Source organism: Urocampus carinirostris, chromosome 20 (assembly GCF_059441175.1).
Source record: "Urocampus carinirostris isolate Australia breed hairy pipefish chromosome 20, RoL_Ucar_1.0, whole genome shotgun sequence".
Lineage (NCBI taxonomy): Eukaryota > Metazoa > Chordata > Actinopteri > Syngnathiformes > Syngnathidae > Urocampus > Urocampus carinirostris.
In genome coordinates, this window is record NC_142368.1 from 13432372 (window position 1) to 13503126 (window position 70755).

General features: G+C 38.9%; 5 protein-coding genes and 1 long non-coding RNA gene across 7 annotated transcripts; 2 read left to right on the forward strand and 4 right to left on the reverse strand.

Moving 5' to 3' along the window:
* Window positions 1–353: 353 nt before the first annotated feature.
* Window positions 354–15531, reverse strand: LOC148346300 (calmodulin-1). The gene is made up of 6 exons (XM_088325689.1): window positions 15416–15531; window positions 9037–9067; window positions 7476–7619; window positions 4437–4543; window positions 4230–4365; window positions 354–2133 (listed from the first exon to the last, which is right to left on the reverse strand). The coding sequence occupies exons 1-6, from the start codon at window positions 15416–15418 to the stop codon at window positions 2105–2107; spliced, it is 450 nt and encodes a 149-aa protein (XP_088181815.1). The 5' UTR covers window positions 15419–15531; the 3' UTR covers window positions 354–2104.
* Window positions 6044–7089, forward strand: LOC148346301 (uncharacterized). The gene is made up of 3 exons (XR_015848355.1): window positions 6044–6494; window positions 6553–6959; window positions 7020–7089. It is a non-coding gene; the product is annotated as an uncharacterized LOC148346301 (long non-coding RNA).
* A 3510-nt stretch (window positions 15532–19041) lies between the features above and the next one.
* On the reverse strand, window positions 19042–26476 carry LOC148346302 (26S proteasome regulatory subunit 4). 2 transcript variants are annotated; one of them, XM_088324611.1, is made up of 11 exons: window positions 26401–26476; window positions 25165–25218; window positions 24995–25091; window positions 24109–24233; window positions 23862–24047; window positions 23672–23800; window positions 23504–23600; window positions 21965–22154; window positions 21753–21904; window positions 21525–21679; window positions 19042–19302 (listed from the first exon to the last, which is right to left on the reverse strand). In XM_088324611.1, exons 1-11 carry the CDS (start codon window positions 26401–26403, stop codon window positions 19168–19170), a joined length of 1323 nt encoding a protein of 440 aa, XP_088180737.1. In that variant the 5' UTR covers window positions 26404–26476; the 3' UTR covers window positions 19042–19167. The 2 variants fall into 2 exon arrangements, with proteins under 2 accessions (XP_088180737.1, XP_088180736.1); XM_088324610.1 differs by lacking the exon at window positions 26401–26476 and adding an exon at window positions 26109–26138.
* Window positions 26477–28001: 1525 nt separating this feature from the next.
* Window positions 28002–38676, reverse strand: LOC148346303 (breast cancer metastasis-suppressor 1-like protein-A). Its single transcript, XM_088324795.1, has 10 exons — window positions 38385–38676; window positions 38035–38125; window positions 35272–35399; window positions 35128–35207; window positions 34942–35038; window positions 33086–33175; window positions 32943–33007; window positions 30965–31004; window positions 30770–30890; window positions 28002–29394 (listed from the first exon to the last, which is right to left on the reverse strand). The coding sequence occupies exons 1-10, from the start codon at window positions 38518–38520 to the stop codon at window positions 29277–29279; spliced, it is 966 nt and encodes a 321-aa protein (XP_088180921.1). The 5' UTR covers window positions 38521–38676; the 3' UTR covers window positions 28002–29276.
* A 6216-nt stretch (window positions 38677–44892) lies between these two features.
* On the forward strand, window positions 44893–51659 carry LOC148346304 (NF-kappa-B inhibitor alpha-like). Its single transcript, XM_088325249.1, has 6 exons — window positions 44893–45148; window positions 48787–48892; window positions 48972–49179; window positions 50840–50928; window positions 51005–51265; window positions 51343–51659. Exons 1-6 carry the CDS (start codon window positions 44949–44951, stop codon window positions 51370–51372), a joined length of 894 nt encoding a protein of 297 aa, XP_088181375.1. The 5' UTR covers window positions 44893–44948; the 3' UTR covers window positions 51373–51659.
* A 3631-nt stretch (window positions 51660–55290) lies between these two features.
* LOC148346305 (proteasome subunit alpha type-6) lies at window positions 55291–60352 on the reverse strand. The gene is made up of 7 exons (XM_088324640.1): window positions 60173–60352; window positions 59162–59256; window positions 58882–58963; window positions 58004–58159; window positions 56826–57004; window positions 56661–56755; window positions 55291–55429 (listed from the first exon to the last, which is right to left on the reverse strand). Exons 1-7 carry the CDS (start codon window positions 60246–60248, stop codon window positions 55372–55374), a joined length of 741 nt encoding a protein of 246 aa, XP_088180766.1. The 5' UTR covers window positions 60249–60352; the 3' UTR covers window positions 55291–55371.
* Window positions 60353–70755: the final 10403 nt, after the last annotated feature.

Consider the following 70755-nt stretch of genomic DNA (forward strand, 5'->3'; position numbering starts at 1 on the left):
GAGACTCTGATCAGTGTCAAGTTGCGTCCTCCGCAGTACGGCTTCGTTTTACGCTTGAAATATTTACGTTCTTAATTTAACCGGCTCGGGTATCGTTTCTCCGAGATCAAGCCACGCCCCTTCCAGTCCGAGCCACGCCCACTTTTCTAGAAACTGAAACTGGACGACGCGGGTTATAAATAGCATCCGTGTGGGAAGAGCATTAGCATGGTCAGGAGCACTCGCTAAAAACTCCCACTTGCCCAAAAAAATAAAAAAATAAAACATACCCTGTTGCCTAGCAACTGCCCTAGTTTTCACCAGAGTGCTATCTATGCAAATGTAGCCCCGCCCCCAACGACAGTGCACGTGCGGATGCTTACAATCGTTTATTATCGGACAAAAATACAGATTTCGTTTATGCAACAAAGCTTAGAAAATAAAAATCATTCAACCAAAAAAGAGAGACAAAAGACGTCCATAAAGTTTATGAATTTTATTTGAAAAAAAAAAAAAACAAAAAAAAAAAACTATAGCATGTACAACTTGGAATGAATGTAAACTGAACTCATGCGAGTCAAGAAACAGAAAAGAAAAAAAAAGTGAAGGCCAGTGATTCTCTTTTGCAAGAAAACAGGACAAAAAAAAAAAAAAAAGTAAAAGAACATGAAAGAAGTAAGCTCACCGTAAGACTTTTGAAGTTCCCCCCTCCTCCTTCTAAAAAGGGATGGGACTATTAAGATGGTCATTCATATTCAACCCGAAAACAACAAAAAAAAGAAACATGCTAAAATGTTTTTTTTTTTTTAGTTAGTTTTTACATCCCCCCCGATTTTGTGAAGAATAACAACCGGGAATATTCTCTTGTTAACATAAACGGGTTAATCTCCGTGTAACACCCCCCAAATTTTTTTTTAAAAAACAACAAGGGGACAGCGTTAAGTGGAATCTGCACGCTTGGGGTTGTAGTTTTGTATGTACTCTGGTTTTCAAACTTGCATGCACAAACGAAAAAAAGAGAATGAGAAGCCGTTGAGTTATTGTTTAGTGGGATCAGCACACTGGGGGGCAGGGGAGAGAGGGGTTTTGGTGTTCTGACCTCGGGTAGTTTTGTATGTACTTCGGTTCTCGAACTTTAGCGAGCATTAGGAACAGAAATAAATGAAGAAATGAGCAGTTTCAATTTTGATTCACTCCAAAGAAAAACTGTTAAGGGGACCTTTTGCTGGAGTTGGGGTGGTAGTTTTGTACGTACTTCAACTTTTGAAGCCCTAGTTTTTGCGTTAATGGGAAAATCTGGATGAATCATTTGATGGAATTGCCATGGGGTCGGGGCATTCTCCCTGGGGTAGTTTTGTATGTCCTGTGATTCTTACTCTATGCACAAAAACAGAAATTAGGAGCCAAAACTTTTCCTTGGGTCGGAAATTTGGTACGAGGTAATTAGTAGAATCTGCACTTGATGTGTTAGGTTGTAGTTTTGTATGTACTCCATTTCCCAATGTTTTATACAAACAGGGAAAATAAGAAGCAGCCCCAATTTTTTCCTCGACTCGGAAAATAATTGTTAAGTGGAACCGGCACGTGGTGGATGGTAGTTTTGTATGTGTTCTTGAGCTTGCAGGAATAAAGAACATTAATCCACAAAAAATATCAAGAAAAGAGCAGCCACAACTTTTGTTTTAGTAGGGAAATCCGTATTGTTTAGTGGACTTGGCAAGCTTTTGGGAAGGGATGGTGAAGGGTAGTTTTGTATGTGCTCTGGTTCTCAAAACTTTTGCATGCACAAAGAACAAAAAGGAAAAAAAAGAAATGCCCCGAAGTTTGCTTTAGCAGATAAAATTGGTATTCGTCGTTGCTACCGATACTAAATTGATTTCCGGAGGGAGGGGGCAGGGACAGGATCACTAACTGTCTTTTTTTTCATGCAGATATTTTTCCGTTTTTTTCCCCGTGTGGACAGAAGGATATCGTATTTCAACATTCAATAATTTTCTATACAGAAACAGTATGAATAAATGATTTTTTTTTTTCGTTTATCTCCAAGAGAGAGGTAAGTAAAACGTTTGGATTTTTTTTCCCATTTTTTTTCTTTTCTTCTAAGAGGGGGAGGGGCGGGACGGCTTCACTTTGCGGTCATCATCTGTACAAACTCTGCAGAGACAAAAAGAGAAAGAAAAAATAATTTTATAAGCTGTGTTTGAGCATGTAATAAATGTGTAATAAACACTGGCAGGGAAATGGAGTGCGCGGAGGAGAAAAATGGGCCAATTCACTTAATGGTGTGTGTGTGGGGAGGGGCGAGAGATAAACCAGATGAGGGCAGTCCCTGTTGTGTGGGGAGGGACGGAATTTCATGTTTTTGACAACAAGAGCTTGTGCGCCAATTTGAGGTTTGTAACTATGTATTTCCAAAACAAAAGACAAAGAAAACAAACAATATTTGTATGTATTTCAACCTTTCAGTCGAGTTCAAATGCATCTTTGACGTCTATAGCCGTCAATGGACTTTTGACGTGACAACAAAGATAACACTTTGGTGCAAACAGAAAAAAACGGGAAAAAACTTAACTCTGACATCTATCTAGCAGTTATTGGCATTTGACAGGACACCAAATAATGTTTCATTGAAAATGAAAGTCAACAAGGGGCTTCAATAAAAAAAACCCAAAGAACAAACAAACATTTCTCAAAATGCCCGTCAACTACGATATTCGCAAATAGACGGTGCCACGACATGCCAGCATTTCTATTTCAACGCCAATTGGTGAATTGAGAAATAGGGTCATACTAAAAATGTCCAAGATTTTGGTGATTTGTGATATTTGCTTTATAACATATGGTGTAACGACATTGTTTTTAATTCAACAGTAATCTTTGAGCGTTTTTGCGTCAGGAAGTAGTTACATGAATAAGTTGCATCCGGCCTACTAGGGACAATTGTTACACTGATGTGACCCTCGGTGAAAATTAATTTGCCACCCCTTCTGTACACTGATAGCAACAGCCGCCAGATGGAGGTGCTGTATTTGAGATGCATAAGGATGCTGCTCCTGGTAACCAGAACCACCTATTTCATACGGGGGAGCAAACCCTAATCGGAAAGAAACAGAGGCGTGTTCAGGAGAGTGAGTGATTGCTATCGCGAGCTATCGCTAGCTTCTGAACGGCCAGTGATTATTGAGCGCTCGCGTGCCCAAGTAATCACGGGAGAAAGACCGCTTACTTTGATTTCCAACATGGCGTCGACAGTGCAGAAGATGGAGGATCTCACCCTGTCGAGTGCTGTTGGCGATGTAATATAACGTCTTACATTGCCTGGTAATGTTTGTGAACAATGCAAGACAGGTATGACCCTTCCACTGCGTTTAGGATAACCTTAACTGTGTCAATATGCGAACTGTCGCTCATATCAGCCAACTCGCTCAAAGCAAGCTGTAGAACGAAATCCATTGTACTGTCGTCGGCCATTTTGGATCAGTAAGGCAATCACAGTGAGCGATTACAAAACGTTCAGCAGTGCGCGGCAAGCGATTATCAAGAGACTACATGTCTGATCACTCTCCTGAACACGCCTCAGGCTCTGCCAGTTTTTGCTTGTCCAAGACACACCAAAGGAAGTGGTGCCTGACCACCTAATAGGTTAAGGAATACATGAAATTTAAATATGAGAGAGAGAGAAAGAGAAAGAGAAAGAGAAAGAGAGAGAGAGAGAAAAGAGGAGCGAGAGAAAGGAGAAAAGAGAAAAAAAGAGAGAAGAGAAAAGAGAGAAGAGAAAAGAGAGAAGAGAAAAGAGGAGAGAAAAAAGAAAAAAAAAGAGAAAAGAGGAGAGAAGAGATAAGGAAAGAGAAGAGAGAAAAGAGGAGGTGGAGAGAGGAGAGGAGAGAGAAGAGAGAGAAAGAGAGAGTGGAAGAGAGGAGAAGAGAGACGAAAGCAGGGGAGAGGAGAGGAGAAGAGAGGAGAGAGAGAAGAGAGGAGAGAGAAAGAGGGGGGGGGGCAGACAGAGTGGCACAGAGAGAGACGAATACAGAGAGAGGGTGAGCAATGGAGCTAAAGAGAGACATATAGAAACACGATATAAACATAAAGATGTATCGATTTATAGATAGAAAAAGCCGTATAAAAGATAATATGTCAAGTCTTTAAATCAAAGGAATGGGCAAAAGAAACCCATTTTGTCAATTCCCTGCCAGCGGAGTACTTTTGACGTCTCTAATCGTCAACAGCATTCAATGTCCCTCGTTTCTCACCTTCGTAGTTGACCTGTCCGTCTCCGTCAATGTCGGCTTCTCTGATCATCTCGTCCACCTCCTCGTCCGTCAGCTTCTCCCCCAAGTTCGTCATGACGTGACGCAGCTCGGCGGCGCTGATGTAACCGTTGCCGTCCTGAACGGGGAGTCCGTTCGTTAGTCCGAAAACCAGAACCCGTCCGGATTTTCAGTTCGTCTCCTACGTACCTTATCGAATACCCGGAAGGCCTCGCGGATCTCCTCCTCGCTGTCCGTGTCTTTCATTTTCCTCGCCATCATGGTCAAGAACTCCGGGAAGTCGATGGTGCCGTTACCTGCGGACAAACGTCGGGGTTTTCCTGTTTAATCCCGGCGCCGATTTTCGGGAAAAGTGGACTCTGTTAAGCCAATGAAAAAAAAAAAAAAAATCCTCGCTTTCTCCGGTCGAGAACATTTAAGTTCCTCGTGAGTTGATGACAATTCAGGGGGTACCATTATTGAAACATTATGTCTCTCTCATTGAAATTGATAACACTCGCTTTTAACAGTCTTGCTACTTTACTGATTTGCATGATGCATTGTGTTCTGCAGCTTGATCGGTTGAACAGTCGAATTTAGGTCTTTAACGTTGCCAGTTAAGATGTACATGTTTGTAAAAACAAATACGTATGTGCCAAAAAGGGGGCGGGGCTTTTGATTTCAGGGATTTTACCCAAAGGTGTGGACGAGGGAAAGAGCGGCCATCTTGGCGACTCAGCTGGCATCATTTGGAGAGAGATCATCCTTCCTGACAACACGTGTTGGGAATCGAATGTGACGGAGTGTGTTTATTGCCAATAATGGCTCGCGAGAGTGTCAGAAACTGAAAATCGGACACGTTTTTAATTTATATCTTACTAAACTAAAACCAGTCGACTTAAAACAGTTGGTTTCTCAGTTTTTTTCCGATAAAAAAAGTAAAGGAGAAAGAGGCATTTCATTTATTAAAAATACAAATAGGAAAAAAAGGCATGAAGGAAACGGGGTCCTAATATTATTTTTAATCTTGCTAATTTTACTTAAGTCTTTTAGATAGATGGATAGATAGATACTTTATTCATCCCCGTAAGGAAATTCACAATTCCAGCAGTATCCTTGTGTTGAAAATAAAATAATAATAAAAGAAAAGAAATGGAATACAGAAATACCCAATATAACGTGTTGATATAGAGCAGGGGTGGCGAACACGCGGCTCTGGAGCCGCATGCGGCTCTTGGCCAATAAGAATGCGGCTCTATGCCTCGTCATATTTTCTATATACTGCGGCTCTTTGCCTCGTTTCATTTCCCCCCCTCTTAAAACACACTAGATTCCATCAGAGTTAAAAACAATATTTTGAAATTAATTTGGCAGATTTGTTGTTTTTATGCTGCTCCCGACACATAACCGACTACCAGTCATCTGCGTAGGTTACGTCTAATGCCGGTCAGTGCGTGGCGTGGCTCTTTGACTCTCAGTTAAAAATTTCAGCTCTTTGTGTCAAACTTGTTCGCCACGACTGATAGAATATTTAAATAGTGCAACATAAAATACACACTGTAATAAAAATGTTATGACATGTTTATCCCGGAGTGACACTTTTGTAATCAATGACAAAAGAAAATTAAATGCGTACAAATAAATCAATGAATTTGGAAAAAGAATAAAGCTCACAAGTTCCTTTTTGTTCAAGTGAGTCGTGATTAAAAACTCAATTCAAAAAGACCTGATGGAATTACACCGAGAGGTCTGGGACACTTGGGATTAGCCCTGGGGTGGGACAGACGGGCGGCGGCTGGAGGGAGGGGGATTGCACAGATTAGACAACTAACTACAGCGTTGTATAAAGGAAGACAAAAAGCGTGTTCCTCTACAAGGGGGGGAAAAAAGGGATGCAGTAACGTGATGGGGGAGATTGCCGTGCAACGATCACGCCCCAAAAGCGGCGTTACTAGCTTTTGGGAGGGGCTGTTTGAGAGCAGAGTGAGTGGGAGATGGTGCGATTGCACTTAAGAGGCGCACTGACACAAAGCGGGGATGGCCGAGGCTCATCGTCAACGAGGCGCTCTTTCTTTCTTCCTTTCATCCGACCCTTGATGGCGTTCTACCTTTTATGACGCAACCATCAAACCAGGCGAGTTTTTTTTTCTAAACCGTTTAGAACTGCCCAAATTGTATCGTTTGAACGGCCCCGTTCTGCGCCGCCGCCGTCAACCGGCTTCCATCTCGCAGCCGCTGATGTGCAAAAAAAGCGAAGAGAGGCCTTATGTAAGCACTTTTATTTTCCATTACTAGCTTCATTGCCGTCTGACCTAGATTGCATCAGCCTAGGGAGGCGGAGGCAGAACGAAAGGGGGAAGGTTTAGAGGATGCTGAAAGGAAGCTGTGGTCGCCCACCAGTGGCAACAATTGATTCCTCGCATAGACTGAATCTGATCAACGGACATCGTGTGGCCCATCTCACGACAATCGGTCAGGAATTCGAGCGAAACGGTATCGAGTACACCAGGGAAGCCAACGTTTTCCAAGCAGAGAACTACTCCCCCCAACCCCGACTAATTAGCGCCAATGGCTATCAATTTGACATGCATTTCTAATTACAATTTATCATGGTATAGTTCAGAGGCATCAACACAGCCCAGAAAATCATGGGCCGCGCTCTGCCCAGGCTGGAGGACATTGGTGACAACATTCAGGACTCCTCTCAACCTGGCCACTCACTTTTCGACTCAGGTAGTTGCTATAGATCCCTCATAACAACATATAAGATGCTCAAGACAGTTTCTTTCCCAGGGCCATTACCACCCTCATCAAGCACCGAAGACTGTGAAATTCTAAATCATGCAAAAACAGTGGCCCCAAATAAACTCGAAATCTAAATTCTGTCAAACAAGCCATTGTCGAGTTCTGTAAACGAAGCTACGACAAATGACACTGTGTCAAAGATAAGATTAGATTTAACGATCAGTGCATTACCTTAGAAATAATAAAATGGAGTTTAGCTTGACAGGATATATGCACAATTTTAAAATGTTTACAGTACATTAGCTAAGACTGCTTCCAGCAAACAAGCTCATCAAATCAATTCACATTAGTATTTTAGTTTTTGTTAATTACAAAAAAAAAAAAAAAAAAATAAAAAAAATAAAAAAAAAATTATCTTCTTTGTCCCAGGAAATTGAATGAGATCATTTGTAGGTGGTTAGAAGGAAACTGGGAAAAAGTGATATCTCCCAATGATGTACTGACCGTCAGCGTCCACCTCGTTGATCATGTCCTGCAGCTCGGCCTCGGTGGGGTTTTGCCCCAGCGACCTCATGACGGTGCCCAACTCTTTAGTGGTGATGGTGCCGTCGCCATCCTTGTCGAATAAGGAGAAAGCTTCCTTGAATTCTGGAGGTGGGAGGAGGACAACGTTAGCGCTCGTCATGTTGGGACACAAAAATTTGGAATTGTTCACAATTTATCAAACAAAAAGCAACATATTCGGGGCAATTAGTAGAAACATTAATGATGATACTCTGTTTAGGTTTTTTGTTGTCCGGGTGGTTATGTTTGGAATTCCGGATCTATTTTTTTCCTAATCATATTTCTCACACCAATTATAAATTCAATAGAAAATAGCACTCACATAACCCATAGATATACCACTTTTTTTTTTAAAACTGCAGAAAAATCTGTACCATAATTTCGGGACTATAAGCCGCACCCGATACATTTTAAAGGGGGTGGGGGTGTACATATATAACTAGCATCTGAATATAAACGGCATTGTCCCCGATGCAGGTCAGTTTATGCTAATTCATGTCGAAAGCGAGTTAACCCATATAAAACTCCTATGGCGTTTATAGTGCGGTTGAGACTTGAGTCTTCCTCGACACCACCTGTCTTATCCCTACAGTTTCTGCTCACGCGCCCCCTGGCGGTGGTTAGAAAAAAGGCATACATTCGCCGCAGGGTTGAAATTGTGCGACAATAGTTTTGGCTTATAGTCCGCAAAGTAAAGTAATTTGATTAAAAAGCATAATGTGTATTATTTTAGCAATGTATAAAACTAAAAAGGAGTACTAAAAAGCATGAGGTAGAATACAAAATACAGAAACTCAATGTGATCAAGACTAACTTTAAATCTCAATTTTTGCCTTTCCTTTTGGGTACTAGAGCAAAATGGCCAACAAAGGTGTCAGCTACCTCTAGGTGACGCTCATGTTATATGAAATAATTGTTAATTACTCGACACCAGTATTGTAAAAAACAAAAAAGCCTGTTTATGACATTTAAACAGTAAGCAAAAATAAATAAGTATTTGTTTTATGAAATGAATAAGGTTTTTGTTGACCACCACGAGGTGCTGTCCCTTTCAGGTTGCATGCATTGTTATCGCTATGCTTGGAATTCTGATTCTAGTTATTTCAGTGGAATCAAAAATTGTCAAACATTCCTTTCCCGAAAATTTGCAGGAAAATGTCAACTTTGTTAAAGCAAAGATGTTAATCAAACTTTATCAAAAAAATATTAAAAGATTTAAGTGCATGAATGGTAAAAACATGATTTAAACAAAGCTCCTAAATTTGTTAGCATGCACCTTAGAGCCTTAGCAAAAGCTAATTAGCACCAAAGTATTATTTATGTCTGCTACATAAATATGAAGACTGAAACTTCTCTGCTAAACGCTGTTCATTTTGCAACGCCTATGAACCAGAGTGCAAAGTCCCCCTATTATTCTTTTATTATTGCACGCTGAGGTAAGAGCGGCATTATGTAACGGCAGCAGAAGAGGGGGAAAAAAGCTTCATTGACTAAATTGTACCTGCAATCTGCTCCTCTGTTAGTTGGTCGGCCTGCGGAATAGAGAAAAAAAATAGAGGGAGGGATTTAGCGGGGGTGGCAAACAAACAAGTTACTCAGCACGCACATTTTCCTAACGCGCCGATGTAGCGGTCATCACATTCCACGGCAACACCGGAGACCGTATTTCCGGACTCCGAGCCGATTTGGGGATCTGGTGCTTTTTTTTTTCACCGTTTCCCTTTCTAGCCACTAGGCTGCAGGCTAGGGTTACCACAGGCCTTTCCAGTAACTTATCTCGCTAGTTGTCGCCTACACCGGCTCCAGCAAACTCCAGCTACTTGCTCTTCAGCTGAATCCCATTTTTTGGGCATCTTCCGTATACATTTCCCCAGAGTTTCCTTCTTTAACCGATTATGTTGGCCGTTAGGCTGTAGGCTATTGCTAGCCAATATAATCTTTGTTAACCGGTTTGTGTAAAAAAAAGCTTGCTCTTACAGTTTAATAGGAATATAAATGAAAATGGTCTGCATTTATATAGCGCTTTTCAAGTTGAGTTAGTTCAATAAATCAATCTTTGTTTTCGCTAACGAGGTTTCACACCAGCTTTCATGTCATGTCGCAGGTTAAAATTCTGAAAATATGGATATAGGCTTCTCAATTTACACTCTCAAGACACTTGAGACAAAAATAAGAGCAACCCAATACTTGGCTTGATATGACCCATAACAACCCAATTGCTTGGCTTGTTCTAAACAAAATACCCAGAAAATTTTATGTAAAAAGAACCCATTTTAGGGGTGTTATCTTAAACAAAAAGATTCTTATTTTATTCAGATCTTGGATGATTTCCCCCCCTGCATTTCCATGAGGGTAGTGAACTATTATCACACACAGTCGCTTTAGATCGATGCAATTTGCAAAAGCGCTCAAATCAACAAATCAGTACCAGTACTTCTTTTCCAATTAGGGATATAATTGGAAAAATATCCAAGCTTTATCTATGCTCATGCTGGGTTTTACGGTAAACAGCGAAGACGCATTGTTCTCAACAATGGACGTATTCAGTACATAATTTGACCTTTTAACTCAGCTAGACGAAAAACAAAATGCCTCATGATTCAATGAGGCAAACAACAAGTTGCCTCAGCAGTGATCATAAGATTAGCTGAGGGGATTCGATAAAATGTGGCGATCTGTGTATTTTTATTTGCCACTTCCTGCTTTGCAAAATGGAAACGTCAAGCGGCAAACTGACATTGTTTTAGAGACTGGGCTACGACCTTGTTGCCATCGCCCTCTTGTGGTCATTTTGCAATACATTATCGAGCGGAAAAGAACACAAACACTTATTAGCATACAATTTCATTGTATTTAACTTGGCATCTCATTGTACGAAAAGCCTTTTTACATTGTCGTGTAACACAATATGAACTTCCCAAGAATGTGAATGTGCTTGTGGTGTATAAGTAGACAGGGCACAATTCAATTCAGTAGGATTGCGATTAAAATCAAAGGGGTACAATTCATTTCGGAAAGCTTTTCTGTCAATTTTTCCTCTATCAGAATGAATTTCCCATTAGTGAAAATGTGCCCAAATATTTAAGATGCCTTTCCTGGGGTAATTAGATTTAGTAAATTCAGACTTTAGACATAACTGTCGAAATCTAAGCTCGCAAATTGAGATCCATGGGCACTCCTGCTCTAGAGCCAGATTGACAAACTAATGTTAAGGTAACAGCTAATCACCCAGCCTACCACCTTAGGGTGCAATTTATGCTCTCTCTCAATGACAAACACATAAGCTTTATTGATGATTTTTTTTGTTATTATAAGAGCTTATGTATCAGTCTCCGCCTGAACATGCTTCCCTAAAAACAAGTTAACTACACTTTTTACGCCATCTCTTAATCACGCACACGCTTTTCTACCCTGGACTTTTGAAAATCTCTATTATCAACGGTCTTGATTCACAGTCATGTTGGGACCTAAAAGTTAGCAGAGCTGCCATTGTAAAGTTATTCTTCCTCCTTCAGTGGCTTCACAGTCGGTCGATTATAAATCCGAAGGCGCAGCGACTGTAAGGTCCGAGACAAAGGGAGGGAAGATAGGGGAAAGAGGCTCGGCTGTATCTGAACCTTAATGAATCGAATAAATAAAAATGCCAATACCGGTATCTGTGAAATCCCCAAATTTCGGTGCCAATGACTGGCCCGCCTGAAAATCGGTTGATTGCCCTCTACTTCATAATAATGCAAATGTGGGACTATTTTTAAGATTTGCGATGCATTCTTACTAGCACTGGATGTACAGAGTGTACAGTGTGATTCTGATTCAGTAGGATTGTGATTCAGGTCAACAGTAACCAAAGCAATTTGGTCGTAGTTTTACCCTGTATCAGAATTAATTTCCCAATAATGTGAACGTGCTACTCTCTTCCCTGTTAGGACTGCTAACCAGAATCGATATCGGCTCATTAGCAAACTGGAAAAAGCTTGCTAATTTGTATCACCCATGTTGAAGAGAAAATTCCAAAATTATGCAGGACGTGTGGCCCTTGAGGACTGGAGTGACCAGGTCTGTGCTATTTGAATGAATTTCCTAATAATGTGAATGTGCCAGAATCTTCAAGATACGTCTGAACATACAGAATATATCGCTGCTAGGGCTGCATCCCCAGGAGTGGACAGGGCGTGGGTTCTTTTCCAGTGAGTCATTTCTATGATCGCTTCCCTTGGATAGGGTCCAAAGTGCCAGGTCTTGGAAAGCGTCGCAGCACATCATTTTTTCCTCTTGGATATTTCCGCCAAAAGGAAATTCCCTGCGATTTACGATCCAGGTTGCACTTGGATGTATTGGAGGGGAGGGGGGTAAATCAGTGAGCCAGCCACACCCACTGTGGCCTAAACAGCCCGTCCATCAGCAATGCAGTCAAAAGAAGACCGCAGCAAGGCTAAAGCTAGTTCACTGGGCCAGGTTGGCTCGAGTTTCCCACTTGCACTCTTAGGCTGAGGTCAAACGGTAGATGTCGAGTCACCGTTAGAGTGGAAGGTGCAAAAGCAGCTGTCACACTGGCAGATGGGCGTGACACAAATACACTCGCTCCATTCACTGGGACCGGCACACTCTTTCTTTTGTGAGGAAGCTCCACAAAAAGAAAGCCAGGCCTTGTGGGCCCGGTCCAGAAATGAGGGGGTGGAATAAGCATAAACGCCACCAGCTTTCCCCGACCTCCCCCCTGCGGACAAGGCCGCTCCGCCATATGGCCGGCGGCACTCCCCGGCACCCTCGGCGAGGTGTCGCGTAAATTATTCAGGCCGGGCGCATCGGGTGTCCTTCAAGTTACAAAACACTCACCGGGAAACAAGAGCGGAGGCCGAAATGGGATCGCCGTGTTCGATACACCGCAGAGGGAGAGGGCACAGAGGGGAGGGGGGCTATAGTGATGCGGACAAGAGGCTTAAACTTGGAGGGAGGCGGGCGATAACCAGCCACATGGAAGATACTGTAAATAGGACATGGGGGCGGTGGGAATACAAGGTAACTTGCTAGAATGAAACTTAGATGATCCTTACTCAGAATACATCCCTTACATTTTCATTTTGGCTGTTACTCATCCTGTACAGACTATTATGAGAAGCAACCAACATCCTTCTGACAAGCTGTCGACTTATCAGTAACATTGCACCCTTCTGGCAAAACATTGAGCCACAGACTGCCAAGAGTGCACTTTTGTTCATTCCTCACCCTGTATAAAAATTATGAAAAGCAAATAACATCACTAGCTTCAAAGCAGTCGAATTCTCAGTATCATTGCACATTATGCCGAAAATTGAAAAACTAATTTCCAATAGGGCTTTAATGCTCTTGCCCTGCAGAGACAGCTGTGAGGAGCAACAAACATCACCTCCTTCTAAAGTTATCAAACATTCTATAGCGCTGCTGCATTCCGGCAAAATATTGATCTAGATTCCGACAGTGCACTCATACTTCTTGTTCCTCGCCCTGTAAAGGACCATGAAGAGAAACATATACTATCACCTCCTTACAAGCGGTCTACTTTACAGTATTGCAGAAGCATTCCGCCAAAATTTGATCAATGGACTAAAAGTGTATTCATGCTTTTACTCGTTCCTCAATCTGTAAGAATTATTAATGGAAATGATGAATAACCTTTTTATTCAGTATCGCGGCAATATTCTGGAAAGATATCCAGTCAGAGATTTAAAACATTTTGCTTGTTCCTCGCACAGTAAGGATCATTGCAGCATTCCTGCCTAAACCGATGAAATTCCAACTGAGAACTTACTGTATGCGTTTGCTCATTCCTTACACTGTAAAGACCATTATAAAGCACGACCTACGTCACCTTCTTATGAAGTAACAATGCATTAATGTTGTAAAATATTGAACAATAGACTTCCTACAATGCACCCATGCTTTTGCTGTTAAAGACAATTTTACAGAACATCTCCTCGTAATTCAATATCATTATACTATTCCGGCCAAATGACGACCTATACTTTCATCAGTGCACTTTTGCATGTTTCTCACCCTGTAAAAAACATTTTAAGAACAACTTAACATCACCTCCTGATTCAATACAATTCCAGTGCTTTAGCAAAGTATTGAACCACAGACTTCCAACAACGCAGTCATTATTTTGCTCATCCTTTGCCCTGTAGGGACCCTCAACTTCTCAGTAACATTGCACCATTCTAGCAAAATAGTGTTCAACGAACTTACAACAGTGACCACAAGCTTTGGCTCATTCCTCACCCTATGAAAACCATTTTAAAGAATGACTGACATCAACCCCCTTCCTTTTCGGGATCATTGCACAGTGATTGCAAAATATTCACTCCCATCACACCATCGGTTTCATACTTTTTGTTTTTGTTCATTCTACACCCTGTAAGGACCAATATGTTCAGCAACCATCACTACCTTCTCATCATTGGACGGTTCTTGACAAATATTGGTCCATAGAATACCCCCAGTTAACTACTTCCCATGTGTGCTTCTTATCTGGATAGAGGAACATCTAACATCTCTTATTAATTCATATAATTGCACAGATCTTGAAAAATATTGACCAATATCATGCCAACGATGTCATACTTTTCTTTATGGTTTCATTCTGCGCCTATAATGACCATAAAACAACTTTCAAATCTTCAATATTCAGAACCATTGCAGTTGAAGCAAACACCACCAACTACTTCATTTTTTGCTCGTTCCTGGCCCTATAATGACCATTATATAGATACGTTATTATAAGGAACCAATAGCATCTCCACCTCCCTATTCAGTATCCTTGCAGAGTTTTTGCAAAATATAGACCCATATCACACCCTTGATATAATAACCTTCTTCCTTTTACACATTCTTCGCCCTGAAATGACTATTATGAGGAACAACTAACATCACCTTGATCAGTATCATTGCAATTTTCTTACTAAAATATTCAACCATATTGGGCCCACGATGTCATACTTGACTTTTTGTTCCTTACCTCGCCATGTACGGCTCATTTTGAGGAACAACTAACATCTCCACCTCCCTATTCAGAATCAGGGCAGTTTTTGCAAAATATTGACCCAAATCACACCCGCTATATCATAATTTTCTTTCTTTTCCACATTCCTCGCCCTGAAATGTCTATGATGAGGAACACCTATCACTTTTTTCTTGATCATTGCACAGTTCTTACTAAAATATTAAACCATATTGGGCCCACGATGTCACACTTTTCCTTTTTGTTCCTTACCTCGCCATGTAAGGACCGTTATGAGGAACAAGTGACATCACCTCCATTTTCAGCATCAATTCAAGTTTCTTTTTTTTTTTAAAACCAGATATTGATCTACAACATTGCCACAATTTCTACCATAGATGACATCAATGCCATCTCCAAAACCTGTCAGTGGGGGACTTATGGGGGGGAAGAGGAAATAGAAGGCGTAGAAATTAAAAGACTCCTTGGGCAAAGTTCCACGCCATCTCCCACGCTTCTTGTATGTCCTTAAAGAGAAATCATGTCTCGGATAACGGTAACATAGGCGTCCCCTCTCCTCTTCCAAAATGGCGGCGCTGGTGAGTTTCTAAAGCGTTATAACCCGATTCGAATTCATTTCGATTTCGCCTCCCACTTCCACGGCTGTCGGAATTGCACAGTTAAGCGCAATTTAAACCACGTTAATTCGACGTTAACGTACACGAATTATTTGGATTAAATAAATGATAAATGAAGTGGGTTTTATGGCGGCCATTTTACGCCTAATACGAAACCGCTTTGGCACTCAAAATACATTTGGGAGAAATGTTTTAGCTTAACCGCTAGAATTGAATCCTGGCACGAATTCGACTTAAATGAGGAGGATTATAAAATATACACATACCATGTCGGATGGATTGTGTGCTTCTCGGTGTGTGGATGCAGACTAGGAATGTGCTCGTCCCTTCGATGGTGCTCGTCTAGCCGGGGGGGAGCGTGTATATCACCGCCGATTCCTCAGGAAGGGAGGGGGGGGATGTAAACGTATCCCTCCGCCGACTGAAAAGCCGACTACTAACTTCCTGATTGTACATCAATGCCAATCAATTTAAATTATTATCATTTAAATACTCCTTTGCTATATGTATTGTGATTTTTTTATGAATATTTTTATGATAATAAAAAAAATAAATCTTACATAATTCAAACCCTGTGTTGCCCCACAACTTCGTCTGTGACCCACTGTATTGTAATTATTTTTAGAATTAAAATCCTATAAAATACAACAATATTAAACATCCCTCAAAAGTATTTCCTCTCATTTGTGACTCATTTCGAAAGAATATAGCGACAAACTAAAGGGACTAGTTTACCACCGCGCAAGGATCTCGCCGTCATAGTAAGCTCCGCGGTGGAGGCAAGAGAATTTGCGGTACCCGGGCATTGTCAAATGTGTTCTGATTGGCTAGTCCAGACCCGCAATATTATACTCCATGTGTCGACGCTTCTCATTGGCCACGCGGGACCTGCATTGCACCAGGCAGCGGCGTTTGATGGGAATTTAATAAACATAAATTTAGAAAAGTTGGAAAGTCATTTAGCGTTTATTGACGCTTTATTTACAAAAATTTGACTTTGGATGGAAAAAGTGACCTTTTATTTGTTTTCTGTTTGATTTGTGGGGAGAATGAAGGCTTATTATCGCCTGCCACAAATGTGTGACTAAAAGTTGTATTTGTTACTCTCTTTATTAAAGTTTTTCTTATTATTTTGCTGACTAAACAACTTTTAATAGTGTTTCTCGTGCAACACAATATTGATATGTGCCCCTTCCAAAAACGCCAGTTTAGATTTGACTCTCTAGTGTCGCCTAGTGGCCGAAAAGCAGATGACGATCAAATTTGTAAATTGACATTACATTATCCATCCATCCATGATCTGCACCGCTTATCCTCAGTGGGGTCGCGGGGGTGCTGGAGCCCATCCCAGATTACAGTAGTAGTTATTTTTTAAATTATCAAGTTTTGCAGTAAAAAAAAAATAGAGGTAATAATTTTTCAAATAATAATAATGTCTTTTATTGTACAGGGTTTATACATTTTTTTCTTGGACCGATTCAAGCACTTTTCAAGGACTTTCAAAGACAATTTTCCTATGTTTCCAGTGCCATTAAAAGAAAAAAAATCCACGTTTTAGCCATTATTTGTATTTTCCATTTTCTAACCATCGTTCATTAAAACGGCAGCCTCCCGCCTTTACATGTCCTCTTGGGTGCAACGCTAAGGGGTTATGATGCTTCACATAACAACGCCATACAAACTAATGCCAGCTGCCGTTGATCATAAGAAATGAAATGGAAAATCGTAGTCGCCAGAAACTAGTGTCAACGGCATTTTTCAGCAGACTTATTTTTCTCCATTTGAGGCGTGGTCCATCGAGTCAGACTTCCAAGAAACATGGCAAAAAATTCAAGCATTTCCAAGCACTTCACCCAAAATTCAAGCACTTTTCAAGGACTCTCAAAGACATTTTCCCATGTTTCCAGTGCCGTTAAAAGAAAAAAAATCCATGTTTAAGCCATTATTTGTATCTTCCATTTTCTAGCCACCGTTCATTAGAACGGCAGCCTTCCGCCTTTAACTCTCCTCTTGGGTGCAACGCTGGGGGTTTAAAACAACGGCATACAAACTAATACCAGCTGCCGTTGATCATAAGAGAAGAAATGCAATACAAAATCGTAGAACCAGAAAGCAGTGTCAGCGGCATTTTTCAGCAGACTTATTTTTCTTTATTTGAGGCGTGGTCCATCGAGTCAGACTTCCAAGAAACATGGCAAAAAAATCAAGCATTTTTAAGCACTTCACCCAAAAATCAAGCACTTTTCAAACCTTGAAAACACAATATGAAAACTCAAGTCTTTTCGAGGATTTCAAGCACACGTACAAACCCTGCTAGTACCAAACTTCAGATTTTGTGAACTATCTGCTTTAAGACCCCATTTAGACCAAAAACAGACGTCTAGAATTTGGTTGTACAGTCTTCAATCCATTCAAACGTAGTCGCTAGTTTTCTTAGTGTATAACACTTCAAAATTTTTGGGGATTCAAATGAAGAAAAAAAACGCTAATTTGCAAATACTCTAACCAAATATAAATTGGTCTTTTCAACCTTTTCACCACATTTTGCTTCATTTTGGTGAATTCTTTTCATTAAAATTAGAAGGTTTGCAGTCTTTTGTACAACTCTAATATGAAAAATGTGTATCACCCTCAAAAGTTGGTTCTTAAAAAGACTTTTCTTCAACCAAGACAGAGAATAATGTGTATATTGCAGGTATTTCAAACATGTGGCCCGGGGGCCAATTGTGGTCCCTGGGATAATAGTTCGAGGTCGCGGAAATTGTATGAAATTTTGAGCAGCCAATGCAATTTACAGATTCATGTGTTACGAATTGATTTATTTTTATATTCATTCTTAATGTTTTGCATTTTAAGGTCTTGAGTAGAACATCAACTTGAGAACTTCTAGAGCGCTCATCTTGGGATCAAGAGGTCGCAGATTTGATTCCTGGCTCCTCTGTGTTATATGTGGAAGTGTCCTTGGGCAAGACACTGAATACCTAATGCCCCCAATAAGCAGGTAGGCGCCTTACATGGCTGACTCCCTATTGGTGTGTGAGTGTTTGTGTGAATGGGTAAGTGTGAAGCACATTGTAAAGCGCTTTGGGAGGTCTTCATTGACTTGAAAAGCGCTATAGAAATGCAGACCATTTACTATTTAGCATCTTGATTATCCTCAAAACGTTTGGAGGCTGATTCCCTATTGGTGTGTGAGTGTGTGTGTGGATGGGTAAGTGTGAAGCACATTGTAAAGCGCTTTGGGAGGTCTTCATTGACTTGAAAAGCGCTATAGAAATGCAGACCATTTACCATTCCTTATTTTAGCTTTATTTGCTTGATTATCTTTTTATTTGTTTAATGCCGCCTTGTTTTTCTAACTCATTCTTAGTAATGTTTACTTTTTTATAATAACTTGTTTTGCGTAGGAAAAAAAAAAATCTATTTTTGTATTTTATGAGCCAACAGTGATATATTGATGAGCCATGATGGGACTTTCAGATTTATGTTACGGTCTGTAGCCTTTTCTCTGAAAATGCTGGTCTACTCGTGATCCCAAGAGCCAAGAAGAAATCCGCAGGTTCGAGAGCGTTCTCCGTTCGGGCCCCAGTTTTGTGGATTCGATCTGCAAACTGAGTGGGATTGTTTCAATCTAGGCTGGGGGTTCCCTCCTCTTGCGCATTTCAGTGTTTGAAAAAGTACTATGCATATCCATTTTGATTTAATTCATTTTTTAGAATGGTGCAGTCCCAAAAAATGAGAGGAATAAATGTGTCAGACATCAGTTTAGCTGGATTGTTTAACTGCCGATTAAAAAATTAAAAAAGACAATACTTGTCTGGATAACGGGACAAAACTCAGTACCTTGTGATGCAAAAGCGTTTATGTTGTATATTAAGCGATGTAACAAAGGTTTCGACACATTTCTTTTATTCTTCTCATGGAACCTAAATAGCACAGATGACATGCACAAAATAGAACTGAATTCTTAACAGACTCTCCCTCTCTTTCAAATAGTGTACAAAAAAGGGGGCGGAGCTTAGAGGTACAGACCCTCGGGTGTCCCTTCCTGTTTCTTGTACAAGACGTTCTCTTTGGACTTCTTGAAGTCCTCGTTGGTGACTTTCATGCGACGTTCCCGGAGCGCCATCAAGCCCGCCTCTGTGCAAATAGCCTGCAAGGGTTCAAACGTTAAAGGGGCAGTGCGGAATACTTTGCTAGAAGTTGTTGTAGCTTACTTAGAACTCAAATTGATTCATTCCAAGAAAACACAGTGAAGAACACGGCCAAAGGAAAATATTTATGAGCCAACTTCCGGATTTTCTGAATTTCACCCAGCTACAGGACATTAAAACTGCTGTTAATCCTTGCTAGGGACAACAAAAGACCTAACAGGCTGGATGCACCTGAAGCGGCTGAAAAGAGCCAATAGCTGGAGCTGGTCATTGTTGCAAGATTTTTATTAATATCACTGCAACTCTGGCATTAGTTAATCTAGATTACGGTTGGATTTTTTTTCCCCCAATGAAAATATTTAATTCCATGTGTAGATGAATTGAGTTAATGCCAGACTTGGAGTGAAAATAATCTAGATTAAGCATTTTGATTTTCAAAATACCCTCGATTCATGTCAAAGTTGCAGTGATAATAATCTAGATTAGGATTTTGGGGGGAATTCAACTATTTATATATATATTTGAATATCAATTAACAGAAAATGAAACATGTTGTTAATCCTCGCCAGAAACATCAAAAGACCTTGCAAATTGGATGCCTCCAGAGCGGCTGGAAAGAGCCAATAGCTGGAGTAGGTCAGAGCTGGTAGAAGTGTTTTATTTTAGATTCATTAATACTCAAATTGCAGTGATGTTAATCTACATTATGGCATTTTTTATTGAAACATTAAGTTTCATGTGTAGATAATTTTAGATCTATGTCAGACTTGGAGTGAGATTAATCTGATTGAAATATTTAGCTTTTAAAAAAGTTTGATTAATCTAGATTCATGCCAGAGTTGTAGTAATAATAATCTAGATTAGGATTTTTTTGGGGATTACAATATTCAGCTTCTCATGTAGATGAATCCAAACACAAAACCAACTGTTTAGCCTAGCTAGCGACAACACAAAAGACCTAGGGGAATTGGATGCACCCGGAGCGTCTGAAGAGAGCCAATAGCTGCAGATGGTCAGAGCTGGTTGACGCGGCGAACTTTAGAGTATAGGAGGAGAAACTACTAAAAAAAAGTCAAGTAAAAGATGGCAAGCTTTTTCACACAGAACAGCTAACAATAACAATGGCAGCTAGCAGCTAAACAGCCTGCAGCTAAGTGGCTAACATTAGTGACTAGAAAAGGAAAGAGGAGAAATGGACGATGTCTAAATCACGGGACTCAGTGATTATAATCTCGATGAGGAAGAAGGTACATGTGTTTTGTGTTCTGCAGCCAAGTGGCTAATGCAAATGGCTAGAGAAGGAATTAGTGAAAAATGTGCGGGCTGTCGAAATAATGACTCAGTTACCACCGTTGCCATATTACACACAGTGGACCTTTAAATTGAGATGAATTGGGGTTGATACAGCCTAGTTTGTTAAACGGTGAATATGGACCCCCATAGACGGTCCACCCACCAGGTCTCAGAAAATTCTATGGGAAAGACTGAATGATATAAAGCAGGGGTGGATTTTAGACGTAGTATTGGTGGATCTCGGGAATGTGTATTCAGACACGCTGCCCTCTAACGGTAAAATACAGCATGACACTGTGAACTTTGATGTTGCTCATGCAGTGCAGTAACAAATAGGAGACGTCCAAATGTTTTAAATGAAAAGGTTAAATTTATTACCATCATATGTTTGTAAAATTGTATTGTGCCATAATCTATTGTATGTAAAAAACATGACATATTTTAACCGAGTATTTATTTGATCATTCAGATTATGATATGTTAACCTAATATGTCAACTTGCATTATGTATGACATTGGACGTCATTGACATGCTTTACGAATGCAAGAAAAAAAAATATTTAGGTTTACTTAAGGTATTTCATCTTTTTCAATTCATCAAGCTATTATTTTTTGCAGTAGCATCATCGGGAAAAAACATAAGCAATGACAAAGGACTGAAACTTAACAATATTTCACAATTCCATAATGTTTATTTTGATTAAAGAGAAAATGTTGTGCACCTTCAATTAGATGTTTTCTTTTGAAATGATAAACCGCTATTGAGCTTATTTCATATAAACACAATACAAATTTACAAAGAACTGCCAATATGTTTGAAAACAATGAGATTTTTTGTGGTCATTTTGTAAGTAGCCGACATGTTGTAAAAGTGTGAGCACCCCTGATGAAAAATGGTTCATCGGTAGTCATCAGTTTTTCCTCCTACCTTGATGTCGGCTCCCGAAAGATCGTCTTTGGCCAGGATGAGATCGTCCAATGTGACATCGTCTGCCACTGTCATGCGGCTGGTGTGAATCTGAAAGATCCTCCTTTTGGTTTTCTCGTCCGGAAGGGGGAACTCGATCTTTCGGTCGATTCTCCCTGAGAAGGTGACGGACAGTTTTTGATTTAGAGTTAGAATAATATATGGGTTTGCGAGCGGATGGCTACGAACCGGGTCTGATGAGCGCCGGATCCAAAGTCTCGATCCGATTGGTGGCCATGATGACCTTGACGTCGCCCCGGGAGTCGAAGCCGTCCAGTTGGTTGAGGAGCTCCAGCATGGTCCTTTGGATCTCCCTCTCGCCGCCAGAGTTGGAGTCATACCTGCGAGGAAAATTCGAGGTTAAGACGACAGCATGTGAATGCCTTCCGCCGTCTCCTCACCTTTTGGTCCCGATAGCGTCTATCTCATCGATGAAAACGATGGAGGGAGCATGTTCCTCCGCCACCCTGAAGAGCTCCCGGACCAGCTTGGGGCCGTCCCCCAGATACTTCTGGATGAGCTCGGAGCCCACCACCCGCAAGAAAGTGGCCGACGTCTGATTAGCCACGGCCTTGGCCAGCAGAGTCTTGCCTAGAATCGTGTCATATCATTTCAACATTTCCCATATTCATTACATTTTACATAGCTCTGCCGGCAAGCTTCTTTTTTAATCGGCGCTGTGATGCAATCGTGGCTTAAAATAGAAAAAATAAAGGCAAATGCTGAATATTGGAGAAGAAAACCCTAATTGATCAGAAGTCCATTTACATGCACTCTCTCCCTTTGTCTTTTTATTTGTCCCTCTGTCTCCAAAAGTGTCTCTCACCCTGACTATATCACTTTGTCGGTCTCTCCCACGGTCCCTCTTTTGGTTTCTCTCAGTTTTTTTCTTCTGTCTTTCTTCCTTTTTTCTTTCTCACTCAGTCTCTTTCTTTCTGTCTTTTTCTCTCTGTCCATCCATCTTTCTTTTTCCTCTGTCTGTCTCTCTCGCTCTCTCACCATCTCTCTTACTCTGTCTCTCACTATTTCTGTCTACCCTCTGTTTCTCTTTCCTGTCTCTTCCTCTTTCCGTCTTTCTCTCTGGCACTCATTGTCTCTCACTGTCCGTCTTTGTCTTTCTCTCTGCTTCTCTCACTTTCCCTCTCGCTCCCTGTGTTTCTCTCGCTTTCTCTCTCCCTGTGTCTCTCCCTCTTTCTCTCTGGCCATGTCTTTCTCTTTTGGTCAGGCTCTGTCTTTCTCTCTCACTCTGTTCATCTAACTCTTTTCTTTGCTCCATTTCATGGTTTTGACACGGATAACCAGCAAAAACACTGACTTACAATACTGCATTTAAAACACAGTGCACACTAATTTATATATATTTTTACCCAGACACAATGTAATTGTGGTTGCATTTGCGAGTGAATAATTTGAATAACTCATTAGAATGGAAATAGCATCCATACCAAACTCTGGAGAGCCTCAATAATATTTAAGTTTCATATTAAGGCTGGGGCCTCAAACCATCGTCAGACACGCCTTCAGACATTTTTCACAGGGGTGGCCAGATGGGGCCCCTTAATATCTTGGGTTGGCACACCAAAACTAAAAGCCATAATTTCAAGTTATTGAAGTAAAAAGGTCAATGGAAAACTTTTAGAAAGACCTAAGGACACGTCAACTGATACACTTTGGTATAGTGTGTAATATCTGATGCACTAATGATTTTATGTGTGTAGTCCATAACTGTCCAGTTACCATTTTGAGTTCCACAACAATTCTGTTTTATTGTGTGCATTTGGTATGAAACGCATAACTGATGCTACAACAATCTAACGATGAACTGGCAAGTGGGGCAGCCAGTGGGGTGACCATCGAATTTATAGGCAGGGTCATAGCGATCCCCTGCTGGTGCCATTAACTATTGTCAAGTAAATATGAAGCCACAGATTTCTGCCTACCTGTGCCAGGTGGCCCATATAGGATAACACCTTTGGGGGGCTTTATGCCCATTTCTTCATAATATTCTGGATGTGTGAGGGGTAACTCCACAGACTCCTGCAAGGTCACAATGAAGAACCAGACTCAGGACTTAAGTTTTCTTAACAACAACTAAACCATTTTCTGACCTTGATCTCCTGGATCTGATTGTCAAGCCCCCCGATGTCAGCATACGTTTCTTGAGGAGCTTTTTCAACTTTCATCACTGTCACCAACGGGTCCGTGTCGTCCATTAGCACCCCGATTACGGCATGGACCTGAAAGACAGATGAGATAAATAAATTGTGACGGTAGCAATCAAAAAATATACCACATTACCTTATGGTTTAGAAGGACCGAGCAACCAGGCTCCAGTAGATCTTTATCCACAAAGGACAAGATGCTGACGTAATGCTCTGATCCCACTGAGGTGGACACGATGGCGTGGTTGTCGTCGATGATCTCTTCTAGGGTTCCCACGGACATGGGGGTCCCTCTGAGATCGTCCACTTTGGACCTTTCCTCCTGTTACGCAATTATAAATCATTACACTCCATTCATGGTCTCCAATCAAGGCTAAGCTGACCTCTTGTTTTTCTTCCAGGGGTTTCATCTGCTCCTGGTTTCGGATGAATTCCTCCTCCATGAGGAGGTAGTCTTTGATGCGTTCCTGCTTTAGTAGCTTCAGGCGGCACTGAGTGTGAGGAGTGACTGGAAACATCAATTTCGTAACGCTTTTGAGGGAAGTGTTGAGCCTTGTTTAATCCAAACACTGATCTCCTTAAAGAGATCTGTAACATCTAGACCAGGGGTTGGGAATGTGTGCCTCTTCTAATGAGTATATCTGGCTCTGAGAAAAAAAATCCCTTTTCTAATGTATTTAGGCCAGGAGTGCAAGATAATATTTCCACCACGAGCGCCATTAGCACTCTAGCGCTTTAATGCTAGTAACAAGAAATCTTAATAGGACTTTTTCCCCCAAAATTTTATAAAATGGGAGTGTAACATTTCCCTTCTACCATCTCCTGGATACTTTTCCAAGTGGATAGTTTGCACAAGTTATGAAAAAAATGAAGAATGATCAGTGATGCTCATGTCAAACGATGTCAAAGATTTGCAATTATAAAACGGACAAATAAGGACCACTCATTCCCATTGTTAGAACTGTGGCCACCTTCCATCACTGAAGGTACATTAATAATTGTTTGTAGTAATTAGTGACATTTTTAAAAATAACTCTTTTGCACCTTGTTTTGAAACTATTATTGATGCAAAAAAAAACGGTAAAAAAATAACTAACAGATCGTTTAACTAACTGCGGGAGGCAAACAAATTTTATGTGGAAAGATTGTTGATATGGGACACTGGCTTTACCATGATTATTTCATAAATATAATAGAATTTAATAAAATGCACATTTGTCTAAAGATCCAGTTTCCCGACCCGTGTTCTAGATCGAAACTTGTCCTTACCCAACGGTAGTTTACTGGCAGCATCCGGCCCTTTTGTCTTCTTTTTTTTCTTGCCGACTCTGGTGGGAATGGGAGGCTCATACTTCTTTTTCTTATCCTATTAACACAGACGCTGTTATTCCAACATCCCAATTAAAAAGAACCAAATCTTTACACCCGCAAGATTTTACCTTGTCATCTTTCTTGCCTCCACCTGGACCATGACCGCCGCTCTGGCTTTGACCCTTGAATCAAGTTAATCACATGTCATTATATATTATATATATATAAAACTTTCCAAGAAGGTTAGTGACTGTCGAATGTCGAATGTTTCCCATTGATTTTATACATTATCGATATTTTCAAATTGTGTACGCCATGTAAAAATGTTTGTAGTGGAAACAAATTATAGAGCTACGTATAAAAAGCAACAGTAAGGTCTTGAGACTGAGAGGTTGAAGGTTTGATTTCCTCCTCTGAGGATTCAAATAAAGCGCAGACAGTAGTAGGATAGGGCTGCAACTAATGACGATTCCAACAGTCAGATAGTCACAGACTATTGAAACAATTAGTCGAATAATCTGATTGTTATTAGATTGTACAGTGTTGTGTATTTCAAGTCAATTCGAGTAGCAGGAGATAAAGCGATCGTCTTGGATCGAGAGGTCTCAGGTTCGATTCCGGGCTCCTACGTGTTGTATGTCTAAGTGTCCTTGTGCATGGCACTGAACCCCTAATGCCCTCGATAAGCAGGTAAGGGGCCTTCCATGGCTGACGCTGCTATTGGTGTGTAAGAATGGGTAAGTTAAGCACATTGTAAAGCTCTTTGGGAGGTCTTCAGTCACTATATAAATGCAGTCCATTTACCAAATTTACTTCAAGAAGGGAAATAAATAAACACGATTCTGAATGAGTAGTGTTTTTTGGTAAACAAACTTGTTTCAAATCAAATATATTTGTTATGTTATATAGTCTGTCTTGTTGTGAGTAAATAGGTGCCAGGTTGTGTTTATATGGTTTATTATTGAACAATAAGGGGAATTTTAATCATCGATAAGGGAAGCATTTTGGCTGAGGTTGACAGATACGATTTAGGGTTGCTACTCTCAATCAAAGCATGAAAAAAGGAGAATACCATGAACTCCTTCATTGCACAGAATTTGTGGAAAAATATTCTAGACAAATAATACTGACGACCCCAAAATGGGATGACAGCAAAATAGAAGCTAACGCTGTTAGCCATCGGCTAAAGTCGCCGTTCCACGCCGAGCTTTTCAGGTGAACAACAAACAAGAGCCATTAAATTAAAACAACACCTTAAAACTGACTTTATAAAATGTTGCACTAGGATAACATACTCAATTAAAATGTTATCAAAGGTGTAATATAGCGTTCGAGACAGGAAGAAAATTTGCTTGCTCACTTACCATTGTTTCTCGTCGCTTTGTAATGACGTCACTGGACAGTTTTAGTTCGCATGTTGTAGCACGTATCTGCGCATAAGCGCCATCTAGCGGAAAAGGCGCAACATTGCGGAGCAAAAAAAAACAAAACAAAATACTTCGTGTATTACAATTTTATAAATTTGTTTTGAAATTAACTTCTAATAAATGACCATGATAGCATGTAAAATGTCATTTTCAATACTTTCCAATTGTTTAATGTGACACACAATATACCATTAATTATAGAAAAAAATATTAACATGCGTGTTTTCCACTTGACTACAGAAAAAAATAAAAATACTTTAAATGACTCGTAAATTTTAATACCACAAAATTAAAACGTTTTAGTGTGTATTGAAACAGTATTAAAAAGGAGCTATTTGTATAATTTTCTCTCTTTTTTTCTTTAACGGAATTCATATTTTGGAAATCATTTATTTAAAATAAGCTAAAGCTAAGCTAAAGTGTACTTAATCCTCCATAAAACGAGTTCATAAAATACATTTTCTTCGAAATTAATTTATCTTAAATTAATTAAGTCACAATAGGTGTTATGTAAAAAAAACAAGATTATTATTAATAAAATTCGTTCTATACTGTCTCAGTCGGATGCGTAAATTATAATTCATGCGTTTGTTACCTCCCGTCTCGATTACTGTAATGCACTACTCTCTGGTCTCCCGATGTCTAGAATCAAGTCTCTTCAGCTGGTACAAAATGCCGCAGCGAGGCTTTTAACTAGGACAAAAAAGTCCGCTCACATCACACCGATTTTGGCTAACCTGCATTGGCTCCCAGTTAGCCTTAGATGTGATTTCAAGGTTCTCTTAGTATTATACAAAATAATACATGGACTTGCTCCCTCTTATCTTTCAGATCTGATTTCCCCCTATGTCCCGGTCCGAAGCCTACGTTCTGAGAGTGCCGGTCTTCTGGTGATCCCAAGAGCAAAGAAGTGTTCTGCTGGTTGGAGAGCGTTCTCCATCCGGGCACCGGTGCTGTGGAATGCTCTTCCCCCTGAGATCCGATCTGCAACCTCAGTGGAAATGTTTAAATCTAAGCTTAAAACTCACTTCTACTCTATAGCGTATGAATAACCTACTCTTTTCGTCGGCTCCAGACCAGGGGAATGTATGATAATATTCTGAAAAATAGTCTGTGTAATATAGTGTAATGATCTGTGAAGCCCTTTGAGACTCATGATTTAGGGCTATACAAATTAAAATGACTTGACTGACTTGACTCCATAGTATTACTTATTTCCAATTAAAACTATATAAAAACTGTGGGTCGAAAACTAATCTGTTTCTTTATTTTATTCGATGTTTTTAAAATGCTTTTCCCACATTTTCTCTAAAAAAGTTCAGTGAGATAAAAAACAACAACCCCCCCACTAAATCACTCAATTTTATCAGATTTTATTTGGCCAAAAAGTCTTATTATTCATAAAAATGTTTCATTTATTCTCGTAAATTCTTAATAAAAGAGGATAAGTATTTTTTTACGAACCTTTTTGGACAACTGAGCTTCATTGTACATTGATATGAGTGTTCCTTTATAAATAAAAAGAAAAAATACTCATCTTCATTTGTAAACTTTATAAAACATGCACATACATACAAACACACAAAACAGAGGAATAAAAGCAATTATTTATTCAGCTGTACATGCATTGCACATTTTTGATGCAGAACATACAGAATATCGATGTTAAAAATCTCTAAAAAGAGATATGTATATATAAATATCTGAGGCAGGTTTGTCAACTTTTTTAAGCAACATTATTGTGAAATGATGTGACAAATACGTGTTAAAAAAACAGCCCTAAGCGTACAAAAGAAAAAAATAATAATTAAAAATTAATTGTAATATTTGAGCTTGCTTTATCGACACAAAACAGCTCACGATAACATAGCAGCTAGTGGCAGGCCATACCCTGCAGCCAAGTGACTAGAGAAGGAAACAGAGGCAAAAAAGCCGCAAACTCAAGAACGAAACCAGCATTATTCAAGCAAAGAAGCTAACAACAGTGACAAGCTAAAGCCTGCAGTCAAGGGGCCGACATGAGTGACTAGAAAAGGAAACAGTGGAGGAAAAAAGTAAAAAACTGAAGTATAAAGCCAACTTATATACACAGCAGTTAACATTAACAGGTATTGGCAAGCCGTAGCCAGTAGCCAAGTGGCTAGAAAAGGAAAGAGTGGGTGAAAAAGTAAAAAGCTGAAGGTCAAAGCCAGCTTTATTTACACAGAACAGTAAACAATGACAGTAGCAGCTAGCAGCAAGCCATAGCCTGCAGCAAAGTGGTTAACATGAGTGGCTAGAGAAGGAGACCGTGGAGACACGTCGGCTAGCGTCGAGCCATAGCCTGCATAGTTTGTTAGTATATTTCTCACAACAATATTGTGAATTCATGAGACATTTATGCATTCAAGTGTACGAAACAAGATTTTTTAAAAAGAAAGGTTAGAATACTATTTCATTCTTTTCAGTCAGTTTTTCCTTTTCATTTCTTCAAATAAAATAATACAGCCAGTTTAAATCCAGCCTTCAAACCCTGGCACCCGAACGCATCATCACATTCACCATAAACACATAAAAAAAAAAAAAGCGCCAGAAATGTCCGACCTTTGCTCGGCGCCGTAAATCAGTGCTGCAGAAAAAACGAAGAAAATCAGACATGAGACGTCTTTTCGGCGCCATTTCTGTCGTTTTTTTTCCTCTTTCTCACCCGGCAACCTCGCTTAAGCTTCACCCGAATCGACATTTCACAGTGCTTTCCATCGATCCGGGTTCAGACTTTGCCCGATACCATCTACAGAGACCACGAGGGAACCCTCGAGGGTGCGTTTGGTGTTTCACGAGTGTTTTATGGTGTATTTGCCTTTCTGGAGCTGGGAGATGTAGAGCTTGGATTTGGTGCCGTCCAATCGCTTGAACCAGACCTCGTCGTTGTTGATGGTGGTGATGATGGCGCTGCGGGGAAACAAAACAAAAACCATTAGAGAAAATTTGTGGTTTAGTGCCTAAGACGAGTTAAAACGTCTTAAAAGAGTCCGAGTATTCAGTACAAATACAACCGCAGCCTTTTAGTAAGGTGAATTGAATCACATTAATAAGGTTAGATTAATTTCTGTGCTAGCTTTTGCAGCTACGACTGCAAGAGACGTTAGCGGCAAAAAGTAGCCTGCAGCAAACAGGCTAACATGAGTGGCTAGAGGAGGAAACTGTGGATAATAGGATTTCTATTGTGAAATGACCTTTGCAAGGCCAAGTAAAAAGAAAGGCTTCAATATTCTAATATTCCTGGAAAGATCGATTTAAACACATGTAGAAGCAACATTTACAGCACTGTTATTTCTCTATTTCAATCTACTCATTTCTTGTGGTCTGATGAGTCCATATTTAAATCTATAGGAAATTTGGGATATTGTGTTTTTTTGGGCCTGACAGATTTTAGTTTTTTTGACGGCACCAAATCTAAAAGCATCAAACAATCCTGGCTAGAAGGAGCATGTTTGCTTGCATGAACAGCGGTGGAAGGCAAATGACACTGAAGGACGGAGTCGGAGCAGCTAACAATAACAATAGACACTAACCATAGCCAAGTGGCTAAAGACAGATACAGTGGAAGAAAAATCAAAGATGACAAGTGCCAGATGCCTGAAGGCAAGTGACACAGAAGGACAAAAAAAAAAGCCACTAACAACAACCATAGCGGCTCGCACAAGCTCTAGCCTGCATCAAAGTGGCCAACATGAGTGGCTAGAGAAGGAAACAGTCGGGGACAAGCAACAAATGTCTGAATTGTGGAACTCTATGTTTGCTTTCATAACGAGCTGTGGAAGTGAAGCTGAAGGAAAAAGAAGGAGCGGCTAACAGTAACATAGCTGTGAGATGCAAACTGTAGCCAGCAGTCAAGTTGTTAAAATGGGTGGCTGGTGAAGGAAACAGCGGTGAAAAAGCAGTCAAAGGTGACAAGCGCCAGATGCCTAAAGGGGAATGACACTGGAGGACAAGCAGCTAACAACAAAAGCAGCTAGCAAAAAGCTGTCGCCTAGAAACAAAAGTAGCTGGAAAAGGAAACAGTGGACGAAAAGCACGAGATGCACGAATCACAAAACTCAGCAATGTTTGTTAGCACGACCAGCGAGTGACGCTGAGGGACGCAGCAGGAGCAGCTAACAATGACAGTAGTAGCTCACTGCAAGCCGTAGACAGCGGCTGAGTGACTAACATGACTGGCTAGAGAATGAAACAGAGGAAAAAAATGATGAAAATGGTGAAAGAAAGAAATTGACTCATTCAGATACAGTCCGAATGCCAACCCAAACCCCAGAGAGTCACGTACTTGGTGGGGAAGTCTTCTTTCCTGATGATGGAGATAGCCTGACCCCGGCAATACCACTGACTGTCATAGAAAAGCCGGCCATCTTCGGAGCGTGCCACGTGGTGTTGTCTTTCGTTTTTACCTGAGGGAGGAAGGGGTTAGGGCATCAACCACGTCATCAAAACCTTACCACGAATCATCCAATTGCGTCCTTACCGTCAGCCTTGCCCCTATGTGGCCCCAAAGACGCCATGGCCTGATGAAAACAACACAACCACCAATCAGGAACCCAACAATAGCCCTATTCTAAACCCTACCTTCAGGGTTATTACACCTTTTCAAGGTCAATTTTCAAGCAATTTTTAAGGACTTTCAAAGCCCATTTGTCAAATTCTCTAGTACACCACAAATATATATCTGATTTGCATATGTCATTTTTAATCTTGCACGAGTATTTATCAAGACATATTATTTTTTAAATTGCGTCCATATTTGTGAATCTGAAGAATACATGTGTAGGGCTGCACCAACTAATCAATACAATTAACTTGAATGAACAGCTCTGCTAAAAATAAGATAAAAGTCTACAAATACAAATGTCTTTTAGGGAAAACAATCTACTTTCAATTTTTAAAGGCAACAACCAATTGATGATAGAATGCCTAAGCAAATGTTCAGTGAAGGGGCTTATTGAAGACCCCAGCGGCACGCCGAGGATAGATGATCGTTTATGATGTGATTTCTTTATGATGTGATTTATACGATTATGAAGACGTCAAAATCGTCTAAACTGACGGCGAAGACGGTCTACCTTGGTCTTCATAATTACGGCGCACCTTTTAATTGGCAGCCACGCAATTTGCTGAGTGAGCGTGTTATCAGTAGCGTGGTGGTACCTTTCACAGGCACGGTTTGGGATGAATAATAATAATAATAATAATAATAATTTCCTTGTATTGTCATTCTGTGTAACAATGTACACAGAACGAAATGTCGATTACACCTGACCCGTTGTAGCGAGCCGATGCAGCCGCAGCCAACAGAGGGCGCCGCCAACCACTTTTTAAGTCTTAGGAATGACTCGGCCGAGGCGCGAACCACCGACCTCCCAGTCTCAAAGCGGGCGCCTTACCATCTAGGCTACTGAGCTGGTCAAAGTTATATTATTATTATTAAAGCTTTGAAAACTCTCTCGGTGTACTGTCTTTCTTCGTAAATATGTGTAACCATGTATAATATGTATTTGCAACTGTATATTTTTGTCATGTATTTATTTTGGACACTTGTTCTGGTAAGTCTTGCACAGACAATTAAAAAGAAGGGGCGTAACAGACGCGGGGGATTATGGGAAGTAAGGACCAGTAGGGTGAGTGTTTGTGGACACCGCAGACAAAGGTGCATATATATTTTCCCCACCCTTACCTTTGAAATTATACACTTTTTTTCCTTGGATTACTTTCAACGGGCACCTGGACTTTGCAGGTCTGCATCAAATGTTAATCACCGGTATCATTTAAAGTCCAATGATCTAATTCAGAAAATAAGAATGTGTCGGCATAGAACGGACCTGATCGCAGCAAGGCTTTGAGCCTGAGACCTTAGCTTGTCCTTTTGGCTGAGAATAAGGGTACCGGCTTCAAAGATTATGGACCGACCAGTAATGGATAAAGATTAAAGATTGGAGTAATACAAGAGTAATTGAAAGTAATCAAGTTAAAGTAACCCTACCCAACCCTGCTCACCATATAGTTAGGTCGAAATGACAGCAATATGTAGCTTACATTTTCAGTTGCAGGAAGTACTTCCTGTAACAATTCACCACTGGGAAATGATACCTTCATTTTTTGCAGGGCCCATTAAAAATGACAATGATTGATACATAATCCTTACATTTCATAATGTCCTGTTTAGGTGTAGCATGTACTTGTCCTCTTGGGCGCCACCCACAGGGAAATAGGACGCAAAACAAACTAATGCTAGGTCCAATTAATCACGAGGGAAGGAGAAATGCACCGGCAAAGCGAAGCTATCAGAGAGCAGCGTCGAGACTTACAGACTTGGCAAGAAACATGGCAATAATATCAAGCATTTACAAGCACTTCACCCAAAATTCAAGCCCCTTTCAATCCTTGAAAACACAACACTAAGATGCAAGCATTTTCAAGGATTTCAAGCACCCATACGAACCCCGTACCTTCCTGATCGCCGTCCAGTCTTCTAAGATATCGAGATCTTGCAGCATGTAAACGATGTATGGACGTGCGGGGGCGGCGGTTAAAGAAAGATGGAGACGGAAGGGGGCGGAGCTAGTGCGGACAAGATGGCGGGAAAGGATATCGGAAACCATGATGGGTTTCTTTTTCTTGATGGGGCAGAAGGGGTCTTTCTTTTTGTTTTTCCGGGGGTGCAGGCCGTCGTTCCATAATTCTGGCAAAACAATCACAATTTTGTTTTCAAAAAAAAAAAAGCGAGCTACAATATTAGTTTCTATTCATTAGATATTAGATAGACATCTTGTGGCCAAAAATGTCATGTCACACTCAATTAACTGGAAAATGAGAAGCAGCTCACATGACCGACGACAAAAATTCCATGAAAAAAAAAAAATCACATGATCTCAATTGCTTCATCTTTGTCATTGCCAATTGTTCACTGTACAAATAAAAATGTGTTTTTTTTTCTCTTTCTTTCAAAATTGTTCCTAGCTTAAGGTATTAGACATCATGTGTATTTATTCGCTGGCAAATAATAGTTATTGTTTTAATAAATTAAATATTGTCAGTTATGGTATATTTTTAGGTGTATTTATGAGGATTTTTAATGTTTTTTTCCTTTAAAAAAAAACTATAAAGAAATGAAAAAATATTACATTAAAACAACAGAAAACGAGCAAAAATAGCATTTTTATGTAGACCTGAGAATTATTTTCTATTGTATTCTATTTTTCTATAAAAAATAATTTTCAGATTTTTCTTATTCTATTTTCTATAAAAATGATTTTCAGATTTTTTTATATTGTATTTTTCTATTTCTATAGAAATAATTTTCAGATTTTTCTTATTCTATTTTTCTATTTCTATAAAAATAATTTTCAGATTTTTCTTATTCTATTTCTATTGAAATAATTTTCAGATTTCTCTTATTCTAGTTTTCTATTTCTATAAAAATAATTTTCAGATTTTTCTTATTCTAGTTTTCTATTTCTATAAGAATAATTTACTCTGGTTTTCTAATTGTACTTTTTCATCTATTTTTTTCTAGGAAATATTTTTTTCTTTTTTTCTATTTCTATTAAAATAATTATCCTAATCTAAATCTTTATAAGGAATATTTTGTTTTTTGTTTTGTTTTTATTATTTTGAGAGAAATATACAAATAGGAACAAATAAATCTAATAAATAAAAAATACATAAAACAAGCGAACATTTTTTGTAACATATTATTTTTTCAGATGTATTGGTAAAATTTTTAAAAAGTGTAAAGGGTATTTTTATGATTTTTTTTTCAATTTTTTTATACTTCTATATAAGAAAATCTTTATACGAGTTTTCTATTTAATTCTTTTTTATATTTCTATAAGATTTATTTTCAATGACTTTAATATTTTGCAAGAATAAAGAAAATGTGTAAAATTTGCTGGATTATCTGTCAAGAAGATATTCTTTTTTTAATCTTATTTTATTTTGGTAGGATCCATCTATAAGAATTACTTATTAATTTTCTGCCAACAATATATCATTGTTTTTTTTTCCCAGAGCCAGATTTTGGTCATATAAATTAATAGGATTTTTTTCTATTTATATTTTTTATTTTAACAAGAAATGGAAACCAAATAATAAAATAATACATAAATTATTATCTGCTAATGGTGTAAGACTTTTTCTTTGCATCAGCTTTGTTATTATTGTTATTTTGTTTTGGTCAAATGTGTTTCCAAGAACTCTTTTCTACGATGTTTATTAATTAATAGTAATACAATCAAATATAATAGGTAAAATAAATAAAATTTACAAAATTAACTGCCAACAGTATAGGTTTTTTTTCTGCATCAGATTTGTTATTATTATTATTTGTCTGACTTTTATTTAACAATGAAATAAAACCAATACGATAAAAAAAAAACACAAGATTAGGAAAGGCAGTTATTTTCTTTTTTTCCCCGCAACTCAATATTTTGACGGACAGCTTCGTACCCGAGGTAATGTCGATACTGTGTCTGTCCTCTTCCAGTCTTCTTATTTTCTCCTCCAGCTCGCTTTGCACCGTGTCATACAGCAGCAACTTTTCGCTCTGGGATGAAAATAAAAAAAAAAAAAACTATTTGTGAATAGGAAAGTATTGCAATATTTCCTGGTCTGCAAATAGATTCTAATTTGCACCTCCCAATGCTGGCACGCTGCCTGGATCTCACAGTCATATTTGTTTTTCACTGATTCCAAACACAGTTCCTTGTAGATTCCTGTCACAAATACAAAGGATTGAGAATTGTCCCTTTGAGTCGAGAGTGACATTTCAGCTTCCACCTGCCACTTTGGTTCGGATCTGCATGTTCTCCTGCAGGTTGGCCAAAGGTTCCAGATATTCCTGGGCGCATCCCGCCATCACTTCCTGCAGCTTGACGTCAACCTGGCTTAGACGTTCTTTGTACAATCTGTGCGGGGAGAAGAGAAAAAAGTGAGACGAGATCCCATATGGCAGATCTTTGCAAGCATTGAATATGTTTACATGCAGGCAATAGTCCGATTTGCAAGGTACGATTGGATTTCAGGAGCAATCCTATTGAATCTGGAGACAAACGAATAACGCCCATAATGCATGGCAATTGCCTATTCTTCCGGCGCCGTCACGAATGGCAGCCACTCCAGCAGCTCCCGTGTTATTTTCGATTGTTCTCGATTGTTCTCAGCTCAGGGATGCTGCTGGAAATGTGAATTTCCCTTCGGGGATGAACAAAGTATCTATCTATCTATCTATCTATTACAAATAGATTTCCATTCTTAACTTTCGGCATAAAATAAAGGATGATTTCATTCACGTCGCTTACTAAATTAAAAAATGATGTGCTTATTTGCTCCAAAAGTGAGGTCTAATGCGGCTTCTCATCCGTTTCCAAGATGTGCTCAGAAGCACAGGTATACACTATACATTGATGGATAGAACTGCAAAATCCACCGTACAGGACTGTCTCTGAAAATAAGAATATTGTGATAAAGTTCTTTATTTTCTGTCATGCAATTAATAAAAAAAGTCTTAAATTCTTACATTCTGGATTCATTACAATTCAAGTAAAATATTGATTTTACTACTATACCTTTTTATGAAATTGTAATATTTAGAAATGAAAAATAGGATACTCTTGTTGGGAGGCATACTGTTGTTGCTCGCCTAAAAAGAAATGCATGCTTGTGAGAACGATCCATTATCCTCAGTCGACTATTGTTGAAAGCAGGGGCCGAAAGAGGACTTTTTTAATGGTTCCGGCGGCTAAAGCACGACATTGTGGCGCACATAAAATAACTGTACTGTTTTGGCTGAGATTAATTATCCCCAGTCGACTTTTGCAAAGAATAAGGCAGACAGAGCGCATTTTTCCCGATTAAGGCCGTTGAAGTGTGCCATTGTGCTCGCCTGAAATATGCGGGACTATTTCGGCCACAATCTGTTATCCCCAGTCAACTACTGCTGAGAGTGGGGTGTTGAGAGAGCAAATTTGTTTCATGAGTGGCAGCGTTTTTTTTATGTTCTTTCTGCCTAAAATGAACCGCACCCGTGCAATCGAGATCCATTATCCCCGATGGACTGTAGTTTGAAGCGTTGGATGAGAGAGCAAATTTGTGTGGTGATTGGTAGCTTATTTTTCCGTTCTTTCTGCTTAAAATGAACAGCGCCTGTGCGGCTTTGATACACTATCTCTGATTCACATATTGCGGGGGACCTTGTCACCAATGTTCCCTCTAATTTTCCACGGGTCTGAGCGTTCACACAAAGACTGTGAGCAACGCTTGAAACAACAGTGAGCAACGGCAATCCCAAGTGTGGCAACTAAATCAGTATCAAACATGTCCAAAACTTGACATCACGTTACATTTTGCGGAGTTTTTGGCAATGCAAAATTATTTTTCTCTTTTGAATGAATTGACTCATGTATTATTGCAAAGGTTTTACGGCCTACAAACGTCATTTGTTTTTACAACAATTCTTTCACAAGATTGTCATTTTTTTTTTCCTGGTATCTTTTGACGCATAATACTAACATTTTTGGGGGCTTATTGAGTCGGTTGCACGATACACAACTGTATTTAATCACATTTTTTAAGTGGAAACACAATGTTGGCAACAAGATTGACTTGGTATAATTGGAAATTATTTGAATGCAACACAAACTTTTTCTTCTTTTTCCCTGTTTTTGTTCTATTATTTTTAATTCTTTTAAAAAAATCTCATTGTGTTTATTTTTTCCTAGCTGTTACTTTACTTTTTTTCTGGCTTTTTTCTAAATTTTTCCTTCTTTTTTCTCTTCCTTTTGTTTCTCAGCTTTTCACTACTTCCCCACCCTTCCCCTAAGTGCACAATTTTACATAATATTTGGTCATATAGGGATGAAAGAAGCAAAAACAACCTGAAGAGCCGTTTGGGACCCGAAAGAGCCGAGCCGAAGAAGCCGGTTCTCGAAAAACTCTACTGACTTTACTTTTCAACTTCGTTCGACATTGACTTCAAAATACCGCATTTAGAACACAGCGTCAGGGGAACCCGTGCATTTTTACCTTAATGCACTGTAACTTTGACTTAATTTGCTTCTTAATTAGCAATTTCGAACCCTCATTTTTGTGCGCTGGCAGGCAGTGCGCGATTGTGCACGCGCGCAGCTTAGAGGGGACATTGCTCATCACCATTAAACACTATAAACGAAGGATCACAGTATTTCTTTCTTGTCTTTTCTTGCTTCCTGGCTGGTTAGCAGGCAAGGAAAAAGGATGCTCCCTGATGCAGATTTTCAGGGTCGATTGACCAGCACCTGGAGCCTTCTGCATCGACTGGCTGATTAAGATGGGAAGTTTCCTTGTTGCATTCTTTAACTTTTGCAGAATTTTAGTGACTGCATTTGTTTTTTGTTAATGGAATGACTTCATGACTGATCCCTTTTCAAGGTTTCTTGTTTTTTATTGCCCTCATTTAAGGTGGCGCTCAGGAGATGTGGTCACTACAATAATTGTGAGCCTGCGTAGCCCTTTGAGGGATAGACATATCAATGGGACTTGAATACTCATTATGAGGAAACTTACTGCTCCTTGAGATCTGTGAATTGTTTTTCTAGTGTTGTCATCTCGTCCAAGCACTCCATTCTCCTCCTTTCACAATCTTCATCGTCCATCTCTGTCCACAAAATAATCCTTTTTGTCATTGGTTACAACGTATTGTGTATTTATTGACGAGATTAGACATGGCACTCCTAGATAAACATGTCATCAAAGGCATTGTAGAAAACAAAGGATATATAATCAAAGTAGTGAAGTTAGTGCATCAGAAAATAGTGTAATCACATTAACAGCGAGATGAAATAGCAGTACACACTCTAAGGACACGCACTAAATATAAGAATAAATAATAATTTAAATGTGTTTGTTTTCCTTACCGGAGCTGTCTCCATCTTCAGACACAGATGTGCTAACAGTGTCCTCTTCGTCAGTGCTGCTAGCATCCTGCTCGGCAAAGTCCACCTCCATTTCCTCATGGTTACTTTCTTTCTTATCCCTCGAGTGAACCGGCATTTCGACTTTCAAAATAGAAAGTGTTATACGGTAGCGAAATGTGGTGTTATTTAAATCATGTATCTTGTTTAAAAGCTAGGACGGCTAACCGGCTAGCGATGCCGAATGAAGACAGCTGGGAAACAGGAAAACCTGACTACAGTAGACCAATCAGGATAGGTTTTACTGACGTAGTCCAATCAGGGGTCGGTGTAAATAGCTTGACTTCTAGTTGGGACTTGTAGTTTTACTGGTGGATCTATGGGCGCGAGAAATAAAAATCTATTTGTATCTTGCGAATTTGATATAATTAATTCCAAATGAGTGAAAAATCTTAATCAAATTGTTTTTTTTAATAATTGAAGTGTAAGCGTTAGCCAGTGTGTTTACTTGTTGTTTATTCATGACGTAACGTTTATTTTAAAAAAGAAAAATACTGCCAAAAATGTACTCTGACTGTCCAATCAGGAAGTAAAACTCTTCTTTTAGCTGGGATTTGTAGTTTCAATAGCTGATGTGTGGTAGCGAGAAATTACATTTGAAAAACTTTTATTTTCTTTTTTTAAGAATTAAATGATTAAAATGAAAATTAAAGAATTAAACATGTGCCGAATGGGTTGGATTTTTTTTTTATCAAATAAGTACAAAAAAGTTACATTTTAAAATCTTGATAGTCCAATCATGTGTCAGAATGAAATACTTGACTTTGTGTTGGGATTTGTAGTTTTAACGTGTTTTAACTGACAATAATAATGAATAGTTACGGGATTATATTAAACGGGTAAGAATTTGTTTTATCAATAATATGGAAATAAAAATGTTTTACGCTGCGATTCTTAGCCTATCACGACACACAAATCGAGGAATTTGTTCGCCATACTTCTCCCCTTAGTCGTAAAGTCTAAATATATATTCTATTAATATTTATTGATATTGTCGAGGGTTAATTTGACTTTGTAGGTACAATTTCAGAGTTTAATTAATTTTGGTGACGTATTTGACGCCGTATTCCCCTATAAACATGGCGTGGGTTTCCATAACAACCGCACGTAAACAAACCGTTGAAATACCTGCCCCGGTAAAGTGGAACTCCCGGAATTTCACGCACAAATGGCACAATTTTGTTCTTTTTTTATCTAGAAGGACTTTAAGGACGGAATGTCCCCGCTTTCTTTGTTTACGATTCAAGATTGCTTGGAATTCGACGCAAGAGGTGGAGATGGCGTGCCTTCTCGCCTTTCTTTCCTTTGCGGCATTTCCCTCTTGTGACTCAAGAATGAAAACAATACATGCTTTTCGAGAAGCGGCTCTTTTGGCTTGGCTCAGTAAAAAAGAGCCGAAACACTCGGCCTCCCGAACGGCTCTTCAGATTTATCCAGATATCATATATGGATTATGATATATGATATTACCAGCTATTACTCTTATTTGACATTACGCACGGAATTGTTCAAGGGGGGGAAATAAAGCAAAAATAGAAGAAAAGAAATACATTAAATTAAAAAGAAGAAAAATGTATTTTAAAAAAAGCAACAAAAGGTAAAAAGCTAGGGGGAATAGAAAAAAACAGTTAAAAGAAAGAGAAAGCCCCAAAGAAAAAACAGACAAAGAAAATAGAGAAAAAAAAAGAATAAAACAAAGACTGAATTATAAAAAAATCAAAAAAAAATAATGAAAAAGCCTGGAAAAAGAAACAAGGAAAAACATCAAGGAGGAAAAAAAATTAAAACTAGGAAAAAAACTTGGGGAAAATAAACTAAAAGGATAACAAATATATAAAAGAAAAAAGGAAAAAAATATAGGTTTAAAGCCTAGAAAAAAAAAGAAACAAAAGAAATTTTTTTTTTATTAAAAATGCTAGGGAAATAAAAGAAACAAAAGACAAAAGGAAAAGAAAAAAAGATTAAAAAGAAGCAGAAAAATGCAGAAAAAAACATGAAAAGGAATTAAAAGGCTGGGAAAAAAAGAAAAAGAACAGAATCAAAAAAATGAATCCAGGAAAACAAGAAAACAAAAGAAAATATTTAATCAAGGAAAAACAGAAGTTAAAAAAAAACTAACTGTAAAGTGAATCATAACACATAATCCTTGATAAAAGTCCTAATTGACCAATCACAAGTGAAGCCCTTTGAGACTCTTTGTGATTAAGGGCTATACAAATAAAAATGACTTGCTTGACTTGAGAAGAAGAATAAAGCCTCTTGAACGGAGGCGGCTCTTGATTGGCAAGGAGCCGGCTCCCGTCGTTCACTAGAGAGCCGGCTCCTAGAGCCGATTCGTTCCTGAACACCAAATCCCTCCCGGAATCCTGGGTGTGTTTGGAATGAAGTTTTGTTTGTTGTGTCGACGCGCTGCAGACCAGGCGGCTGCTATGCATGCATCATGATCAATGAAGCAAGACTTTGCATAAAGATTCGTTGTGTAATAAAACAAATGTGTTAAGTAGGTAAATTCCGGTGAGAAAAAAATATATAAAATGATGTAGTACACCTTAGAATTGAGCAAAGGCAGGGGGAGTCCCCAAAACATCCTCTTGATGAATGAATGTGGAAAATGAAATTAACACGACACTGAGTACTATCCAAAATGTCCTTATGAAGGAGACCCAGATTACCAACAGATCTATCTATCTATCTATCTATCTATCTATCTATCTATCTATCTATCTATCTATCTATCTATCTATCTATCTATCTATCTATCTATCTATCTATCTATCTATCTATCTATCTATCTATCTATCTATCTATCTATCTATCTATCTATCTATCTATCTATCTATCTATCTATCTATCTATCTATCTATCTATCTATCTATCTATCTATCTATCTATCTATCCATCTATCTATCTATCCATCTATCCATCTATCTAGACATCTATCTATCCATCTATCTATCCATCTATCTAGACATCTATCTATCCATCTATCTATCTATCTATCTATCTATCCATCTATCTATCCATCTATCTATCCATCTATCTATCTAGACATCTATCCATCTGTCTATCTATCTATCCATCCGTCTATCTATCTATCCATCCGTCTATCTATCCATCCGTCTATCTATCTAGACATTCGTATATCTGTCTATCTATCTAGACATCCATCTATCTATCTAGACATCTATCTATCTATCTATCTATCTATCTATCTATCTATCTATCTAGACATCTATCTAGACATCTATCTAGACATCTAGACATCTATCTATCCATCTATCTATCTAGACATCTATCCATCTGTCTATCTATCTATCCATCCGTCTATCTATCTATCCATCCGTCTATCTATCTATCTATCTATCCATCCGTCTATCTATCTATCTATCTATCTATCTAGTCATTCGTATATCTGTCTATCTATCTAGACATCCGTATATCTGTCTATCTATCTAGACATCCATCTATCTATCTATCTAGACATCCATCCATCTATCTATCTAGACATCCATCCATCTATCTATCCATCTATCTATCCATCTATCTATCCATCTATCTAGACATCCGTATATCTGTCTGTCTATCTAGACATCCGTCTATCTGTCTGTCTATCTAGACATCCGTCTGTCTGTCTGTCTATCTAGACATCCGTATGTCTGTCTGTCTATCTAGACATCCGTCTGTCTGTCTGTCTGTCTGTCCGTCCATCTATCTATCTAGACATCTATCTAGACATCTATCTATCTATCTATCTATCTATCTATCTATCTATCTATCTATCTATCTATCTATCTATCTATCTATCTATCTATCTATCTATCTATCTATCTATCTATCTATCTATCTATCTATCCATCTATCTATCTATCCATCTATCCATCTATCTAGACATCTATCTATCCATCTATCTATCCATCTATCTAGACATCTATCTATCCATCTATCTATCTATCTATCTATCTATCCATCTATCTATCCATCTATCTATCCATCTATCTATCTAGACATCTATCCATCTGTCTATCTATCTATCCATCCGTCTATCTATCTATCCATCCGTCTATCTATCCATCCGTCTATCTATCTATCTATCTATCTATCTAGACATTCGTATATCTGTCTATCTATCTAGACATCCATCTATCTATCTAGACATCTATCTATCTATCTATCCATCTATCTATCTATCTATCTATCTATCTATCTATCTAGACATCTATCTAGACATCTATCTAGACATCTATCTATCTATCTAGACATCTATCTATTTATCTAGACATCTATCTATCTAGACATCTATCTAGACATCTATCTAGACATCTATCTAGACATCTATCTAGACATATATCTATCTATCTAGACATCTATCTATCTATCTAGACATCTATCTATCTAGACATCTATTAGACATCTATCTAGACATCTAGACATCTATCTATCTATCTATCTAGACAGCTATTTATTTATCTCTCTCTCTTTCTCTCTCAATATCTCTCTCTCTCTCTCTCTCTCTCTCTCTATCTATCTATCTATCAAACTAAACCATGGAAATGTTATTTTTTTTTACGAATTAGTGGATACAATTAGTCTTATAGTTATTTTTGATATTTTTCAGTGTTTATGGAATGGTTTTATTTTATCGGGTGCAAAAAATAATAGATAGATTTTTGTCTATTTTGTTTTTTTGCATTGCATTTGAAATATTCCATAAATGCAAAAAAAGTCATAAATTCTGACAAAAATATTTTCCCCCCGCCATAAAAACATTCCATAAAAACTGAAATCTAAAACTAAAATTGTTCATTTTTCCATGAATACAAAAAATACAAGAAAAATGAAATATATGCTTTTATTTGTCTTTTTGCAAGCTTTTGCATTTTAACTCGATCCAAAAAATGTAATGCAATTTTTTTTTTAGATTTTTCTTCATTTTTCTGTATTCATGCAAAAAATAGACAAAAACGAACTAAAATGGAGATATACATGACATAAGTGATTACTGTATATGATATATATTATTTTATTCATCTTTATTGTTTTTACCAAATAGTGACTGAAGATTTGCACTCCCCCTCTTTTTTTTCTCATTTTTTATCTATTTTTTTGTAACTATGAAATGATTACAATAAAGATTTAAAAAATACACATTCATATATATGTTTTTCAATTATTTTTACCATTTCTATATTATTTTTTTGGCACTGTTAACAAAGACAAAATGAAAACAAATTAACTTCTCAAAACATTGATTTTTTCATGAATTTAAAAAGAAAAATGAACGAAAAATAGAAATGTTCTTTTGTCATTTTTGTATGCACTTGTTTTCCTTGTAGACAACTCCTAAATGTAAAAATGATTTGATTTTTTCCCCCCCCACAATATTGTTTGGAAATAGAAAATACGCCCATTTAAAAAAAATTATATGAAATAAACGTATTTTTATGAGTGAATGTTTTATGCATGAAATTTAACTCACATGCATGTACTCAACTATAAAATAACTTGAAAATAATTGCAAATATTCCCCACAAAACAAAGCTACCACAGGAAGAAAAAGTCCCCAATTTCTCCTGGCAGGCTTAAAATAATTCTTCAAAATCCCAAAAGAGGTTTGCATTGTAAACTTCCCATAATTGAAAAAAAACAGACCCCCAAAATATGGATAATTACTTTTCCACAAAAGAGAAAATTTCAATATTTGGTTTTCACACCTAAAATAAGACAAAAACGGACTAAAAATGAAGAATTTCTCCCCCATAGGGCACCGATTGAATTTAATGTATAACTGTATATTTTTTTTTATTCTTAATTTTTCTTTTTTCCAAACAGCTACTAAAAATCCGAGTTTCTTTTACCCAACAACTGCAAAAAACACAATTTTTATGTTCTATTTTTTAGTATCTATGGAAAGTTTATTCTATTTTTTTGCATTGCATTTTAAACATTCCATAGATGCAATTTTTTTTTAAAATGACCATAATAAAATCTAGATTTGTCTTTCCATGAATATTAAAGCGATAGTATAAGTCCGTTCTTTTCTTTTAAGAATTATATGGAATAAACATTCATCAGTTAAATTTGCACTCTTAAACTCCAACTCACGTGCATGCAAGAAAAAAAACATGAAAATAATCTCAAATATTCCCCACAAAAAGGAAACTACCACAAGGAAAACAAAAAGTCCCCAATTTCCCCAGGCAGGCTTAAGAGAATTCTTGAAAAGCCCAAAAGAGGTTCCCCCCTGTTTCATTCACAAGCGAACACCCCCGTAAAGGAAACTACCAGTTCTCATTAGCCCAGGGAGGGGAGAAGGGATTTTTTCTTCTTGTTTTTTTTCTCATTGTGACAAAAGCAAAACCCAGCCTGTGTGCTTTCCCTGCCTTAGATAAACCCTTCGGAAATCCCCACACAAGCCCCGCCCAACCGGGCTGACAAAACCAAGCGCTCCTTCCCCCTCCCCGCCATTCTCTCTCTGCACTTTGGACCGTTCGGCGAGCAGAAGCGATAATGGACCTGCACGGACTTCCTATGGATTACAAAGAAAAAGAAAAAGTTCTTCCGTGCCAGGAAGAGCGCCTGGATAGTGGACTGGAGTCTCTTAAGGAGGACGAGCAATTTTTGAGCGACTTGGAGCATTTGCGCGTGAGCGACGAGCGCGTGCACGACTGCGAGCCGTGGAGGGGCGTCGTGACCGACGAGGGGGACACGTAAGTGGAAATTTCAGTTCCGTTTTTGCACACTTCTATTCTATTCTATACTATTCTATTCTATCATGTGGACAGAGATGCAGACACGAAAAACCAAAAATAATCGTAATAACTATGTTATTACATGTTTATAACACAATGCAATGGTAACGTGGAAAGGAATGTGAATTATTATGTGAGTAGGGTGTCTTGTGTGTGCTAAGTTTCTTTGCACACGTCACACCCATGCACAGAGTTAAAAATCACAATTATTTGTAATAACTATGTTATTATACGTTTATAACACAACCTAGCAAAAACATCCATGTAAATAATAATAATAATATAATATAATAATTTCCTTGTATTGTCATTCTGTGTAACAATGTACACAGAACGAAATGTCGATTGCACCTGACCCGTTGTAGCGAGCCGATGCAGCCGCAGCCAACAGAGGGCGCCGCCGACCACTTTTTAAGTCTTAGGAATGACTCGGCCGGGGCGCGAACCACCGACCTCCCAGTCTCAAAGCGGGCGCCTTACCATCTAGGCTACTGAGAATGCAAGATAGTGTTAAATATTTTGGGGGGAGGGAGTCTTGTGTGTGCTCAAAAAAACCCATAAAGAGTAAAAACTATGTTATTACATGTTTTTTTGCACGTTGCATCAATAACATGCACGTCAATGTGAAATTGTGTCAAACATTGTGTGCTTAGTATCAAATATTCATACCAAAAATATCATAGATAATACTGTCGTAATCACAATGTTATCCAGATTTTAATGTATTCATATAGAACACCAAAATTCAACTTAAAGTACTGTATAAAAACATTCAAAGTCCCATAAGTCAAGTCAAGTTTATCTGTGACGCCCTTAATCACGAAGAGTCTCAAAGGGCTGCACAGATCAAAGACTATTGCAAACCACAGACTATAATGACACCATCCCCTGATCTAAAACCTACATGAGGGCAAGGAAAAACTCAAAAAACCTCAGTCAAGTCATGTTTATTCTTGACGCTCTTAATCACAAGGAGTCTTAAAGGGCTCCACAGACTATTGCAAACCACAGACTATTATGACACCATCCCCTGATCTAAAACCTACATGGGGGCAAGGAAAACTCAAAACATGTCAAATTAAATAAGTCAATAAACTCCCCCTCAGCAAAAACGACTGCATTTTTCCGAGAAATACATTAATAGCAAATTAATATTCCTTTAAATCTGGATTTTTTTGCAAATATTATCATGTGAAAAGTCCCTTTTTCAATTTATTGCTGTTTTGCATTTTTTACACTGTATAGATTTTAAAAATTCACAAAAAAAACGACCAAAAAATTGAAATATACCTCTCTCAAACTCTTAAATAGTCTTCGATTCCAATACTAGATGGATAATGACACCACAAGTATAATTATCTAACCTGTAGAAGAGTCCATTTCAAGTTATTACACGTTAGTCACACGAGCTAGCGATAGCGTGCAGGGAAATGTGAAAATGTGCAAAATATTTTGACAGTAGGGTGTCTTGTGAAATCAATTTTATTTGCACACGAAACCCAAAATGCAAAAACGATAGTCGTTATCTTCATTTTACGACAGGTTTATGACATAACCTAGCGATAACGTGCAAACTAATGCAAAATTGCATAGTATATTTCTGGGAGTAACATGTTTTTTTGCACTCTGACACGTTTACGACACAACCTAGCGATAACGTGCAAACTAAAGCAAAATTGCATAGTATATTTTGGGAGTAACGTGTTTTTTGTGCTCAGTTCCCTTTACAAAACACAGGAAATCAAATTATAGTAATAACTATGTTATTACATGCTTATAACACAACCTGGTGATAACAAACGCAAATAGGGTTCAGAAATATGTGAAATATTCTCAAAGTAGGATATCTTGTTGGTTCAATTGAGTTTGTAAACAACACTCGGCAATAAACTAAAAAAACAAGATTGTAATAACAATGTTATAACACGTTTATAACACAAGTGGGCAGAGTAATAAGAGAGAGCGCTGAGGAAAGTCCCTGGCTGCGTGCCAGGAACTGATAAAGCATCAGATGCGTCAAGCCGCGAGCGGGGGGGAAACAACGCGAGCAAAAGTCCACTCTTGCGAAATATTCTTCCTTAGAAATTTGCTGCCGCTAGATACTTCCTCTTTGTCATTTGTTGTTTTTTTTTTATTCTTTTTTTCCTGTTCTAAGGGCTGAATCAGGTGTTTCGGACTAACTCATGCGCCCCCTTTTCTTTTAAACAAACTCGTGTTCCCTATTTTCAGTTTTTTGGACTAGATTACCCCTTTTTTCAGGTCTTCAGACTAACTCACAGTCCATTTCTTTTTCTGTTCCCTGGACTAACTCATATTGGGGTACTTTGGACTCACACTCTCCTTTATTCAGGTCTTTGGACTAACTCAAGGTCCTTTTCCCATAACTCTTTGGACTAACTCCTTCTCCCTTTTTCCCAGTTCTTCTTACTCATCCTGGTTTTCCTTTTTTGGACTCACATTCATTCGGTTTTTTTAAGTTCTTTGGACTAACTGGAACCCCTTTTTCCTAGTCCTTTGGACTAACTCAGGCTAACTTTTTGTTTGGTTCTTTGTTCCAGTTCTTCTGACTAACTCATGCTCTCTTTTTCAGTTTTTTGACTAACCGTCCCTTAATTTCCTGGTTCTTTGGACTAACTCTGGCTCATTTTTCCAGTTTTCTCGAACTAACGTTTCCCTTTTTTTCAGTTCTTTGGACTAACTGAAACCCCCCTTTACCCAGTCCTTTGGACTAACTTTTTGTTTGGTTCTTTGGACTCACACTCCCTTTTTTTTCAGTTCTTCTGACTAACTCATGCTCCCTTTTCCCAGTTTTCTGACTAACCTTCCCTTAATTTCCTGGTTCTTTGGACTTACTCTTGCTCATTTTTCCCGTTTCTTGAACTAATGTTTCCTTAATTTTTCAGTTATTTGGACTTCATCCCACTCCCTTCTTTTCAAGCACTCTCACTTCCTCATTTTCCCATTTTTTGGACAATATAACACACTCTTTTGTTTCTTGGCCTTCGGAACAATTCATGTTCCTGTTTATTTCTGTTCTTTGGTTGTGTTATAAGCATGTAATAACATAGTTATTACTATGATTTGATTTCCTGTTTTTTGTAAAGGGAACTGAGCACAAAAAACACGTTACTCCCAAAATATACTATGCAATTTTGCTTTAGTTTGCACGTTATCGCTAGGTTGTGTCATAAACATGTCATAAAATGAATAAAAGAACTATCGTTTTTGCATTTTGTGTGCGAATAAAATTGAGTTCACACTAACTCAAGCTCCCTTTGTTCTGAGTTCTTAGAACCATCTCATGCTCCTTTGTTTCCAGGTCTTCAGACTAACTCAAGCTCCCTTTGTTCCGAGTTCTTAGAACCATCTCATGCTCCTTTGTTTCCAGGTCTTCAGACTAACTCAAGCTCCCTTTGTTCTGAGTTCTTAGAACCATCTCATGCTCCTTTGTTTCCAGTTCTTCAGACTACCTCACACTCCCATTGTTTCTAGTTCTTCAAACCATCTCATGCTCCTTTTCCTCCAAATTCTTTAGTTAACTCATGTTCCCCTTTTCCCAGTTCTTCGTATTAATCACACCCCTTATTGTCCTCCAGGCTTCTCCACTTGGCCATCATCCACGAAGCCGCTGACCGTGCCGAGCAGATGATCGCTCTGTCCCATTATCACCCCTACCTGAATGCCCAGAACCACCAAAGACAGGTAAAAAAATCATCCACCTCCAGAAAAAATGAACTGAACTCCGGAATGAAGCCGAGTTAACTCAGTTAATCTCTCGCAGACGGCGTTGCACTTAGCAGTGATCACCGAGCAGCCCCAATTGGTGGACCGGCTGATGAGGGCCGGCTGCGACCCGCGATTGGCCGACGATTGCGGAGACACGGCGCTGCACATCGCCTGCAAACGAGGATCTCTGGCCTGCTTCGCCGTTATCACGCAGAACAGTCACCGATACCTGGAATCGGTGGTCTCCTTCCCCAACTATAGCGGTACGCTCCCAGAGAGAATATCTGATCTAACTACCAATGCAGCTATAATCTTTTTAGAACGACAACAGCACCTTCAAAATTTTGGATTAAATTGTTCAATACGGATATAATAGTCTTATTTGAACATTAGCATCTCCCAAATATAGCTAAAATCTTCTTTTTCTAATCTATAGTAAATTCAAAATTTTTGTTTCACTGGAATGGAACATTCAAAAGACTCCCAAACACAGCTGGTGTGACAGCTTGTTAAAATATAAAGCAGCCCTTGCCCATGCAAAATCAGCCTATTTTTCGTAGGTGATTGCGGCACAAAAGAATAACCCCCAAATCCTTTTTGACACAAAAGAATGTATTATAGAATTTACTAGAATTTTTTGCCCTCATGTAGGTTTTAGATCAGGGGATGGTGTCATAATAGCCAGTAGTTCGCAATAGTCTTTGATCTGTGAAGCCCTTTGAGACTCTTTGTGATTAAGGGCGTCACAAATAAACACGACTTGACTTGACTGGATATAATCGTCTTATTTTGGACATCAAAGACTCCCAAACGCGGATCTCTTTCGACTTTAATAATAATAATAATAATAATAATAATTATTTAGTGGGGTTTTCAAAATTTTGGGCTAAGGGGTTTGCAACCCAAAATGTGAAAAGATGCACATTAGACCCCAAAACACCAAATGTTTGGAACGAGAAAAAAAAATCAAACTTTAAGTATTGGAAAATGTTTAGAATGTTTGTTTACCTACAAATGAGATCATTTTCCACTATCAAACATTTTTCAAAAGCACCATTGAGCCACTAGGGAGTGCCAAAGAGCAGGATGCGGTTCAAAAGCTATTGGGTGCAGTTGTTGGCTTCCCAAATACGGATATACTGTAATCGTATTTTTTTGAACAGTGACTCCTAAACGCGGATATTTTTCAAAATTTTGCGTTAAATAATGGGTTGGCAACCCAAAATGTGAAAAGAGGCACGTTAGACCTAAACACACCAAAGTTTTGGAACCAGGAAAAAAAATCTAACTTTAAGTATTGGAAAATATTTGTTTATTGTTCATTTTCCACTATCAAACATTTTTGAAAAAGCACCAGTGAGCCACTAGGGAGTGCCGAAGAGCGGCATGCGGTTCGAAAGCTACTGGGTGCGGTTGTTGGCTTCCCAAATATGGATATAATCATATTTTTAACATCAGTGACTCCTACACGCGGCTTTAATGGTCTTTTTCTTCCTCAACTAGAGCTGAACGTTCAAAATTTGGGGGTAATTCATTGACCCCGAAACACAGATGTAACAGACATTTTAAGACTACAACAGTAAACTCTGAGTTTCGGGTTAATGTGTTGACTTTTCACCCGCAAATTCAAGTCAAGTCACATTTATTTGTATAGCCCTTAATCACAAAAATGTCTCAAAGGACTGCACAGGATTACAATGACACCATACCCGATCTGAAACCTACATGCGGGCAAGGAAAAACTCAAAACCTCAGCATGAGGAAAAAAGAAACCTTGAGAAGGGGCCTCACAAGTGTTAATCCCCCTTCCAGGATGACCAGGGTGGAATAGATTTAGCATTGAGTTACAGTACACAAACAATAGTAAACATCAATAAAAGAGGAATAGTCTTTTGAACAAATTTTCTTTTCTCTGCATTGCAGGACAAAACTGTCTCCACCTAGCCTCCATTCACGGCTACATCTCATTGGTTGAGAACCTCATCGGTTTAGGCGCGGACATAAACGCACAGGTAAGCGCTTTTGACGGTTTTCGCATCGCGAACCCGATTCACATCGAGCTAAATTGATCTTTTTTTGCTGTTATAGGAACAATGTAGCGGTAGGACGGCACTCCACCTCGCCGTGGACGTCCAAAATCCGGCGTTGGTCCGGCGCCTCCTAGACCTAGGCGCTGACGTCAACTGCCTGAACTACGGCGGTTTCACGCCGTACCACCTCACCTACGGTCGGCAGAACGACGAAATACGTCGTCAATTATACGAGAAAACTGCCACGGAACTCAGGGCGTTGCCCGACAGCGAATCGGACGACAGCGACATGGACGACTTGGACTTGAGCGAGGAAGAGGTCGGTTTCTATCAAACCCAATCGAAAAACCGCCGATTTTCCCGTCGAGGTTCTAAAAACGTGTTTTGATTCCGCAGCTGTACGACGACATCAAGTTCGGAAAGTAAAACTCAAACCTCCCCGCCGCTGCCTGCGGTGCTAAAGGAGCTGCTACCGGGATTCCGGTCCGAAGGACTAAGACCCGCCCAGGTTGTCCAGGAACGCGCTAGCCCGGAGTTCAGATGACGGAACATGCCGGGATAATCGGCGCCCGGATCGGCCAGTCCATAAAACTGTGACGCGAAGACAACGGATTGGTCGTTTTGTAATGAATTGTAAATACAGAGATCTTATTTTTGTACCTGTACATGAAACACTATCAACAAAATACAGAGAATTAAAAAAAAAAGAAAGAAATTGAGGCGTTTTTCTTTCCCGGTTCAACCACCCCAGGGTAAGACTAACCGTCATTCCTAAGAGCCCAAATTAGATTTAACAGCACACGTTACCTCGTCTATAATTGACCTATAAACACCGTTGCGGGGTTTTCCCCGGTTACTCATCCGCTTCCTTTTGAATTCCTCGCAACGGGAGCTCGGAAAGAGTTCCTTGATTTCGGGAAAGCGGACCTCCTCCCTTATGGGGAAGATTTTTGATTTGTGATTCAGAGGAGGGTGGGGCAGGTGACGAACGATTTGATGAGTGGGTAAAACCCAACGGACTCCAGGATGATGTCATTTCACATCAAAGTTGAGTGAGGACAAAGTTGAGACTGCCGTTTCCCGGAATAAAAGGAAATGGACACACAACGTAGATCTTATAGACAACTGTAGGCTCATCGTTTCCTAAAATGACTCAAAATAAAGCTAGGAATAGTTCCCCCTAGAGAACCCCAGGTGAAATTCATGTGAGGTGTTATCTTCTACCCAAAAATCTTGACCCGAAGAAAGAATACATCAATTTATTGTATGTAGAGAACTTGTCATTCTCTGCTAAAATAACTCCAAGTATAGCCAGAAATAGCTCCCTAGAGAGAACCCCAGGTGAAATGTGCTTTAATTTCTAGGCAGGAGATCTAGATACAAAGAAAACCGGTCAATTGGCATTATATACACATCTCTCAACTCACTATTCACTAATAACCAAAATAAAGACACGAAAAGCTCACCAGTTAAACTTCCTTAGGTAAAATTAATCCAAGTTATACCTTAGAAATATTAACCAAATCAAAAAAAAAACAGATCATTTGAAAGTATATGTAGAACTCAAGTAATATTTCTTTAAAATGAAAATATTGCCACAGATTCCACAGACTCCAAACAGAAGAGCAGCTTCAGCGACAGACTGCTGTCACAGTCTTGTTCCACGGACAGAATGAGGATGTCATTTCTTCCTCATGCCATGAGGCGCTTTAAATCCACCCGGGGGAGTAAAAGCCCACATTAAACCTTACATTTGCATATTAACCTATTTTTATGACAGTGTGTATTTTCCATAGAACTATTTAAATACTCTATATCAACACGTTATATTGGGTATTTTTGTATTCTATATCTTTTCTCTTATATCATTTTACTTTTTCAACACAATACTGCTGGAAGTGTGAATTTCCCTACGGGGATGAATAAAGTATCTATCTATCTATCTAGCTTCCCAGATAGACCCCAGGTGAAATTTGATCAATGTGTCAAGTTCTACCTTGAAGATCAAAACACAAAGAAAGAAAAATGATCAATTGTATATTTACATAGAAGTCTAAACTCATTGTTCACTAAAATAACTAAAAGACAGGAATAGCTCCTCAGTTGAAATTCATCCGAGGTGTCAAGATCTACCCAAAAAATTCTCGATATGAATGGAAAATAGACCAATTGACATATATAGAACTGTAAAAATGATTCAAAATAGAGTAACAAATAGCACTCCGAGAAGATCTCCAGGTAAAATTCATCCAAACTGTAATTTTCATTGCCCTCAATTGGCCCCGCCCGTTTGGCACCAGGTGCTGCTCGTTGCCTGATTGGCTTCCCACCTATTTAAGCTCAGTGCTCTCACTAACCCTTTGTCGGTCCGTCAACGAACCTAGTCACCCGCAAGACGTGTATCTTGACTCTGTCCGGTATCTATCCCGTCTATCTCGTCCTGTCTGATATCTTGCTACAGTCTCTGGTATCGATCCAGTCTGTCTGGTATCGATCCTACCTGCCCCGCCCTGTCCGGTATCAACCCCGTCTGTCCAGTATCTGCTCGTGTCTCTGGCTTCCTGTTTTTCCACGCCAGACTTTTGTCTTACTGCTCCCACTCAGCGGTTGCCGAATCGTTTGTGTTCACGCGCATGACTGCCCCATTCTTGTAAAATAAAGCTTGTGTGAAAACGTTATGCATCTGGGTCCTCCTCCTGTTCTGGTTCTGACAATTTTCTACACCTAATTTTTTGGGGCACAATGAATAATAAAACTTAATTGACATTGTAAATGGAACTCTAAAAGCACCTTTTACTAAAATACATAAACATTTTACGAGTGTTTCCCTTTTATGAGACAAAAGTGAGGAGACCGCCCAAGTAAAACTCACCACAAGTCTCAAGGTCTATAAAAATCTTGATACATTGAAAAAAGATCAATTGACCAAATACATAAACTCTAAAATCATCTTTCCCTAAATTAATTCAAAATGAAAGACAAAAATAGCTCATTTTGGGCAACAAAAGTGAGAAGACACCCCAGGTCAAACTCACCAAAAGTGTCAAGGTCTATCAAAACAATAAAAATTGATCAAGGTATGACTTAGAGTACTTTGAGTGCAGCGTACAATAAAATCTTTCAAAATAAAAGTCACAAATATGTCACGGTTGGCATGGCGCCCAATTGGCCCCGCCCGTGTGACACCAGCTGCAGCTTGTTGACAAATTGGCTCCCTGTCAGTATTTAAACTCGGTCCTGTCAGTCCCCTTTTGTCGGTCCGTCTGAGCATCTCTGTTTTTACACGGCAAGCCCTTTTATGCTGGTCCCGTTTTTTGGCTCCTGTTTGTCTCCCGCTACGATCTGTTTTGATCTCGACCACGTTTGCTCTCTCGTCCTGAATTACGACCTGTTTTTGATCTTGACCACATCTACTCTCCTCACCTGGCTGTCTACTCGTTTCCGACCCCGACCACGTTTTTTGCTCTCCTATCCCGGCTACTGACCTGTTTTTCCGCTCCCAACACCGCCATCGCTGGCCACAGAAGTGCCACTTCCGCATTCTGAGCGACCTGCTCCCTGCGACCACCGGATAGTGTGTGCAATCCTTTCCCTTCCTCCCAATAAAACTGTGAGAAACGTTACGCGAGTGGGTCCTGGTTCTGGTCCTAACAAAATAACTCATTTCAAGCGACAAAAGTAGAGTCCCACTTGAAACCGAGTGGATTCCCAGGTAAAATTCATCAATGCCAATAAAACAACAAAAATAGATCGTGGTACAGTCGTAAACTCTGAGCTCATTGTTCTTCTACAAAAATCCCATTATGGGCAACAAAAGTGACATTGTTTAAAAAAAAAAGCTCATTTATATTATAAATAGATCTCAATAATCATCTGTCCCTAAAATAATTTAAATTAAAGTGACAAACAGCTAATTTTGGACAACAAGAATGGACCCCCGGTGAAGCTCAACAGAAGCGTCAAGGTCTATCGAAAAAAAAAGAAAAACTTGGATATTTCTGAGCTCATTGTTCTTTAAAATAATTAAATGTAAAATTAAAATGAGCTCGTCTCTAGCCACGAGAGTAGAACCCCAGGTGAAACTCAAATGTATCACCGAGATTGGATGAAGACATCTGAAAAGTCCCGCCCCCAAAAATCTCAATCTCCGCAAGTGATCTTGGTCTCGTCAGACCGCAGGCCAGCTTACCGAAATAAGGCCAAATGTGCTCAAGTAGAGAAAAACAGCCCAGATTTGCGGCCCCCTTTTCAAGTTCTACAACAGGAAGTTGACTTTGACTTTGAACTCGTTCCGACGAAACAGGAAGTCGAGTGCTGCTCGAAGGAATTCAAATCGAAAACTGCTTAGTCTAAACCTTTTTTTTTTATTGAACGTGTGAGTGAATGTACATCAAAAAACTGAAATCATACGCGTCTCCTCCTTTCTCAGTCTCGTTCTGCCAGCGACATCAGGTGAGTGTCCACTTCGGACTCGCTCAAAATCCTGGAGACACACAAAAGGAAATGAATCGACCCAAAACTACTTGTCGACTGATGACGTTTTTGGTTGACTATTTTCTTCCAGAAAGAATTTGAGTGATTATATGGCATCGCCACCATCGTTTTTTTTTAATACAAACTCGATGCGGCAGGGGTAAACCAGCAAAAGCTGTCGGGCCCTGCTGTTGAACAGACGAGTGTGTTGTGTCACCCTGACCCGAGTGACATGGCCGCTTTCTTGTGTAAATGGTCTGCATTTATATAGCGCTTTCAAGTCAATGAAGACCTCCCAAAGCGCTTTACAATGTGCTTCACACTTACCTATTCACATACACACACACCAATATGTGTCCCATTTTATCAGGAGGGACGAAAGCATGACCCACATAGGTGCCGATGTGCCTAACCTGTTTTGGTGTTTGGGCATTTAGGTTGGCCATGGCCCAAATATTTTTGTTTGAGTTTTTTTTTTGCTACTTTTTCCCTTTTTTATTTTCTTTGTTATTGTATGTGTTTGTCTTGCTGTTGGTCACCCCACTTGAGGGATATGACCAAGGTAGATAAATAGATAAGAGCTGCAAGATCAAAATGATTTATTGCCCGCTCATTGATTAATCGCTACCTACTGTCCCGATGTCTTATTTTGTGGACTTTACTTTTACAAAAGGAATTTTGTGTCCATTTTAGGAAAATAATATAATCAGTAATTGAAAAATCCAGGGCCGCGAGATTGAGTCATAGACAGCTCAGATTATTTACAAGTCGGGATCTGGACGCGTTCTAAGGGATGGGCGTTCCAAGGGATTTATTTGGTGCACATGATGAACTGGACTTAACGTCTGTTTATATCTTTCAGGACAAAATTTCTGTTTTCTCCATTCTCTAACATTTGTTTTTTTCACCGTTGGGTAAAAATAGTGTGATAGTGCCTTTCCATATCATGAATTTCCTTGTTGATGAGTGTTTCCTCTCTCACCGCCGCAACCCATGCTCGACTCCAGTTGCACACAATGCTTCGTGATTATGGTTAGCAATCTTTTTCAATCGATTAATACATGCAGAAATATGTCTATATACTGTAAAACCCAGTGTAGTAACGCAAACGTATAAATATCGCATTTGGAAACATATCCACTATATTCCACACTGGGTTATAAGGCGCACTTTCAAATTTCTGGCCAATTTAGGGCTTTTCTATAGTCGGGGAAATGCTATAATTTTGGTGCGACCTTCACCTGAATTTGTGATCTTGCGTTGTGACCACGCCCACTTCAAGCTCCGAGGGCTTGAAATCGATGGAGAGGACGGTGGATAGGCAAGAGATCGCCGTCTGGAAAACAGAAAAAGATGAAATAGCAAGCTAGCAACAGCTAAAAGTGAGCTTGGTGTTCCTGACTGACCTCGACCGTTTGCTCGAAGGTCCAATCCAGCTTCTTCTTGACTTTCTTCTCCAGGAAACTGGTCGCCTCGGTCTGCTTGACGCCGGCAGCGGTGGCCTTGAAGCCGCAATAGTAGCCGGCCGGGTCGCATTTGTACACTTGCGCGCCCAATTCGTCGTCGATGCCGATCACGATCATGCCTAAGGGTGATCGATTGCTTTGGTCTATTAAATGAATATTCGGGTTTTGCATGGTTTGCACTACTTTTTCATAATATTTAGTGCTTTTTCAAAAATTTCAGTTCCTTTTTCATACATTTCAGTGCATATTTCACCCGCTTACATATCAGTTTTCAGTACTTGTTCCTGTTATTTTTAATGCTTTTTTCACTTTCTACTTTTACATACTATATTGTTTTTTTTTCATAATTTCCAGTAATATTTTATACTTTCCTACTTTTCAGGACATTTTTCTGTATTTTTTTTTATCATATTCTTAAAACTTTTTCATGCTTTCTTAGTAAATTTTTTCACTTGTTTACATTTTTTTTTTACTTTTCAGTACATTTGCTTACCATTGTTTTGCCTATACTTTTCAGTACTTTTCAGTAGTTTTAAACAGCTTTTTACTACCTTTAACTAGTTTTTTTTACTTGTTTCATACACCCCAGGTATTCTTCACACTTTTTTTTTACTACTTTCAGAACAAAATTTTAGACATTTCAGTTTCATCACATATATTTAGAACATTTTCATACTTTTCAGTACTTTTTTCATTTGTTTAAGATTCATTTCTTTTTCATACTTTTGAACTATCTCGTTATTTTCATGCTTTTCCATACCATTTCATACTTTCCTTTACAACCTCTTCGTACTACTTTGTGATATTCCGTCGTTATGTCGTTGCATCACCACAACAAGAAGGATAATTATGATCATTGTGCTACACTTCCTTATTGTGCTTTGTGGGATTCTTGAGCACCGTGGGAATGCAACCTTTATAGACATAACGACGTTCAGAACAGTCCTTTACACATCATGCCGGTTTGTGGCTTTTGTTTCAGTTTACCGGCAAGTTATCACCAGGAAGAGGCGATGACATTGCGGTTTCTAGGTGTATCACACATCCCAAGTGGGAACGACGCACCCGGCGCTAATGATGCGTTTATGACCAAATGTCTGAGTGTCATTTGCACTCACAGCAGCCCAGCGGTCGCATCTCGGCGTTCTGTGTGTAGACTTGGGAGATGTCGGCGATTCTCTTGCACAGCATGTCCACCGGGATCTCGTAGCCGTATTTGTACTGCCAGTTGGCGGCCTCGTAGCGGGCGCGCTGGACTTGCGAGCGGCTGTCAGCTGTAAGCAGTGTTATTAGTGATAAAGCAACGATTCTTTTCGTGTACAGTGGCACCTCGGGTTGCGGTCTCCTCACTTTATGATATTTTCGCGTTACAATGTGGAATACAAGGTTTTTCAGTTCTAGATGCGGCATTTTAGTACCACATGACCTCAACAACAAATTATTTTAAACTTTATTTTGTGTAGTTATAAGTCCATAGACTTGCAGAGATGCTAAAAGGAAAAGTAAAAAAATATCATAACATGGAAGCGAAGCAATGTTATTCTCGCTACGGAATATGGCCATAACCAATCAGGACTATTATTAAGAAAAAAGAGGTGATTAAAGCAACCAAGTCGTCTAAGGAAATGACAATCCTCACTTAAGAAAAGTCTTAATTTAAATTTGCCAACTTCTCCGTGTTACCAGCTCAAGTCAATAACACCAAAGGAAAAATAAATCTTCAATTTTCTTAACAATGTCGATCAATTTTTGTCATTTCATCCCCTGTACGAATACTACACATAAGATTTTGTTATTTTAAGTTTTAACCAAGGGTATCGAACTCATTAGCTAATTAGTATAGGTTTCTATCGCTTACTAACAACTCCACTTTGCAATCCCCACCCTACAACCGATTCATGTCAGATCTCGAGGGTCTACTGTAATGGGCGTTTTTTAAAGCAGGAAAAGAATAAGCATTTTAGGACCATTTCAACTTGTGTTTTTTTTTCTTTACCTGTCATTCCTGACATCACACATCCAATGTTGTCTGTTATTCTATAAAGGTGGGTCACTGTAGCCGAGTCCAGGAGCTTGTCCTAATAATGAGACCCAATAGAAAAATAACTTATGTATAAAACACATTTCATTTCTGACAAAAGAAAATGATGAGAGTAATGCTCGAGAGGCATCAGACTCCGAACAGCAATATTTAAAATAAATTACAAAGTAAACATAAAATTGTGAAGCAGCTTTTAGGGATTTCTAAACAATCTTATTATTGGGTTACAACTCACCGGAACTTTTTTCTGTGTTACAACAACTGCACAGTCCTTCCCACGAACGGCGACTGATGTGAGACCACCTTGATTGATGGCCTTGAAAGCATATTCTGGAAGTGAAAGATGACATTGAGTCTTTTGATTTGCGTGAGGACATTTGTTTTAGGCGTAAACAATTGTATCTTGACTAAATATTCCATTTACTTTCACAGACATTTAAATCTGGAATGGACACACGAAAATTCATATGGACGGCGCCTTACATGGCCGCTATTGGTGTGCGTGTGTGTGTGTGAATGGGTAAGTGTGAAGCACATTGTAAAGCGCTTTGGGAGGTCTTCATTGACTTGAAAAGCGCTACAGAAATGCAGACCATTTCCCATTCATTCTTATTTTTTTGCACAATGTTGCTGCTAATATCATTTCACCATTTTCTGATGCACTTACAATTTAGCCTAGTCTACAATTACTAATTTTTAAATATTTTTTTCTCTCCTAATACTCTTTTTTTTAAATTACATTTTTAAAGTATTTTATGATGTATTTGTCCTGGCATGCCATGTCTAATTACAATTGTTATAATCAATTACAATAAAGACCACGCTAGTCTAATAAATATTCCATTATTAAGTGCTATTTTTTATTTTCTACATGATTCAGTCCAGTATATAAGTTCGCATCAAACAAAAAGATAATCATTCAATTTAAAATATAGAAAGCTCAAAAATGATGGCAGTAAAATGTTGCAGCAATGAGTGTTTATGTCACAGGCTAACTATTAGCATAATGCTAATCTTCTTTTACATGTTGTTCCACCTTAAAAATATTCATAAATATCAATCCATAACCATATCGACAAACGCACATTAATATATTATATTATAGATGGATTAAGCTGTATTAATTAAATATTTACATAGTGGTAACCCGAGAAGCTAACAGAAGCATGACAGCGCATTTAGCTAGCTAGCATGTAGCTCGTTAGCTAGCATACCGGCTTTTACCCACTTTCGCAAACATACTGACCGACTTGATAAAGCCTTCCTTCGGGCGAAAAGATGGTAATGTGGCGGTCGAAGCCTGCACTGGAACCCCGGGACATGTTTCAGGTGTCAACTTGAACGAGGAGATACTCCGATAGGGGATAAAAGCGCTATCGATGAATCCGGAAGCTAGGCGGAGAAACTACATCCGGTGTGAAAGGTCGTTGTCATGGAGACTCTTAGGCTTTTACGACTGTATGTTTAAGAACGAAGACAAAGTTGAATTGATGTCAATTATTGGCACAAAATGGATAATTAAGCATAAAATTAATAAAATAATAGATTAAGTACCAATAATAAGTAATGGCAGAGTAGTTTGAGTTCTGTGATGGAATTTCTGACCCACAAAGTCCATCCATCCATTATGTGCACCACTTATCCTCGGTAGGGTCGCAGGGGTGCTGGAGCCCATCCAAGCTGTCTTCAGGCAGGGACAGACAAATCACTCGCTCACTCACACCTAGGGACAATTTGGACCGGCCAATTAACCTGACATGCATATTTTTGGAATGTGGGAGGAAACCAGAGTGCCCAAAGGAAACACACTCAAGCACGGGGAGAACATGCAAACCCCACACAGGAAACTTCGATCTCATGACCTCAGAACTGTGCCGCAAGGGCGCTAACCACTGCGCCGCCGTGCTGCCCACCCACAAAGTCACCTATCATTATTGTTATGTTGACCGATTCAGTTTCCTCTTGACTCACACACGTGACCTTATCCAATAATAGAAACATTTATTTATATTTCTGCAATGTTTCCACTTTGTGTGTCAAACATCCCCCACCCCCGGGTCTGCGGTCGGATGCTCTCCAGGAACCTATCTTGTTAGTATGCAAATTAGGTGTAAATCTTTTGCAATCTTTTACTGGCCATTTTCATAGCTTTTCCCGCTAGTTTGCCGCTTGCACCAGCTCTGACCAACTCCATCTATAGACTCTTTTCAACCGCTCCGGGTAAATCCAGCTCACTCTGTCTTTTGTTGTCACCACCAGAGATTCACATCAGTTTTCAAACCTTGCCCAATATTATAGCTTTTTTTGAATTTCCCACTGTTTTCATCTCTAGCCACTTAGCTACATGCTATCGCTCGCCTCTATTACCATCGTTCAATGTTTTGTGTAAATGAAGGTTGCTTTCGCAATGTTTTATATTTTTTATAGCTTCTCCTGCTAGCTGCTAAAGTTAGCCAGTTACACTGGATCTGACCAACTCTAGCTATGGGCTCTTTTCAGCCGCTCCGGGTGTATACAGCTCTGTTGCCGGCAGCTTTATTGTCCTTTCACTGGATGAAATTAAGAAAATCTGGAAGTAGGCTTTAGAACTTTGCCAAGGGGTATCCTTTAGGCTTCCGTAGGGTGTCCCGATCGAAAGCAAAATCTTCAGTTAATTCTCAGCTACAACCCTTTGTGGTGTATGATTAAACACTGTCACTTTAAAATAAAGGAAAATGTAATTATTCCTGAAAAAAAGCAACGAAAAAACAACATCAAGTAAATCTCATCTCATCTCATTAGCCGTACCGCTTATCCTCATTAGGGTCGCGGGGGGGCTGGAGCCCATCCCAGCCATCTCCGGGCAGTAGGCAGGGACACCCTGAACTGGTTGCCAGCCAATCGCAGGGCACACGGGGACAGACAACTCACTCGCGCATTCACACCTAGGGACAATTCATCTGAAATGCATGTTTTTGGAACGTGGGAGGAAACCGGAGTGCCCGGAGGAAACCCACGCAAGCACGGGGAGAACATACAAACTCCGCACAGGAAGTCTGGAGCTGGATTTGAACCCACGACAGGTTCCCATGACATGAACTGTGCCGCACAAGCGCTAACCACTGCCCCGCCGTGCTGCCCCAACATCAAGTAAATATTGATAGTAAATGAGTGAAAAAATAAGGAACCCTTGGCAGACACCAACCTGGGGGGAGTGGCCGGAGAGCGCCCACCTGCAAATTTTGAGTTTTTTGTGTTGCAAATTCCAGAGTTAGATAAATAACAGACAGTAATGCTTAAACGTTGAGAGACTCCGTGTTTTTTTTTTTCTTCCTGTTTTTCAAAAGTGAGCTTGTGGTTCGATATGTTGCAAGCGATGTCACGTTGTGGTGAGTTGCAATGATGAGTTCTCACTTTTCTATCTGGGACAAAGGTAACTCGGAGCTAAATATATCGAGAAATATATATCAAAATTTTAAAACGATTGTTCAAGATAAACTAAAAATAAAGTTTTATTTTGTAAAATTATTTTATCTTTCGATTTAAGTTTTATGATTCATTTTATGAACTATCAAATTTGGATCATTGTCTTTAAATTCAAATGATTTTAACGTATTTATTCTATAAACTATATTTCCCGGTGAAAGAAAGAATATACTGAATTTTTGAAAATATTTTTTTAAAAGACAGATGATCTTAAAATAAATTGTAAATTATTTTGGCCGAAAGCAAAAATAACAGGACTATTTTAACTGTGGAAGTTAAATTTTACTCCGAGCAAAAATAATTAAATTAAAATAAAAAACAACTAATAATAATCAAATTACATTTTTTATATTTCTAAAATTTTTTTGATAAAAAAAAAAACAATTTTAGTCCTCCTTTCAAAAATAAACATACTAAAAGAAAAACGGGAAATTTTCCACTTAAGTGTCCCTGAATTAAATGACAGTTTTTTTGAGAAATCATTTGAATATTGTAAAAAAAATTTTTTGTTGTTTTTACAAAATACATTAATGCAACCTTTTTTATACAAATTACCGTAATTTCCAGAATAAACGGCGCGCTTAAAAAACGGAAATTGGCCAGAAATTTGAAAGTGCGCCTTATGATCCAGTGCGCCTTATTTACAGGAAAATATGGCGGATGAAATCAGGAATGCATAGTAACAATGAAATGAATCGGTAACTGTTCTGCCTTTGACAAACATATACAGTGGTCTTCCAGTGCCCTCCTGTGGTTAACATGTGAATTGTTTGTTGCTAAAATGAATTTTAGAGGTTAAACCGGATGATAATTATTTTTTTTCGATCCAAAAATATTTTAATTTAAAAGCATGTATGTGTTTTTATGCTTTTATCCTCGCTCTGAGAGTAGTTTTAATCCCATGCGCCTAATAGTCCAGTCCGCCTTATACATGTTATATTGGGTATATTCAACACGTTATATTGGGTGTTTCTATATTCTATTTATTTTATTCTATTATTATTTTATTTTCAAAACAAGGATACTGCTGGAAATGTGAATTTCCCTATGTGGATGAATAAAGTATCTATCTATCTATCTAGACATCTATCTAGACATCTATCTATCTATCTACAGTATCTAGTATCTATCTATCTGTCTCTCTCTCTCTCTCTCTCTCTCTCTCTCTCTCTCTCTCTCTCTCTCTCTCTCTCTCTCTCTCTCTCTCTATCTATCTATCTATCTATCTATCTATCTATCTATCTATCTATCTATCTATCTATCTACAGTATCTAGTTTCTATTTATCTCTATCTACAGTATCTATCTATCTATCCATCTATCTATCTCTACAGTATCTAATATCTATCTCTATCTACAGTATTTAGTTTCTATCTATCTATCTATCTATCTATCTATCTATCTATCTATCTATCTATCTATCTATCTATCTATCTATCTATCTATCTATCTATCTATCTATCTCTACAGTATCTAATATCTATCTATCTATCTATCTATCTATCTATCTATCTATCTATCTATCTATCTATCTATCTATCTATCTATCTATCTATCTATCTATCTATCTATCTATCTATCTATCTATCTATCTATCTATCTATCTATCTATCTATCTATCTATCTATCTATCTATCTATCTATCTAGTTTCTATTTATCTCTATCTACAGTATCTATCTATCTATCCATCTATCTATCTCTACAGTATCTAATATCTATCTCTATCTACAGTATCTATCTATCTATCTATCTATCTATCTATCTATCTATCTATCTATCTATCTATCTATCTATCTATCTATCTATCTATCTATCTATCTATCTATCTATCTATCTATCTATCTATCTATCTATCTATCTATCTATCTATCTATCTATCTATCTATCTATCTACATGAAAAATATATCAGTAAAGACGATTTTGGGTAGATGAGCTGTCAGGACCAGAACGGAAACAGGACCCAATTGCGTTACTTTTCTCACAAGTTTTATTGAAGGAAAGAAGGACTGCGCCCACGATCCGGTGTTCGATGGACGCGGGAAGCAAGTCGCTCTTGTTCTCGGATTGTGATCCCAACACGGAAGTAGACTGGGAGAGCAAGGCGCGGTCGGGGTCGGAAGCCAAAAGTTTTCCTGTTCTTTTTCTTTTTTCCCCAGCCTTTTAATTCCTTTTCATGTTTTTTTTGTTTTTATTCTGCATTTTTCTGCTTCTTTTAATCCCTTTTTTCTTTTCTTTTTGTCTTTTGTTTCATTTTTTTCCTAAGCATTTTTTTCTTTTTGTTTGTTTTTTCCATTTTTTTAAATATTTTGCTTTTGTTTCATTTTTTTTAGGCGTCGGGGACAAAAAAAGAGGTCGCAAGCCGGGACGGGAGAGCAGACGTGGTCAGGATCAAAACAGGTCGTAGCCGGAGACAGAAGGGAGCAAAAACGGGACAGGTTGGAGTCAGGGTCGAAAAAGGCTTGCCTAACATTCACTGTGGTTTGCAGATGGACTGACAGCAGGGGACAGACAGGACTGGGTTCAAATACTGACAGGGAGCCAATCAGAACCCGCAGCAGTCGGCGGCAAATGAGCGGGCACAGCTGAGTAATCATGACATGAGCCTTATAACCCGGCGCTGTCCCTTTAAGTGCAACCCTAGTGGATAATGGATCCATTTATTATAAATGGATTGATTTTGATTGGTATTTATCAGAAGTAGCTCTGGTTTTTTAGACGCTGAATAGGGAAAATCTCGACTCGTGCTGTTTGGCAAGAGTTGCGTGAGAATCCGAGCGAGGCGATCCGATCGGCGGTTTCATTCGAGCGCCGACTTGGAAGTTGGCATCGGAAATCACGATGACATTTTTTGCGGAATGCCAAGCGTGCCTACGCCGTTACCCAGTTGGCACACCTAACTACCGACTCGTCTGCCAGTTACGTTTCGCAACGATCGGAAAGACTGATGTAAGCGTCAGGGCAAGGAGTTAGCACATTTCGGGGAAGCTAACAGCTCCATTTTTGTTCCTGTTAAAACTTTAGTAGAACATCAAAATAAGGAGAGGAAACATCAATGGATTTTGAACTTGCAAGGGGAATAGGGAGAGAAGGCCTCAAGGCTTTGAATCCAGCCAGCGATACAACAGTTACTGAAGTGCAAGATAAAAATGAGCTGCAGTCTTAAATATGGCCACTTGATGTTCCCAGAGCCACATGCCACTCCCAAAGCAACTGGAGCTGTATGTCTCTCTTTCTTTTTCTCTTTTTTTCTTCTCTTTTCTCTCTGTTTTATCTTTATCTCTCTTTCTTTTTCTCACTCTCTTTTACACTCTCCTTTTCTCCCTTTTTCTTTCTTTTTTTCCTCACTGGTCCTTTTTCTGTCTCTTTCTTTTTCCTTCTTTTCTCTCTGTTTGATTTTTTCCATTTTTCTTTCTCTCTCTCTTTTCATCCTTTTCTGTCACTATCTCTTTCTCTCTCTATCTTCTTTCTCTCTCTGTCTTTTCCTTTCTTTCTTTCTTTCTTTCTTTTTTCCTTTTATCTTTTTTCTTTCTTTCTTTTTTTCTTTTTTTCTCTCTCTCTTTTTCCCCACTCTTTTTTACTTTATCTTCCTTATCTTCTTTCTTTGTATCTTCCTTCCTGTTAATTTTTTATTTTGATTCATCATAAACTTTCCAAGTAAAATTGTCAAGTTGGCCAATAATTCTGCTCATTTATGTATTATATTATTTAATTTGAACAATTTAATATGATTTATCTTGCATAACATGGATTTTATAATAATCATTTCAGTTAACAGCCGTACCGCTTATCCTCATTAGGGTCGCGGGGGGGGCTGGAGCCCATCTCAGCCATCTCCGGGCAGTGGGCAGGGGAAACCCTGAACTGCAGCACGGCGGCGCAGTGGTTAGCGCTTGTGCGGCACAGTTCATGTCATGGGAACCTCCTGCGTGGGTTCAAATCCAGCTCCAGACTTCCTGTGCGGAGTTTGTATGTTCTCCCCGTGCTTGCGTGGGTTTCCTCCGGGCACTCCAGTTTCCTCCCACATTTCAAAAACATGCATTTCAGGTGAATTGGCCGGTCCAAATTGTCCCTCGGTGTGAATGAGCGAGTGAGTTGTCTGTCCCCGTGTGCCCTGCGATTGGCTGGCAACCAGTTCAGGGTGTCCCCTGCCCACTGCCCGATGATTGCTGGGATGGGCTCCAGCACCCCCGCGACCCTAATGAGGATAAGCGGTGCAGCTAATGAGATGAGATGAGAGATTTCAGTTAAAATGCTGTTTTAGCTTATTTTGCTCGTTCTATTTTTTAGCAAAACAGAAATTGATCATTATTTTCCAAAGTAAAAGATGAATATTTGGCCTCAGGCTCAAACTATTTACCTGAAAAATAATATATATTTTAACGAGGACCCTACAAAAAGGATCAATATTTTATCCAAAAAAAAAAAAGAACATTTTGAAAAATCTGTAAATATATGTATCATTTTAACCTAAAGATTAGAAATGTAAAAAAAACTGCCATTTTTTAAATTACTTTGCTAATTATATTTATTTTGTTTCCTCATTCAGAGGTTTTTGAGTTTTTCCTTGCCCTCATGTGGGTTTTAGATCAGGGGATGGTGTCATAACAGTCTACAGTCCATACAGCCCTTTCAGACTTTTTGTGATCAAGGGCGTCCCAAATACTTGACAACAAAATAGACTAAAACCACAAACAGATTCTCAGAGTTGTGCCATGAAGCTTGCAGTTACGCTCCAGACCACAGGTGGCAGTCATGAGTAAAATGTTCTGTTTTTTGTTTTTTCCCGAAAAAGGTTTTACGGCACTTTTATCACTATTTTTGTGTTTATCATAAAGTCCACTTGAACCAAGCATGTCTACTGTCTTGAAACGGGTCGGGAAGTAGGAAGTAGGAACTCATTTGCGTGGACGATCTGTCACTTTAATTGAGAAAGAAAATTTTTTTCAACACAAACGGACCAAAAACAAAACAAAGCAGGCTCAAATTCAGACAAAACTACAGACTAGGCATTTAACAGGATTAAACAGAATTTGCAGGAATCTCTCAGAATATTACATCGAAGTGCAACAATGTCCAACAAGCACAACAAGAATAAACAGGTATCAAACAGGCATGAACATGTTTTCAACAAGGGTAAACAACGATCTGGCCAAGGACAGTTCCAAGGACCCATAGGAGTAATCAGAAAATGCAGGTCAGCCGGTGTCAAGGGGCGGGGCCAGCTGGGCGCCATGACAACCGTGCAGGACATGACAGTCTACGGCAGGGGTGTCAAACATGCGGCCCGGGGGCCAGATCAGGCCCGCTAAGGGATTGAATCCGGCCCGCGAGACAACGCTCAGTGAAGCGCAAGAGAAAAACGAGCTGTAGGTTGAAATATGTCCACTAGTTGTTGCCAAAGCCAGGTGCCTCCAACAAAGACGGTGGACTTGTATTTCTCTCTCTCTCTCTCTCTCTCTCTCTCTCTCTCTCTCTCTCTCTCTCTCTCTCTCTCTCTCTCTCTCTCTCTCTCTCTCTCTCTCTCTCTCTCTCTCTTTTTTTTTTCCCTTCCCTTTTTCTCTCTCTCGCTGTCTCTCTTTCACTTTCTGTGTCTCTCTTTGTCTCTTTCTTTGTTTCTCTTTGTCTCTTTCTCTCTCTCTTTGTCTTTTTACCTTATTTTGCTCTCTCTTCCATTCTTCCTTCTCTCTCTCTCTTGTCTCTCTTTCTCTCTCTCTTGCTTTCCCATTCTCTCCTTCTCCCATTCTCCCATTCTCTCTTTCTCTCCTTCTTTTTTCTCTCCTCTCTTTCTATTTCTCTTTGGATATTTTTCTTTCTCTCTCTTTCTTTCCCCCTCTCTCATTATTTGTCTTTATCTCTTGTTTCTCACGTTTCACGTTTCCTCTCTCTCTTTTTTCTTTTTTTCTCTCTCTCTCTCTCTCCCTTTCTCTCTTTCTTTGTCCCACCCTCTTTTTCTCTCTTTCGCTTTGTCTTATTTCTTTCTCTCTTTCTTTCTCTCTAATCTACTAGTCCGGCCCCCGAGGGAATGTTTGTTCTATCCTGTGGCCCCCGAGGTAAATTGAGTTTGACACCCCTGGTCTACGGTTTCCAGAAAAGGGGTTAGAAAATACGTAAACACGGAACATGATGTCCCGGTGACTCAAATCTGAAAGTACATAACATAAATAAGAAAAGTGAGGAATCAAATCTGCACCATAAATCCCAAAAGGAACAAAGTAAATGACTCATATTTTAAGCACTACTGTACGACAGTAAAATCCCCTACTTTAGCATGACGGGAAAAAAAAAGAGAAAAATGTTCCCGCGGATGATGTTGTGTTATGTCAACGAGGATCATAAAAAAAGAAAAAGCGACAGCGAGGCCATGATGTCACGCACGGAATGCTGGGGGAATTTGGAGTGACAAAACACACCAAGAATTTCCACGGCTGATAACGCGAAACTTTGGCTCCAGAGGTGTCAAATTCATTGGAGCCCAGGGGCCACGCGGTAGGAAGAAAAGCGATCTCGCGACGGGGCCGGTCGGGTAGATTGGAGAGAAAGAAAGGAGGAAAAGGGAGGAAGAGAGTGAATGACAGAAAATGAGATCAAGGGTAAGATAGAAAACGAGAGAAAGAAAGTCAAAGAGAAAGAGATTAAGAGAGAGCAAAAAAAGAGAAAATTACAGAAACAAGAGAAAGAAAAAGAGAAAACAAGGGAATGAGAGTGAAAGACAGAAAAAGAGACAAAGATAAAAAGAAAGGGGGAGGGAGAAATAGAGAGGAAGGAAGAGATAAAGAGAGGAAAAGACAATAAGAGAAAATAGAGAAAAAGACAGAGAAAAGGTAAAAAGGAAACAAAAGGAGACAGATCAAGAGAGAGAAAAAGAAAGACAAAATTTGAGAAAAAAAACAAAGAGGGAATAAGTGAAAGAGAGACAAGAGAGATGGAGGGAGAAAAAGAGACAGCAAAGGAGAAAGAGGGTGACACTGAGAGAAAGAGGGATGAAGAGAGACAGAGATAAAAAGAGAGAAAAAGAGAAAATGAAAAGAGAAATAGAGAAAAGAGAAAAATAAGGAAGAGAGACAGAGAAAAGGAAAGATATAGTTAGAGAGAATGAGAAAAAAAGAAAAGCGAAATAAACGGCAATAAAAAAATAGAAAGAGGGAGACAGAAAAAAGAGAGAAAACGGAGAGAAAGAGAAAGAAAAATAGGGGTATGGGGAGATTAAGAAAGATGAAAAAAGAAAGAGAGGAAAAGACAGAGAAAAAGAAAGTAAAGAGGGACAAAAAGAGAAAGAGAGTATTAGAGAGAAACGAAAAAGAACATTTAAGAGAAATAAAAGAAAAAAGTGTGAGAGAGAAAGACAAAGAGAAAAACGGAATGAGAGTGAAAGACAGAAAGAGAGTGGTATGAAGAGATTAGGAAGGATGAAAAAAGAATGAGAGGAAAACACAGAGAAAAGGAAAGTAAAGAGGGACAGAAAGAGAGAGTTAGAGAGAAAAGACAAAGAGTATTTGAGAAAGAAAAAGAAAAAACTGTGAGAGCGAAAGACAAAGAAAAAAAAGGGAATGAGAGTGAAAGACAGAAAGAGAGACAAAGAGAAAAATAGCGGTATGAAGAGATTAGGAAGGGTAAAAAAAAGAAAGAGAGGAAAACACAGAGAAAAGGAAAGTAAAGAGAGACAGAAAGAGAGAGCTAGAGAGAAAAGAAAAAAAAATGAGAGAGAAAAATAAAGAAAAAAGTGTGCGTGCGAGAGAAAGACAAAGAGAGACAGAGAAAGAAAGAATGAGTGAGAGAAAAAAACGAAAGCTAGAAAATAGAAAGAGAGAAAGGGGATAAAGAAAGGAAGAGACAAAAAGAGATAGGGAGAAAGAGAGAATGAAAGAGAGAAAGAAATACATAAAAAGAGAAAGAAATACACTTTTTGTGACATCAAGTGAACATATTTATTAGTCATGAATTAGTCATTCTTTAACTATTTCTACTTTAAACCAGCCCGGTGGCCTTGTGGGTATGGCGCCCGCCTCGAGACTGGGAGGTTGTGGTTCAAGCCTCGGCTGAGTCATACCTAAAACATTGGTACCTGTTTCCTTCCTGCTTGGCGTTCAGCCTTTTCCCTCCCTCTTTCTCTTATTTCTTTCTCTCTTTTTCTCTTTCTCTCTTCCTGCCCTTCACGCTTTCTTTTCTCTTTTCTCTCCTTCTGTCTTTCTATTTCTCTTTGGATTTCTTTCTTCCTCTCCCTTTCTTTTCCCCCTCTCTCACGCCTTTTTATCTTTTGTTTCTCACGCTCTCTCCCTCTCTCCCTTTTTTCTTTCTTTGTCCCGCCCTCTCTCCTTTTCCCTCCCTCTTTCTCTTATTTCTTTATCTCTCTTTTTCTCTTTCTC

Bases quoted from the DNA above. Each gene is read 5' to 3' on its own strand.
- LOC148346300 (XM_088325689.1), bottom strand. The intron at 4,544-7,475 runs GTCAGTACATCA...GTTTGTCCGCAG, and splicing joins CAACGAGGTGGACGCTGACG to GTAACGGCACCATCGACTTC. The intron at 2,134-4,229 runs GTGAGAAACGAG...TTGTCTCTGCAG, and splicing joins CGGACAGGTCAACTACGAAG to AGTTTGTACAGATGATGACC.
- LOC148346302 (XM_088324610.1), bottom strand. The intron at 25,092-25,164 runs GTAAAATCTTGC...CTGTGTTAATAG, and splicing joins GAGGCAAGAAAGATGACAAG to GATAAGAAAAAGAAGTATGA. The intron at 23,601-23,671 runs GTCAGAAAATGG...GTGACCTTGCAG, and splicing joins ATCAGATCCAGGAGATCAAG to GAGTCTGTGGAGTTACCCCT.
- LOC148346303 (XM_088324795.1), bottom strand. From the start codon at position 38,520: ATGCCGGTTCACTCGAGGGATAAGAAAGAAAGTAACCATGAGGAAATG. The intron at 33,008-33,085 runs ATATCCTTTCCC...CCGCCCCCGCAC, and splicing joins GAAACCCATCATGGTTTCCG to GTCCATACATCGTTTACATG. The intron at 29,395-30,769 runs GTACGTGACTCT...GTTTCCCCGCAG, and splicing joins AAAGAAGACTTCCCCACCAA to CGCCATCATCACCACCATCA.
- LOC148346304 (XM_088325249.1), top strand. From the start codon at position 44,949: ATGGACCTGCACGGACTTCCTATGGATTACAAAGAAAAAGAAAAAGTT. The intron at 49,180-50,839 runs GTACGCTCCCAG...TCTGCATTGCAG, and splicing joins CTCCTTCCCCAACTATAGCG to GACAAAACTGTCTCCACCTA. The intron at 51,266-51,342 runs GTCGGTTTCTAT...TTGATTCCGCAG, and splicing joins TGGACTTGAGCGAGGAAGAG to CTGTACGACGACATCAAGTT.
- LOC148346305 (XM_088324640.1), bottom strand. From the start codon at position 60,248: ATGTCCCGGGGTTCCAGTGCAGGCTTCGACCGCCACATTACCATCTTT. The intron at 59,257-60,172 runs GTCAGTATGTTT...TTTCACTTCCAG, and splicing joins AGGAAGGCTTTATCAAGTCG to AATATGCTTTCAAGGCCATC. The intron at 56,756-56,825 runs GTCAGTCAGGAA...TCTGTTTTCCAG, and splicing joins CCTTCGAGCAAACGGTCGAG to ACGGCGATCTCTTGCCTATC.